Raw genomic sequence first — 72,089 nt, forward strand, 5'->3', positions numbered from 1 at the left:
TAAGAGGCGCAAACACATTGCACTAAGCCTAAACCTCTGTTCCTGAGAGTGAGAAGAGCACTCGTAAAAATTGCTCCATGTTCCTGTTCCTTCCAACAGAGGACTCTCCTTTAGTCCTTTCGGATAATGAGGAACAGGTACCCTCACTCTCAAGGAACCTACTCCACCCCATCTCCAAACTCTCTGTTCCTTTCACAAAACTCCTCCATTTCACCTTCTCCTTCTCTGTTCCTTCCAGTTTTGAGCAGTTGAAGGATGAAATAAAAGGCCAAATCCTTTTGCTTCCACCTCCACAACTCTTCCACCCACACCACCATTTCTTCCTCCATTTATCACCCTTCACCTTCTGTTTCCATTCCTGGAACAGATGACCTTCCACTCAACCCCTCCAGTTCCTTCACAAATCCCCATCTGCCTCAGTTCCAAGGGTAAGGAACAGGAAATCCGGATGACTAACTGGGTTAATGAAGTTGCCTTCCTGCCAACATATGATAAAATTTTACAATCATCTTCATTGGACTTTGGATGCCAAAACTGATATATGTAAGTCTTATGAAGAATTGAGTGATACGTGGTTGCGCAGCAAAAGAAGATGGACTCATAGGCTCGTCCTTGGAGGAGCTGAAGGAACAGGTTGACTAACTCATGGGGTGGTGATGAAAAATTGGAGGATGTGGTTGAAGAAGAAGTTGTAGAGGAACACCATTCCCCTTCCCTTTCTTAGTTTTTTTTTTTGTGTTGTTCTGTTTCTTTTTTCAAGGAACACAACTTTTGTTTTCCTTTTTCTTTTCTTTCTTTGTTTTGTTATGGAACAAGTGCTATATAATCAATGACTTTTGCTATATGTCTTGTTTCAAATGTTTGCATAATTTCTTCCTTGGAATGGCTAGTATTATGTGATTGATGTTTGAGCAAGTTTACTCTTTGATTTTCTAACTTAACCACTAATGGTGCTTGATATTGGTCTTAAGGTGTTAAATCAATTTCATAACATGCAGAGTCTATTCTTTTTGAGGATGACAAAGGGGGAAAAGGATTTAAGGAACAAACTGTACATAACTTAAAAAATGAAATGAAAAAAAATAAAATTGGATAAGGTAAATAAAAATCAAAAATAGGTTAAGGTCAATGAAAAATCACAATTCAGTTACTCACATAATTGTGTTTTATTTTTCATTTTCTTCTTTATGTTTTTATTTTATTCACTTATATTATTTGTTATTTTCCTTAGTTTGTACCTTTGTTGTCATCATCAAAAAGGGGAAATTGTTGAACCCTAGTTTTGTAATGACAAAGAAACAAAGGAACAAACTAAGTAGTGAACTAATGAATTATTTAAGTGTATGGTGTTTAAGGTATCAATGCAAGGAACTGGGAGAATACGAAGTCAATGAAGAAGTCAAGAGAGGATTTCAAAGGCTAAGTAAAGAAGTTTCTATGTTGATACTGGAGCAAGCATTGGATCAAGAAAATAGAAGCTAGGCGTTTTATTTTCTAGTTCCAATGTAAAGGAACAAAGAAGAATGGTAAGGAACAGTGGCAGTATTTGAGAATGAGGTTTGTTCCTTGTAAGGAACAAACTAAGTGGCACTTAAGAATATGTTAAAGGAACTGTAATAAAAGGAACTAGACTTAGGCGTGAAGTATAACGGTTAAAAGTAATGGAGTAAGTCATGCCTAATTATAGGAAATTAGTTTTTCTAATTTCAAATGATAAAATCAGTTTTAAAAAGAAAATCTTTTGGAAAAGATTTTTTTTTCGGAAAATAAAGAAATAAATATCCGGTTTTAGAAAGATTTTTAAAAGATATTATTTTCTTAAAGATTAAAATTCAGTTTAAAGATAAAAAGAGTTTTATAAAACTGATTTTCGGATAAGCTCAAGGAACTCCTATTATTTAGGAGTAATGGCTATTATATCCACGTTCATTTTAGTTCATGGGATCATGGGACATGATGTAAACGTGTTCCTTAGGGGAAGGAACATCATGGGTAATGGATTAAACATGTACTCAATTAATCCCACGTTCTTCATGTGTATTCACTATAAATATAGAAGTCTAGATAAGTTCCAAATTGTGTCTGACTAAGTAATTAAGTGAGTTTAACTTATTAAGTGTCAGTGCCTTCATTCTCTCATAATAGCCATTTGTTCTTTGCCTTCTTACTCTAATTCCACTAAGCTTATTTCGATCAATTGTATTTTGGTTTTTGGGGTAAGGGAACTTTGAGTGAAGTTCTGTAAGAGAAAGGCTTTGAGTGAAGCTTGTATGTGTGAGAAAACTTCGAGTGAAGTTGAGAGGAACTGCTGTTAAGGGAACAGTGGTTCAGGAACTTGAGTTTAGGAACTCAAGGTGTGGCTCGAGTTAGAATTAGGTTGTAACAAGTTGTTTGGCCTAATTAGTGAAAGTGTTGAGTTTAAAATCCCTAGTGGTCGAGGTTGTTTCTTCTTGTTGGGCCCAAGAAGTTTTTCCTCGTAAAAATCCCTTGTGTTCCTTTAGCTTGTTTATTCGTTTAAGTTTTAATTTCCGCAAAAAGTTACGTTTATTTCTACACCTACAATTCACCCCCCCTCTTGTAGTGTTCCTAGGGAAATAACATCCCAGTATGAGGCCCTCGCACTTCCTCCCAGTTGAAGCCCTGACCTCCTTGCACCTCCTGCTTTGTCGTATTCTTCCTTCTGTCTTCCTCTTCACACTTTTCTCCAAAAAATTTCACTATTCACATGGAACCAAACCATTTTCTTGATTCCACCATCGTGGAACCAACAACCTTTTTGGTTCCACTATGGTAGAATGAAGGAATGGTGTGTTTCCACCATAGTGAACTGTAATGGCTAAAATTTTAGGTTGATGCTGACGTAATGACGCAAAGACTTTGACGTAATGATACAAGATCAGTGATGTTATGCAAAAGGATGTTGACGCAAAGACTGGGTCAATGAAGTCCAAACTGCTTGTCCGAGAATGAAGGAATTTAGTTAACAACTATGCTTTTCCAACGGGAATAAAGGAAATCAGAAGTTGCACGAAGTAAGGAAGCTGTTACAGTTGAGCGAGCTTTGGGCGAAGGAGTTCCGAGATTCCAGCAGATGCCCGTTGAAGCAAATCTAGTTTGTAGCAGTAGTATTTAAGTAGAGAAAAAGCCAAAAGAAAGATCATCAGAACTCCAAGAGAAAAATACATAAGAAAAAGGCATATAATACTCTTGTTTCACACATTACTCGTACTTAAATCAAATAACTACGATTGTAACGATTGTGGTTCATCTTGAACGACAGTCATTGATAGTGGATTAGTGGACTCATCTCCACCCGCAGTTTTTACCCACCTTCATTGGGGTTTTCCGCGTTGCCATTTCTCTGTGTCATATCCCTGAAAAACCCCCTTTGCATTCATTCCTCATAACGATCATACAAGTATCTAGTTGTGGTCCCTAACTTTGTTTTTGTCGCTAAGGCAAAATCTAGCATAAACATGAACCATCTCTCTTTTCTGTAACACAAAAATCGGAGGTTCCATTTCTAACTTTAGATCTAAAATAAGTAAATAAATAAATATATAATACATATAAAAATATGGGCAATTTTAGTAAAATACAAATGGTAAATAATAACACTCTTACACGAAAGTGAGGGATAGCCTAATGGTTCGATTCTGACCCTTGACAAGTTAGGATGTCCTTCATTCCCCCCGACTTGTCAAAGTTTCTCCTTACCTTATTAAAAATAAATAAATACATAATTTAAAAAAATAATAACACCCCTACACAATTCATGCATCACATAGGCTCAATAACTAGTAAATCTAGTACAATAAAGCTCAAACAACCACAAGTGACTCATTTACAAAGTATACAGTGAACTTAACCATTTGCAATATAACATACACTCTATGTAATAAAAAGGTAATTATAAACCTCACATGTATTTCCCAGATATTGAAGATTACATTGTATGGTGGAGGGAAATTTGGCAATCCCATCCTATAAGGGGTAAGAATCGAACCCCTATAACAGGGATGGAAGAAGAGCCTCCAACCAACTGGATCAATCTTGATTTTTAACCAAATTTTGTCAGTTAGAAGTACTCTTTTTAAAAGGAATGCCTTCATTATACTGAACAAGTGAATCATCAGAGTAAGGGTGGCCAAAACTCTGCCTACTTGATCCATCATAAGTTTGTGAAGTTGTTGTAGATTCAGCATCTGGGTTCATACCTGCCAACTTCATAATGTTCTCGAGTTCTTTCACCACTTCACCTGTTGAAGGTCTATCAGCTCCGAATTCTTCAACACATTTCAATGTCAAATCCACAAACTTTTCGAAACCAACTAGCATTGTTGAAGATGAAAGAAGCATTGGGTCCATCATCTCACCAAGATTATATAGATCTTTTGTTGTGTCTACTGTTTCTTTTATCTGTTTAACAATGAATTTCCCTAGTTGTATTGGTTTTCTTGCAGTCAGGATTTCCAGCAAAACCACACCAAAACTAAATATGTCACTTTTCTCAGTCAGCTGATTTGTCATGAAATATTCAGGATCTAAGTAACCCTGCCACAAGAGAAGAAGCAATGTTAATGTTTCGTATGTTCAACTTCAAACATTAGTTTCATTTTATAATGCTATTGTGATCAATATTAATTACTTTCTTTTTGCCATAATTATATACTGGTCCATGGAGAAAAAGACACACACTTAACGGGTTGAAATTGTCTCTCATGGAGATTTTAAGGGTGTTTACCTTGTAATATTACACTTAAAATTCATTCATATTACCACCATTCATTAACAGCTACCAAACGGACCGCTAAAGAATGGAGAAAGTAATGATAATGTTAATCAACTTGCATGTATTTTTGCAAGGATAAACTACACCTATGTCCACAGTAATGCAACACTATTCAAGAGAACTATTTCCTTTGAGGGTATTCCCGACTCTTGAGCATGTTTAGAGATGATATTAAGTGGTACTTTACTCTCGCTATCTTAGAATACTTTTGACACTTATCATGGCACATTTTGATGATTGCTTAGTTTGAAGGACAAGTACCTTGCCGGACCAAATCCTTGCATAGGTAAAGTTGATCCAACTTAATACTATAGTCTATAGCTATCAAGTTATATATGCATCAATAACGCCAAAAAAAAAAAAAAGAGTACTAACCATAGTTCCTTTGACTTGAGTCGTAACATAACCCTTGTCAGTGTCACCAAAGAGCCTGGAAAGGCCAAAATCAGCAACTTTAGCATTAAGGCACTCATCAAGCAAAATGTTGTTTGACTTAATATCCCTGTGTATGATTGGTGGATCAGCAAGCTGATGCAAATATTGCAAACCACGAGCTGAGCCAAGGGCTACTTTCATTCGTCTTATCCAATCTAGTTGAATACCAGACTTTCCTGAATGTGTGAATAATTCATAAATACATCAGAGAACCAGAGATATAGAACACAATTTTTTATATTTGGCAAAGACTAATAGGACTAAGTTTGTAGGCATTAATAAACAGTGGTAATAAGAAATTTTCCAAGTAATTTTGTGAAGCGAGTTTCATGTTTTGTTCATTTTCAAATACCTCTTGTTCTACATAAATTTTCATTATCATTCATTACATTTTAGAGAGTATTGATCGGTATTATAAATTTATGATGAGCAACAAGTGTTTAGAGATGAAATCTTCGTGACTCTGGGCATTAGTATGAGATTTTCATTGCAAAATTACATATAAGTTCATCGCCATTACCATTATTTAATAAGGATACCAAACAGGTAGCCAAAAATTTACCTAAAAGACTATCCATTAGTGTACCATTTGGAATGAACTCATAGACCAACATTTGTTCTCCACGATCAAAGCAAAATCCTATGAGTTTCACAAGATTCTTATGATGGATCCTTGATAGAAGCTCAATCTCATTTTTGAATTCTCGACTACCCTGCATTGATCCTTGCTGCGATCGTTTTATAGCAACAATCATCCCATCACCTAGAACTCCTCTGTAAACCTGTAAAATATATCAAATAATCAAGCTAACATCAATGTTAAGAGTTAAGACAGATGGATGGGGAGGAACTAACATCAGAATGCAACTAATTTATGACATTTTCATCTAGACAATAACATAAAAGATGCAGCCAAGGAGAAACTAGTTAATATTGTTCGAGTCCTGAGATTGGTTTTATATTATATCAAATAAGAAAAAAAACCTTTCCATAACCACCAGAACCGACATGATTGGCTTCAGAAAAATTGTTGGTACATTTCTGCACTTCATTAAATGTGAAAAACCTGGCTCCTTTTAGCTGAGGAACATCACCACTAGTTCCTTGGGAATCCCATGACACTGCAAGGTGAAACATCAGTCAGAAAGATTCATAAGCTTAAAATTGTCAGTTAACTGAAATAAAGATACTACATACCAAATGGATTCGCCTGCTGCTTCGCCTTTACTACTCTCTTCTTTTGATGATATGCATAACCTCCAGCACATACTAACAGCAACACCAGAATGGAAATTCCTATGATGGCACCAATAATGGCACCTGTGTGAGATGTATTATGTTTTCCTGTCGACGAAATAGAAATTTGGTTAACAAGAGAGATAACATTGAATAACTAATTAATTAGAATGAAAATGCATATTAGAATCACCTTCAAAGTGAGTGTAACCTTCTGCTTCAAAAACGTACGGTTTAAACTCTGGAGGTGGCTGGTAAGTCTGATTGCTTAACACAAACCCAATCATTGAAATTGCAGTTCTGTTGAAATGATCTTGGTTAGCAGGAAAGAAAGCTAAATGCATCGAAAGGTAACCGAATGCGTTCATAGATACATTATTTACTGAGACGGCTTCCACAGGAAGTGATAAATTCACAAAAGTTCCAATAAGAGTTGTCTGAAGGGCTGTGTAGTATTTTTCGTTTCCCAAGGCTGAGATGGAAGGAGCTCTGACGATCATAATTCCGGTGTACGGATATGCACATTTGCAGGTCGAGCTGGACATTTGGCCAGAAGTACATTCGGGAACAACGCAGAAAACTGGTGTTTTGTACGAGGCATCAGAACCACTTTCTTGCCCATTATTGTTGCAGGAAGACAGTGCTACTAAACCGTTGTGACAGAATGGATTATCAGCAAGCCTACAAAAGTGGTCATTTTTAGCTTCAGTGCTAACTGGAAGAGAAAGTGTGATTATACACATCATCAAGATTGATGGATTCTAGATTATCAAATTGATTAGAATTTAGAAGGTATGTCTGATTTTCCTGAGAGTGGATCTACTGTAGGGATGCAAATTCTGCTACCTTTGGTTACAGCCACGCTCGTGCGGAAAGTAGAAAGCCTACCTCAGAGTGTAATTGTATCCAGACTCCACTTTGACGTTACTGATTGAATTGTTTTGTAGATCAATGAGCTGTAGATAGCGGCTATATCCACTGTCAATCTCTAAAGTCCCATTAAGCTGATTGTTTTTCAATATCCTGTATAAATCAATCAAACGTAACTTAGTCATCACTCTGATTAGAAGAAAACACATGTACGAGGGACATTCAATAATAGCTATTTATCTCGCAAGATTGACACTCACGCAGTCTGTAACTGAGGGAAGTCGAAAAATGTGACTGGAAGCTGTCCTACTAATCCTGTCCGTTCCATATTTCTGCAGATAAAAATGTAGCATAATTTGTTTTCAGTTTTCTCAAACCAAAACATGGAATGTATAAGGATGGTAATGACAAATAAATGTAATACTTCAGATGATAGGGCAGGGGTATGTAAATGTCTTTCTTTGAATGACGAAATAGGCCTAGGAGTATAAATTGACTATAAAATCTTTGCATCTTTTATATTGACAATAATTTTAGTAACGGAAGGCTGGAATTTCACTTGGAAAGGGGTGCACAAGAAGCATTTGCCTCGAGATCACAGAAATTAGTATGACTGTAAATCTAGGATCAAATTTTCAATACCCAAGTGTTTGCTGTGCATGTGCATTCCAAGGGCTTTAGTAGTACTTCTTCTGTATATTGCTTCCTTCGTGCTAGAGCTTTTCATTTTTTGCACATTAATTTGGAGTATATTGGATACTCAAATGAAGATTTAAAGAAGACAAGACTTGCATAAGCAATCGGATAAAACAATATTATAGTGTGGTAAACTAAAAATCCTTGGGGAAAGGACATACACTGTTTTCAAGGTCTGTATGGTCGAGAACCATAGTGGAACATCTGTAGCTTCAAAATTATTGTTGCTCAAGTCCCTGCATATGAAGAATATGGTCAGCATATGAAGGAGAAAGTGACCAAAATCGATTTCATGGAAGACAAGTTGCACAAGACATTGGCCTTTCTGATCTTTTTTGCCAGGTTTTAAGGTCTTCTAATCACTAGCTGAGTACTCAGATCCTAATGGGTGACATTATTATTTCTGGGAATCTGTTTTTCTGGCAACACTTAAGTCTCATCAAGCTTGGTTATATCTCATCTGTAGCTCAGAGTTGAGACATATGCAACATAAAGCATTTACCAGATATAATTATAACATCAAAAGTGCTTTAATTAGCAGGATACGTGTCTCTAAGTTCAGAAAAACAGGTATTTAGTTGGAATTGTTCTGAAAAAGGAAAATGATCATCAAAAGAAGTGCAAATTCTAAGTGCAAAGACAGAAAGCAAGGGAGAAAATGAGAAAACATTTTAAAGACCTCAAACGATGAGTATGAATATGTTGAGTTGTGTCTACTTGAGCCATATGCATGCCTGGCCAATGAAATGCATAAGTTTTTCCATACTTACACAGAGACAAGCATGTCCATGCCGGTAAGATCAGGCACAGGACCAGTTAGTCTATTGTTGGACAGTACCCTGAAAGAAACAAAGCAAATAAACCTTAGAAGTAATTGCATTAAATGGACAAGAAGAGCTCATAAATGGTTTTTGAAGATCTAGTGTTTGTTCATCCACATACAGCTCGGTAACTTTAGTAAGGTTGTTGAGATTGGATGGAAGAGCCCCACTTAAGAAATTCCTGTCAAAGCGACTGATACAGAAAATATATTAACAGATGATAGATAAGATATTTATAGAAACCTGCCTCAGCTGGTACTCACACTGCTGTCAATGTTTGTACAAGACCTAATGTTGAAGGAAGTCTTCCTGTGAGTTTATTGTTGTCAAAAAGCCTGACAATGTTAGATATCTAGCATTAGCACTTAGCAGACTATTAGTGAAGGAAAAATAAATAACAGTCTTTAAGTACGTTATGTGAATAAAAATGCAATTTCTGTTAAGAGCTCCAAAATGCACGTACACAGGGTCAAGAAAGCTATAAGAAGACAAGCAGGATGAATATATAGAAAAGAGCAGGTACAAAGTGAAACAAAATAAAAATAGGTAACCGGTTTATAAAATAGGGGTATAAAATTTTACTCAGATTATGATACAACTTCACTAAGGTTTTAAGGACTCTTGGAATACCCAAGGCCTCTAAATTAATACAATAAGTTACTAGTCGAAACTACATTGAGGTGTGATTTGACCTTAATCCCTTTTGAAATATTTAGTAATAGGATACACTAATCATGTTCGTGCAGGTTTGTCTTGGTAGAGCTCTTACGTCCCATTTGGTAGCTGGTAATAAGTTGTGGTAATATTTGGTGATAGATTTATATGAAGCTCATCCCAAATATGTAATTTCTTCACAAAAGTTCCATGACAACTTAATTCCACCTGTAAGATTCTAAGTTGGTAATGGATGGTAATGAGGTTTTGCAAGGAAAAAGAAGTATTTGTGGACACACAAGTATTATTGTGGGCATTGGGGTTGATACTTTTTCACATATTTACCTCTAATATTATTAATATTATCGCTACTTAAACAGTTATACCACCGACTAAACTTGGTCGTTAATTCACTCATAAGAAACAAATTTCAGAAGCTTATAACAGCACTTACACATGTATCAGTTTCATGCCAGAACTAAAAAGACTTGGCGGGATTTCTCCAGAGAGCTGATTCATTCCGAAGTGACTGAGGAGGTTTAACACTAATCAGAAATTAATCAAGCGGATACTCAAAGACAGTATATTAATAACCACTGCATCAAAATAGAGGAATAATACATACAAGTGCTTTGTGTTAACTAGTAGATCAAGTCCAGGTTTGCTTCCATCAGAAACAGGAATGCTTCCAGTGAGCTGATTATCAGACAGATCCAGCCAATACAAGTGTTTCAAGTTACCAATAGAAGCTGGCACTTGGCCGATGAAGCTATTTGAATTCAGTGATCTGCAAGATTCAAAGTTCAGCATAACAAAGATCCAAAGGCTAAACACATGCAATAAGAAAAAATTGAAAGGTAAAAGTACTGCTTGAGACACACTATAGTACACATTGGACAAGTACCCGTGTCTTATACGAATAGCCAAATCCAAAAATATAGGGGAAAGCATAACAATGAATAAAACTCTTACAGAGATATAAGCTTATTGAGCGATCCCACTGAATCAGGAATTCTCCCGGAAAAGCCACAACCAACAAGGATTCTTGCAGATAAAAGAAAAGAGATATCATGAGGTGCTTCTGTGGTTTGATGTAATCGGAGTGCATTAATTTTCCTCCTATATGCACCATTTACACCAGAACTCTACAGTAATTCAATATCTACACATTTCCTCAAGTTGCTGTTAATTTTCATGAACAAATCATTGTAAAATTCATGGTTGGATGATGCATAAATTACTACTTGTCAGCAAAGAACAGCAGTTCAATACTGCACTAAGTTTCTCAGAGAAATACAAAAGGTTCTTACAGGCTTGTTAGCTTCGACAGGTCTCCAATATTAGACGGAAGGGGACCTGTAAGGCCTTTATTGTAAGACAGATCGCTGCATTTATTAGACAGAAAAGATCAGAATCTCAACATAACAAGTAAAATAGCCTCAATCCTTTATTTCCAAATAGAAGATAATTATCTAGTTATTACATATTCAGACTCCAACGGATATAATGTGCATATATCAGAAGCATTATATTACACATCTTATGTTATTAAATGATCAAAAACCTACAGAGTTTGAAGTTCGGACAAAGATGTTAGGTCTTCAGTGAGCTGACCCGTCAAACCCATACTTGCTAACGTTCTGAGGCGCAAGTCACAACAATCATAAGGTTAGTTTCTTATACACTAGATAAAAAGTGGTATAATAACTGTGATTGAGAAATAGACAACACAATGTTACATGGTAATTATACGAGAATAATTATTGCACGTAATTCCTTCCCATCTGCTGCCACAAGGGTCTTCACCAGTCCAGCTCTTTGGTAAATTCTTCCAGCCTTCAATGAGGGCCTTTAAAGCAACACCTGCACCATATTTTGGTTTAGTTATTACACTATGACCCATCCATCTTAGAGATATAAATATAAGCATTGCCAACAGAACCATGTGATCTTAATTTGCATTCTTGATTCCTTAATGAATCCTGATATACCGACGTATCTATTATGTTTATGGGGATACCTACTCAATGCAGTTTTGGCTGCTCATTTGCTTAATGAGTTTGCAATATTAGTCCTACTCATTCTTGTTTGGATTAACTTCATTATTACAAGATGCAATAATCAATACTTTCTCTTCCTTTATATGACCTACATATCTATATCTCCTGAAAGTCTATGTCCAAAGGAGTGGGTAAACGGATAGAATGGAGGGAGTAAATTCAATTTTTTATGCTTTGAATTATATGGTTTTTTTAATAGAGATATAGGGTCCGTTTGGTTTGATGGAAAACTTTTTCCACCGAAAATGGTTTTTTCATGAAAAGTATTTACCGATGGAAAGTGAAAATGAATATTAGTTTTTTTTTTGTTTGGTTTGATCGAAAACTATTATGCGGAAATATGGAGATTTTGGAAACAAGAGAGTGGATGAAAATGGATTCCTTCAAAATTTGGAGGAAAATATTAAAGCAACGGAAAACACGTTTCCACCTTGGTTTTCCGATTTATTTCACTTGTCCAACCAAACAACGGAAAATGGAGAAAATCATTTTCCACAAAATAAACTGAGCCATACATAATGTCGATTCTTGTTCTTTTGTAAAGATGGAAACTGAACCACAGCTACAAGAACTGGATGTATAGCTAACTTATAATTGACCAGCATGACAAGAAGTTAGCAAGAACTCTACAAAAGTTGTTGATATAATATAACAGCACAATATAGGTTTTTTGAAAACAAAAGAACAGGACTACATACAATAATACTAAAATTGACATAATCATGCAAATTGCCGACTTACCATCTTCGTTAGTCTGTGCTGTTGTACCCCAAACATGGATGCAAATGAATACTAGAGATAGCGAAATTCTTAGGAGCATCATTCCACCACTAACAACTCTGTTCTAAGATTTTACAAGAACTAATTGAATTCAGCTCAAAAATAATGTAATCTGTTTAAATCAGCTGTCTTCACCAATAAAAGCTTTGTAATATTCATTTATCATAAATGAGCTACTCAACTTGCCAAGCTCAAGTTACTGTAAATAGTGTTTTCTGATATTGGAATGGAATATATGATTATCCAATGATAACAACAACAATAAAAGAGAAGGGAAGACAGTTGAAAAATCAATAATCTGGGGCCCAGGAGTTGCTCATTATCTATCTTGGACCTGATAAGAGATATTTGGTTGCATCTCATTTGACTCCTAGTCTTCCTAATGTAACCGAAGACTCGCTTCTTCCACTTGAGCTTATAATAATCTGTAGCAATACAGTAAATCCAGAGACAGCTTCTTGTCAGAAAATTTTACTTGCAAATTTTGGGCATGTTTATTATAACGTCTAACCATTAAGGGTTTGACACGTGACATTCTCCCTTGGTTGGAGGTGGGCTCACTTTGAGTGAGCAGTCTAGAGGAAATTCATCTTACCACGCGTTGCCAAAAAAATATATATGAAGCTATTATATAATTAAAAATTAAATAAAGAATAATATATGTGGAAAATTTTACGTGATCAATACCCTTAAGATATCGTTCATGCTATGATGTGTTAGGTGTGATCAATGAGAGAACCGGATAACCACTCCAAGGCACGGAAACTACGCTTTCCTATTAGTTTAATTTCGCCCCTCTAGGATCACCGGGTTAACACGAAATAACTAATGAGATACAATGGAGAGAAACAATCCACTTAGATGATCTTCTAAGTGAATCAAACAAGAACTTGTGTTTTGTGTTTGTGAAGAACACTCAAGAGAAGATTGCAAGTTTTCTCTTAAGCTAAGCAAGAAGTATTTGAGAGAGTATAGAATCGAAAATTCTGATTTTCTTCTTCTTCTTCTAACCCTTCACTCATAGGAATCCCAAGGTTTATATAGGAAGAAATAAACCTTTCATTGACTAGGGAGGTTAATCACATAACCCCCATTTTAATCACATTGACTAGAGAGGTTAATCACATAACCCCCATCTTAATCACTTATCAAAGGTCTTTAATCTACTGATTAAAGGACCTTAAAAGTCATTAAAATGATCAACAAAGCATCACAACGGATATAAAACCGTCGAGGCAACTTTTCGCATTCCAAGGCAGAAGACACGTCGCGACTCGCGAAGAAGCTCGCGAGCGCGAGGCGCTGGTCGCGACCCGCGACGCCTGTCGCGACCGCGACGGGCCACTGGTCGCGACTCGCGACTCCTGTCGCGACTCGCGGCCAGTCTTCTGTCTCCCTTGGTTTATCAATGCGTTTTGCCACTTGATGCACTCTAGCCTTTTGCATACTAGACCTCCTCCTCTTCTAGTACATACCCCTATGAGTTTCAAACCCATTACCCTATAAATGTTCCAACAATCCTCCTCCCATTTATAGGGTAATGTTGAAAAGTTTTTCAACTTGCTATAAATCGCAAACACACATGTTCATGCATCATGGAAATATCTAACGATTGAATTTCCATTTAGTAAAAGTAATCTTTACAATAATTTAGATCATAATGATAGACAAAGCTTTGAATCATATAACCATTACAAATTATTGAAGTTACTAATACACACAAACATAAACTAGGTTCTTAAAACCTCCGACACCTATGAAGCCTTGGTGTCCATATCCATTCATAAGCATTCCAAGTCAAGCCTAAGACTTGATGAAGCGGCCAAACTTCTAGCTTACATAGGTAAATCTTTCCGGACATGCTCCTACAATTGAGCACCTTATCAAAGATTTATTAAGAATAAAATTCAACCTCTTTATCATTGTAGCAACAAGCACTAACCTCGGGATGTATTAAACAAGTGCTCCCAACCTCTTAGAGAAGTACTATCCTCCTTGAATTTGAGATCTAACGTTGTATTAGACATCAAATAGAGTTTTCCTTCACCATAGGTTGATCAATAGGCTTAAGACCCATCCCTTTGTTCATTTTGTTCACTAGTTCCCTTGACAACGGTTTTGTAAACGTATCCGCCAAGTTCAAACTAGACCGAACAAAATTAATAGTTATACAACTATTCCTTATCATTTCCCGCACATAGCTATGTCTAACTCCAATGTGCCTTGACTTGCCATTGTAGACTTCACTATATGCTTTAGCTATGGTTGATGCACTATCACAATGGATAGCAAGAGGTGACATTGGTTTCACCCATAAGTCCACCTCACTCAACACATTCCTTAGCCATTCCGCTTCTTGGCAACAAGAAGCCAAAGCAATGAATTCCGATGCCATAGTGGAATCCGTTATACATGTTTGCTTCTTGGATGCCCATGAAATGGCACCTCCTCCAAGAAGAAACACCCAACCACTAGTGGATGAATAATCTTCCTTATTCGAAATCCAACTAGCATCCGAGTAACCTTCTAAGATAGAAGGTTCTCTTTGTATGTTATGACATAATCCAAGGTCTTATTCAAGTACCTTAACACTCTTCTCAATGCTTGCCAATGCAACATACTAGGATTACTAGTATACCTACTGAGCTTGCCAATAGCAAAGGCTATATCCGGCCGAGTGCTAGTCATAGCATACATCAAGCTTCCAATTAAGCTTGCATACTCCAATTGTGAAATTGGAGTACCACTACTCGGAACCAAGTGAATACTAGGATCCATAGGAGTAGCAAAATGAGTCGAATTTGACTCATTATACCTCTTGACCACTTTCTCAATATAATGAGATTGTGATAAAGAAAACGACCCTTTCCCTCTTATTATTCTAATACCTAGAATAACATCCGCTTCACCCAAATCTTTCATGGAGAAGCTAGAGGAAAGGAAGACTTTGGTCTTTTCCACTTGTTCCAAATCAGTCCCAAAAATAAGCATATCATCAACATATAAGCAAATTATAACTCCTTTACCGTTATTATCAAATTTGCTATATACACACTTATCGGACTGATTTATTTTGAACCCACTAGACAACACAACTTCATCAAATTTTTGATGCCATTGCTTAGGTGCTTGTTTAAGACCATACAAAGATCTAACTAATTTGCAAACTTTAGTTTCTTGACCTTTAACCACAAACCCTTCAGGTTGATTCATGTACACTTCCTCCTCCAATTCACCATTAAGAAAAGCAGTTTTTACATCCATTTGGTGAATTACTAGACCATGAATCGCAGCTAATGCTATCAATAGTCTAATAGTAGCTATTCTAGCTACTGGAGCATAAGTATCAAAGTAATCGATACCATATCTTTGCCTAAAACCTTGGACCACTAACCGGGCCTTATGTTTTAGTATGGTTCCATCGATTTTCTTTTTCCTTACAAAAATCCATTTACAACCTAGGGGTTTGCAACCGGGAGGTAAATTAGCTAAAATCCAAGTGTGATTACCCATTATAGAATCCATTTCATCATTCACTGCCTCTTTCCAGAAAGCAGAATCATGAGACTTCATAGCCTCATCAAAGGACCTAGGATCCTCCTCCATATTGTAACAATATGAAATTTGAGTCGAAATTGACTCCCTTGACCCTTCAACTAAATATAGTTGAAAATCCGGTCCAAAAGATTTCTCTTTTCTAATTCGTTTACTTTTCCTAATTTCCGGTGTTGTAGTATCATGATCATTTGAAATGTCATCTACAACATTGGAACTAGTACTAGGTATCATGTCCTTTGGTCTTGGAATCGATGAGAATCTAGTCTCATCAAATATTGCATCCCTTGACTCTATCACGGAGTGAATAGAGACAAAGTCATTGGGCTCAATGACATAAAACCTATAGGCTTTGCTATGTACCGCATAGCCTATAAAAATGCAATCAATTCCTTTTTCACCTAAAGTTTTCCTTTTAGGTTCCGTCAATTTGACAATTGCCCTACAACCCCATACCTTAAGGTAATTGAGATTAGGCTTTTTATTACACCAAAGTTCATAAGGGGTAGTCTTATTCCTTTTATTAGGAACTCGATTTAAAATGTAACATGCAGTTAAAATTGCATCACCCCAAAAACCGTCATTAAGACCCGAATTAGAAAGCATGGTATTAACCATTTCTTTTAGGACCCTATTTTTCCTTTCCGCTATACCATTACTTTGAGGTGAGTATGGGGCGGTTGTTTCATGAATTACACCAATGGAACTAAAATAACTTGGATTATAATATTCACCACCCCTATCCGTTCGAAGTCTTTTAATCTTTTGATTAAGTTGGAGTTCCACTTCGATTTTAAAGGTCTTAAACTTTTCTAGTGCTTCATCTTTAGTAAATAATAAATATATGTAACAAAACCTTGAAAAATCATCAATAAAAGTTACAATATATTTTTTATTTCCTAAAGAAGGTGAACTATGAAAGTCACACAAGTCACTATGCACCAATTCAAGCAATACCGTTTGTCTAGTCACACTAGGATAAGGATTTTTTGTAATTTTATTTAGCACACAAGTGTTACACTTCTCTAACTTTAAATCGAAAGGAGGTATCAACCCCATTTTAGACATGTCATATAATCTACGATAATTCACATGACATAAACGATTGTGCCATAGAGAAGAAACATCAAGCATGTAAATAGAACTAGTACCAATTTTATTATCAATACTAAATTTAAACATTCCATTACAAAAGAAACCTTGTCCAACAAAAATACCACCCTTGGAAAGTACAAATTTATCCGACTCAAAAACAACTTTAAAACCATACTTATTCAAGAGACCTCCCGACACAAGATTCTTCCTAACTTCCGGTACATACACAACATCCCGGAGAGTTAAAGTCTTTCCCGAGGTTAACAACAATTCTACTTGGCCTATGCCTCTAGCCTTTACCGTAGAATCATTCCCCATATACAAGATTGGACCATCATCCAAATCTTTCAAAGACTTGAAGAAATCCTTGTTATTGCACACATGTCTAGAGGCTCCCGAATCTATCCACCAAGAATCATCAACCTGCACACACATAATTTCAGAAATCATAGCAACAAAATGCATTTCTTCAATTACATTAACATGTGCATTGTTACCTTGGTTTTGAACAACACTAGGTTGTGTGTTCTTTGTCTTCTTCTTGTTGTTAGAAGGACAATCCCTCTTAAGATGAGGACCATTGCATATCCAACAAGAGAGTCTTCCTCTTCTTGTTTGCAACATTGGTTTTGTTATTGTTGTTGTTGTTGTTGGATTTCTTGGTCTTACTAGACCCACCAACCTCTACCAAATTAACGGTAGATTTAGGAATACTAGGAGTAGTATCCTTAACCCCATCTTGAGCCCGGATCCCCTCTTCAATACGAAGATGAGTTCCTAATTGCTCCATGGACATGTCTTCCTTTTTATGTTTTAAAAGATGTTTTGTATCTTTCCAAGAATTTGGTAATTTGTCAATGATTGAGGCAACCGCAATTGCCTCATCCATCACCATACCATGTGATCTTATTTGGTTCAAAATATGATGAACCTCATGGAATTGCTCCATAATAGGCCGATCATTAGTCATTTTAAAAGAATTAAAATTACTAACAAGGAATTTCTTACTTGAAGCATCTTCCGAAATGTACTTGGCCTCAAGAGCATCCCAAAGTTCCTTTGCACTCTCCACATTTTGGTAGAGATCAAACAACGGGTCGGTGAGAGAGTTGAGAATATGACCACGACAAATGTAGTCATCATTCTCCCACTTGATCCTCTTCCTAGTAGTCTCAAGAGGCTCTTCCTCTCCATCTTCCGGGAGTGGTGGCATAGGAGTTGATAACACATACACCACATTCAAGGCGGTCAACAAGAAGTGCATCTTCTTTTGCCACCTCCGATAGCCCACCCCCTCAAACTTATCCAACTTTTGGAAGTTCATAGTCATGTCCTTGAGTGATTGAGCCATATCCGAAAAGAAAGAAAATTAAACTAATAGATTGTTAGGTGTGATCAATGAGAGAACCGGATAACCACTCCAAGGCACGGAAACTACGCTTTCCTATTAGTTTAATTTCGCCCCTCTAGGATCACCGGGTTAACACGAAATAACTAATGAGATACAATGGAGAGAAACAATCCACTTAGATGATCTTCTAAGTGAATCAAACAAGAACTTGTGTTTTGTGTTTGTGAAGAACACTCAAGAGAAGATTGCAAGTTTTCTCTTAAGCTAAGCAAGAAGTATTTGAGAGAGTATAGAATGAAAATTCTGATTTTTCTTCTTCTAACCCTTCACTCATAGGAATCCCAAGGTTTATATAGGAAAATAAACCTTTCATTGACTAGGGAGGTTAATCACATAACCCCATTTTAATCACATTGACTAGAGAGGTTAATCACATAACCCCCATCTTAATCACTTATCAAAGGTCTTTAATCTACTGATTAAAGGACCTTAAAAGTCATTAAAATGATCAACAAAGCATCACAACGGATATAAAACCGTCGAGGCAACTTTTCGCATTCCAAGGCAGAAGACACGTCGCGACTCGCGAAGAAGCTCGCGAGCCGCGAGGCGCTGGTCGCGACCCGCGACGCCTGTCGCGACCCGCGACGGGCCACTGGTCGCGACTCGCGACTCCTGTCGCGACTCGCGGCCAGTCTTCTGTCTCCCTTGGTTTATCAATGCGTTTTGCCACTTGATGCCCTCTAGCCTTTTGCATACTAGACCTCCTCCCCTTCTAGTACATACCCCTATGAGTTTCAAACCCATTACCCTATAAATGTTCCAACATGATGCTTCCGTAAAGTAGACTTTTAGATATGATGTAAACTAAATCACAAAGGAAAATTAAATGCCTTGAAGATGAGGGCTTGAATATTTCAACAAAGGCTATTTCTCCAGAAGTGGAATAGACGTTATGGATTGTGCATCATACAGGCCAACAATCTTGTCCCATTCTGAAGTGTGGACAGGAGTTCTGAAATTTGGTTAACAAAGATTACTTTCATCTTTGAACAATAACTCATTCAATATTTCACTTAAATATCCACTTTGTCCAAAACCCAATAGCTCACAACCAATCAAGTTAACAAAAAATAAATATTATTTTATTACTGAAAAAATACAGAATACAAAATGTTATGAAAATGGGTAGTGAAGAAGTATCATATTTACAATGTATACACCTTTGTTTTTCATCCTTGGATACAGGAAATTTACCCCTTGTCAAAATCATTTCCAAATTTCTGTCACTCAGTCCTTGTAATCGAAATACTTCCACTATACTGGAAAAGTGAATCAATCATATTAAGGGTGTCCAAAGTTCCCTCCACTGGCACCTTCGTAACTTTGAGAAGTTGTCATATAATCAGCATTAGGATTCATACCTGGTAGCTTAGCAATTTGCTCTATATCTTTTACAACCTCACCCATAGTAGGCCTATTAGCTCCGTCTTCTTGCACACATTGCAATGCCAAATCCACGAACTTCTCTAGCCCAACTAGCATAGTTCTGTTTCTTAGAAGAATTGGGTCGATTACTCTATGAAGGCTATATAGATCTTTTGTCATGTCCATTGCTTCTTTGATCTCTTTAACAATGTATTTTCCGTCTTGTATTGGTTTTCTCGCTGTTACCATTTCTAACATAACCACTCCGAAGCTAAAAACATCACTTTTCTCTGTCAATTGGTTAGTCATGAAATATTCAGGATCTAAATATCCCTGCACCAGCAAAGAGAACAAATATCAATAATACAATTTTGCTTTTTAAATTAAATTACAAATCTGCGTAGTTTTTTACATTATCAAAATTGGTGTGTGAATGGTGATTTGAGAGGATTACATGATGCAACAACTACCGAGGATACTAGTACGAGCCACAAACGACACTCATTGCTCATCTATTGTAGAAACACTTTGAAAGACCCGCTGCTAATAACGTGATTATACAAAAGTATGTATGGCATCATATATGACTCGATTTGCTCAATTTAACCAGCACAAGCAACAAGGAAATGAGGTTCAAGGCAAAGCCATTTTAGAAAGACCAGCCAATCTAAGGTCTTTGCTACTTTAACTGCGTTAAATCCTTTACACTCTGTAATGCACATGACATGGTGTGTTTAATTGTGGACTAAGAACATTGAAGCATTTAATAGAAAAAGGCATGTTGGACACTTAGACACGAAAGTGAATTTGACTCGTTAGAGTAGCATCAGATTCAGGGACTCTAGCCCAATCTAGGTTGTAAGACCCACTAGATGACTAATGGTAGATGAGATCCTATTACTACAGAGAGCATTGGTTTGAACATGTCAAACACCAATGATACCTAGTTTTCGAAAGTGTTTAAGGAAATTTATAAGGAAAAATAAAAAAAGAGGGCTGAAGAGTCAGACTGACCATGGTTCCTTTGACTTGGGTAGTAACATAACCCTTTTGATCAGTGTCACCAAACAGCTTGGAGAGGCCAAAGTCAGCAACTTTTGCAATTAGACGTTCATCAAGGAGGATGTTAGTTGACTTGATATCCCTGTGTATGATCGGTGGATCAGCAAGCTCGTGCAGATATTGCAAACCCCGAGCCGAGCCAAGGGTTATCATCAGTCTTCTTACCCAGTCTAATTGAATCCCAGACATTCCTGCACATATCATTCAAAAAACATGAGAGACCACATAGAATGTAGTGGGCATCAAGTGATGAACCTGATCAGATTGAGCTAGGATTTTATCGAACAGTCATATGTGCAAGTACGAGAGCAAAGAATTGATGCACTGGATGATTAATAAGTAGCTACATTCTGATTTACTCGATAAAGAAACGGTTAGTCATCTAAGTTCACTTCTCATTAGCATCACCCCCTAGTGAAAAGGGAGAACTTAAAAATGTTAACCACTCGTCTCTTTGTCCTTGCTTTAAGAAAAAGTAATGATTATAAATGTAATTTTTCATCCAATAGTCTATATGAATGTCCACAGTAGTGCATCTTCACCATTTCATAAAATCATGGTTCTATTATTGCAGTGCCAACAGACCAACAGCATTAATGAACTTGAAGTGGCAGAAGCATGCATCCAAGTTCTAACAGAACTTAAGTCACACATTGCAGCCTTGTGGTGTTAATTTACAAGTGTTGATATAACGGCCTCCTCTCTCCATTAATAACGTATAGGTTCACATCAATTTACTATATAGTTTAAACTCTATTATTAGCATTAAATTATCTTGTTATAAAAGACGTGAGAGAGAAACAAATTATGAATGCAAAAACAATAAAATCAGACAACAGATTTACGTGGTTCACCAATTTGGCTACGTCCACGGCAGAGAGAGGGAGAATATTTTATTATGTGAGTAAAACATATTATAGAGAGAATAGAGTGTTTTCGTAGTCTAAAACCCTAGAATATAAATAACATATTTATATTCCCGTCAGAAAACGCGTTTCCGCGTTTACCGGGCAGCCGCCCAATCGGGTCGGGCGACATCCGCCCGATCGGGCGGTTTTTACTCCTTCCCAGTTTCGTTGCGCGCCCGATCGGGCGAAGCTCGCCCGGTCGTTGTTCGGTACTTCGCCCGATCGGGCGAACACGCCCAATGGCATCGGGTGCTTCTTCTTTTCACTTCCAACACTCAGCTCGTTACGGGCCCGATCGGGCGGCCTCGCCCGACCCGATCGGGCGGTACCCCAGATTTGCCTTTGACGCATTTTGACGCATTTCATCAAACACATTCAAGACATAAACTTCTACAAATCTCCACCTTGACTTGAATCCTCTCACAATAACCAGAAAACCAGATGCATTGATCACAACGCCCAGAATCTCCCAAACACCAGATTTGTCCCAAAAGACAACCAGAACGGATTAGTCCCTAAGGACCCCAGAATTGCCAAGAAGGGCAATTAACAATCACGAACATTGAGTAAGTCCAAACAATGTTGAAACTTACTCTGCGGAACCGGCTTGGTGAACATATCAGCAGCATTATCAGCAGTTCCTACCTTTTTCACCTTAATTCTAGTCTCACTCCTCAGGAAATGATATCTCACATCAATATGTTTAGTCCTCTCATGATGGACTTGATCCTTAGGTAAGCATATTGCACTAAGATCAGGGAAATCATTTGAATTTTGCTGAATCTTCAAAAAACAATGAGGAAAGTCCTACATTGTTGCTAGCGCATGAAGATGCTAGTAATCAGCAAGACGTGTGGTTTTTCGATTCTGGTGCGAGTAACCATATGTGTGGTAGAAGAGAATATTTTATTGACCTTGATGAGAATGCGCAAGGTATTGTAAGTTTGGGAGATTCATCCAAACTACAAGTTGAAGGTAAAGGGAAAATACGAATATTTCAAGCAAATGAAAATGAAGAATTCATTTCTAATGTTTACTACGTGCCTGATATGAAAAGCAACATCCTTAGTATTGGGCAACTTTTGGAAAAGGGATATATTGTTCATATGGAGGGTAATAATCTTCAACTTAAAGATAAAAGTGGAAGACTTATTGCTCAATCAAATATGGCGAAGAATCGCATGTTTCCGCTGCAACTTAACATCGAGGTACAAAAATGCTTCTATGGTGTTATTGAGAATGATTCATGGAAATGGCATAAGTGTTTTGGGCATTTGCATTTCAATGGCCTAAAACTTTTGCAATCGAAGAATATGGTGCATGGCTTGCCTACCATTGAAGATCCTAAACAAGTTACAAGGGATTATCATGGAGAGCAAAAGCACCATTGGAATTCGTACACACAGATATTTGTGGCCCATTGGAACCGGTATCTTTAGGAGGTAATCGCTATTTAATTACCTTCATCGATGATTATAGCAGGAAACTATGGGTGTATATGTTGAAGGAGAAATCAGCTGCATTCGGTACATTTATGCAATTTAAGTCTCGAGTAGAGTTAGAAAGTGGATAAAGTTGAAAACCCTGAGATCAGATCGAGGGGGTGAATATAAATCGAATGTATTCAAAAATTATTGCAAAGCTACTGGTATATGGCAACAATTCACAGCCTCTTATACACCACAACAAAATGGAATTGCCGAAAGAAAGAATCGAACAATTCTAGACATGACACGAAGCATCTTGAAAGAAAGAGGATTGCCGAAGCAATTGAAGTTGTTGCTTGGACAACTTATATTCTAAATCGATGTCCTACGAAAAGTGTGAAAAATATGACTCCACAAGAAGCATGGAGTGGTGAGAAACCAAATGTTAGAACATTTGAGAGTGTTTGGGTGTATTGCCTACGCTCAAATACCCAAGGCAAATAGAAAGAAGTTGGATGATCGTGGTGAAAAATGTATCTTCATTGGATATAGTTCACAATCAAAAGATTATAAATTATATAATCCAAGAACTGAAAAGTTGATTGAGAGTAGGGATGTGATATTCAACAAAGGAGAATCTTGGAAATGGGATGAACACGAAAAGGAAAAAGAAAAAGAGAAAATTGTATATGAAGAGTACAATGATGTTACGGAGAAGAATTTTGAACAAACTCCACCAAGGACTCCAATAAATAACAATGATTCATCGTCATCATCATCATCAAGAGAAGGATCAGGCTCATCATCTAAAACTCCTGTTAAGATGAGAAGCTTAAGAGACATTTATGAGAACACAACCGAAGTTCAAGAAGTTGATTTATTTTGTCTATATGGTGATCATGAACCCATCAATTTTGAAGAAGCTGTTGAAGAAAAAGAATGGATATCTGCTATGAAAGAAGAGATCCAATCAATAGAGAAGAATGATACGTTGGAGCTCACTACATTACCAAAAGGTCACAAGGCTATTGGTGTAAAATGAATTTATAAAATCAAAAGAGGTGCCGATGGAACCATTGACAGATACAAGGCAAGACTTGTAGCAAAAGGTTACAAGCAAAAATATGGAGTTGATTATGATGAAGTATTTACTCCCGTAGCTCGTTTAGACACCGTGAGATTGTTGATTTCACTTGCAGCACATCATAAATGGAAGATATACCAGCTTGATGTTAAATCTGCATTCCTAAATGGCATTCTCGAAGAAGAAGTCTACGTAGAACAACCAGAAGGTTTCATTATCAAGGGGCAAGAAAAATAAAGTGCTCCGCTTGAAAAAGGCACTTTATGGTTTAAAACAAGCTCCTCGTGCATGGAATGCACGCATTGATGGATATTTGATACACAACGGTTTTACCAAATGCCCGTACGAACATGCAGTTTACGTGAAGAAAAATGGTGATTATATCCTTATAGTAAGTTTATATGTTGATGATCTATTGTTCACTGGGAACAACGAAAGTATGTTCAAAGATTTCAAAGCGACAATGTTCAAAGAATTTGAAATGAGTGATTGTGGACTGATGCATTTTTTCCTTGGGATAGAAGTAAAACAAAGTGAAGATGGGATATTCATTTCACAAAAGAAATACGCAAAAGAGATTCTTGAAAAGTTTAAAATGGACTCATGTAAACCCATGAACACTCCTGTTGCAACAGGGACAAAGATTACAAAAGTTGGAGAAGGAAAACCAATCAATCCAACTTTATATAAAAGTCTTGTTGGAAGTCTAAGATATTTAACCAAAACTACGCCAGACATTGTATATGGAGTTGGGCTTGTCAGTAGATATATGGAAGCACCAAAAGACTCACATTGGTGTACTGCAAAAAGAATAGTAAGGTATATTAAAGGTACCTTAGATCATGGGATGTTTTACTCTTATGGAGATGAAGCAACACTATTCGGCTAGGCCGGAGATCAAGATGAAAGAAAAAGTACAATTGGGTATGCTTTCTATCTAGGTTCAACTGCTTTCACTTGGATTTCGAAAAAACAACCAGTTGTTGCATTGTCAAGTTGCAAAGCAGAATATATAGCATCTTCATCTCCCGTCTGTGAAGGGTTATGGTTGAGGAACTTACTGAAAGAAATTAGTCATGTTCAAGAAGGAGCAACTACAATCTATATAGATAACGTGTCAGCAATAAAACTTGCTAAAAATCCAGTACAACATGGGAGAAGTAAACATATTGATACCCGATTCCATTTCCTTCGAGATCAAGTTAAACAAGGGACAATCATGCTAAAGTATTGTAATACTACTGAGCAAGTTGTAGACATTTTTACAAAGCCCTGTCTCTCGACACATTCAAAAGGTTAAGAGAGTTACTTGGAATGACATTTAAAGTTTGATGGGATGTGTTGAAACACAAACTTTAAAATAGCATCATTATGGTTAGTTTTCTAATAATAAGTTTTGTTTAAATAAATAGTGGTTAGGAGATAAAATTGATATCACCCTTTGTTTGTTTAGAACTAAGTTGTTATAAATATAGGTTTTGGCATTTCATTGTAAGGTAAACAGAAGAAAGAAAAAAGAAAAGGAAGAATATTTGAGACATCTTAAGGAGATATAAGAGGAAATTTATATTTTAAAATTATATATATTCAGAATAAGTTTATATCATATTTTGGGTTGTAACCCATATTCATTTCTCTTTTATATAATCTTTAATATTATTAGAGTTAGCAATTTGTAAATTGTGTAACTCCAACAGTTACATATACACCACAAAAACATGATGCTTCCGAAAGGAAAAATAGGACTATAAGGGAAACGGCTAGATGTTTGCTCGAAGAGAAAAGACTTCCAAAGAACTTATGGGCAGAAGCGGTATACACCTCAGTTTATATTCAAAATGGAGGAATGATCAAGGTTATCAAAGGCATGACACCTTTAGAAGCTTGGTCTGGTGATAAGCCATCGACAAAACATTTTCGTGTATTTGGGAGCATATGTTATTTTCACGTTCAAGATCATAAACGAAGTAAGCTAGAAAGCAAAGAAAGAAATATTTATTGGCTATAGTTCTCAATCAAAAGGTTATAGAATTCTCAATCTAGAAAATGAGAAAGTTGTCATAAGTCGAGATGTTACTTTTGACGAAGATGCATTGTGGAATTGGGAAACAAAAAAAGAAGAATAGAGACGCATAAATATTCCAAAAATAGGAACACCTTATTTAGAAATGGAAATCGAAGTTGATTTACCTTCATACACCATTAAGGGTGCATTCTATTCAACTTATTGGACCTGAACTTATTGGAACTTATCTGAACTGAACTTATTGAACCTGAACTGAACTTATTGGAACTTATTAAACCTGATTGGACCTGATTCAACTTATTGGACCTGATTGAACCTGATTGGAACTTATTGGACCTGATTGAACCTGATTGACCTTATTGGACCTTATTGGAACTTATTGACCCTGATTGAAACTTATTAGACCTTATTGGACCTGATTGAAACTTATTAGACCTTATTGAACCTGATTGAAACTTATTTGACCTTATTAGACAAAAACATTGACCATGAATAACATAAATATTACCATTAACGTAAATACTACCCCTCAAAATTTTTTATGGAATAATAATTATTATAATTCGTCCTTTAAAAAACAATGATTATTAATTATCTCTTATGATAATTAATTTAACAAAAAAATTACTATATATATATATTTGCCTATACATAACTATAACTATAATTATTATTATTATTGTTAACCTTAATTATTTGACCATGATTATAATATTATTCAATAGCAATATGAATAATCAAATAATAGACAATAATACAAGTATAATAATATACATTGTGGTACTTTGATAAAAAATAATTTAATAAATAATCAGCTAATGTAATATGAATAATAAAAAATAGACATAATACAAATAAATAATAAAATAATAGGCACTAATACAAGTATAATACTATATAATCATTGTTACTTTAATTAAAATTCTAATAATAACATAATCCGCTAATAGTATATGAAATTATGAGTAACAAAATAGTGGACAATAATACAAATGTTTATTAAACATTGACTATTTGGACCTTATTGGACCTTATTAGACCTGATTGGAACTTATTGGACCTTATTAGACCTGATTGGAACTTATTGGACCTTATTAGACCTGATTGGAACTTATTGCACCTGATTGGAACTTATTGCACCTGATTGGAGCTTATTGGACCTTATTAGACCTTATTGGAACTTATTGCACTTATTAGACCTTATTGCAACTTATCTGAACTTATCTGAACTTATCTGAACTTATCTGAACTTATTGGACCTGAAACTTAATTTTTTAAGTTGAACAGAACGCACCCTAAGTTTACCTCGACCACCATCCTCTTCTGCCACGGGTCCTAGAGGAAAGAAGTCTATCACAGAGTTGTATGCAAGATTTCCGGAGCATAATGAGAGTAAAGATTCAGAATCTTGTCATGTAGTAATCATTGAGCCCACTCATTATAATAAAGCAGTTCAATTTTCAGAATGGAGGGCTGCCATGAAAGAAGAAACTCGAATGATCGACAAAAATAAAACTCGGAAATTAGTTGAAAAACCTCCTCATAAGAAAGCCATTGGAGTCAAGTGCATTTACAAGATAAAGTTTAATACAAATAGCACTATTTTGAAGTATAAAGCAAGACTTGTTATCAAGGGTTATTCTCAACAATTCGGCATTGATTACAATGAGACATTTGCGCCTGTATCAAGACATGACACTATTCGAGTTGTTTTAGCTTAGCTGCCTCAAAGGGATGGAAGGTACATAAGATGGATGTCAAGTCAACATTCCTTAATGGGTATCTAAGTGAAGAGATATATGTTCAGCAACTGCTCGGATTGGAAGTGAAAGGGCAAGTAAGCTTAAAAAGGCCTTATATGGTCTCAAGCAGGCTCCAAGAGCTTGGTACAACATAATTGATGATTATTTCACTCATGAAGGGTTCGAAAAAAGTCTAAGTGAGCATACTCTTAATGTCAAGAAACACAAGAATGGAGATATTCTAATTCTTTCCTTGTATGTGGATGATCTAATCATCACAGACATGGTGTCAAAACAAGGCCGCATCGTATCGTATCACCCGTGTCGTAAAGGTTTTCGAATATACCGAACCAATATTACCCGCATCGTAAAGGTGTAAAAAAACCGCATTTTAGGCGGGTTTTAGGAATATTTCATGGTTTAAGCCGATATTCTCGTTCCCGCATCACCGTGACCGTTACCACAACCGTCACCGAAACCGTATTTTCGAACTATGATCACATGCAATAATCAAGAATTGATTTTAAATTTTAAGAAAAAAATGATGCAAGAATTCGAGATGAATTCGAGATGAATGATATAGGACTTCTGAGTTATTTCCCTTGTATGGAAGTTAATCAAAGTCCCGAAGGAATCTTCCGTTGCTAGATGAAATATGCAGAAAGTTTACTAAGGAAATTTATCTTCGAGAATTGAAATCATGTGACAACTCCAAGTTAATGAGAAGTTATACAAGGATGATGGGCACAAGATGGCAGATGAGAGAATCTACAGAAGCATAATTGGAAGCTTACTCTATCTTACTGCAACTAGACCTGATATTATTTTCGCAACAAGTTTCCTCTCCAGATTCATGCGGAATCCAAGCCAACTTCATGTAGGAGCTGCCAAAAGGCTCTTAAGATATGTGAAGGGAACCACAGGCTATGGAATTCATTTTCAAACCTCTACCAGTCCGAGTATGGTTATACCGACAGTGATTGGGCAGGGTCTCAAGATGATATGAGAAGCACCTCAGGTTATACATTTACACTAGGAAATGGTGTGTTTTCATGGTCATCTAAAAAACAAGACACAATAGCCCAATCTACAGCTGAAGCAGAAGACATTGCAGCTTGTGCAGCTCTAAACAAGCAATATGACTAAGGAAGATTATGTCAAACCTCGGTGAAATTCAAGGAGGAGCTACTATCATTCATTGTGATAAAAATTCAACAATAACCATTACTGAAAATTCAGTTTTTTCATCGAAAAACAAATTATATAAAAGTGAAGTATCGCTCCATTAGTGAAGCAGAGAATGAAGGTGAAGTTAAACTTGTTCATTGCAAGGGAGATGATCAAGTTGCACGCAGACATTTTCACCAAACCCCTTCTTCCAAAGGGTAGATTCGAGATACTAAGAAACATGTTTGGGATGAGAGAGAAGAGTTCCAAAGAGGAGTGTTAAAATAACGGTCTCCTCTCTCCATTAATAAAGTATAGATTCACATTGATTTACTATATAGCTTAAGCTCTATTATTAGCATTAAATTATCTTTCATTGAAAAAAGGTGTAGAAGAGAAAATCCCTCCCCATGTTTGTTGTTTTAAGTAATTCATACAATATATATATATATTGTAACAATGTAGAAGATAAAACATAATTTTGATTCAATGATAATACTTCTCTCCAATTCTATCTCCATATTATATTTGCACAATATATGAATATAGCACAAAGCCTCTTATAAGGCTAATAACAACAAGTCATTGTAATAGAAGTATATAAAAGCTCCCTTCATCACAAATTTTTCAGGAGTAGTTTGAAATTTTAATGCTTAAGATTTGATCACTTATTCATTAATAAAAAAATTAGCTTACAACGGTAACTATTTAGAAAAAAAATACTTTCGGGAAGCTATTCTTATAGTTATTCAAGTAACTTTTTTTCCTTAATCCATTTCATATATATAGAAATATAAGATGAAGATCACTTTTTAACTTTTTAAGATGCTGCGAAATCAAATTATATAACCAGAAGTATTTTTTAGAAATGTAACTCAAATGAGATTTCCAATATTATATCTTATATATTGATTAAGATTGGAGGCTTAGAAAACCCTTTGAATATCTAAAATATGAACATAGTTTCTTGTATGTGATTTCTAATTTAACTAATATTAGTATGTGTGCATCAGCTTTGAGATTAAAATTTTCCATTATTTTTCTTAATCTTCATTGTTACAACTTATCACCATCTTGGTCATAGAGGTGCATTACCATGGAATATTCATACGGGATGCTCAATGTAAAACTGTACACGAATTAGTTACCACTTTCTTAGTATATTACTTCATATGAAACAAGCTGAAAAAGAAACTACAGTTGAAGTTCCAATATGCTGAGTTTTATTTCTTTTATAAAAGCATCTCTTTGATGACCAGCATACTTTAGTATATTACTTCATATGAAACAAGCTGAAAAAGAAACTACAGTTGAAGTTCCAATATGCTGAGTTTTATTTCTTTTATAAAAGCATCTCTTTGATGACCAGCATACTTTTGCAACTTGCAAACATAGAAGTGATGGACCAAAATAACTGTTTCTAACAGCTTTACCAGCAAAATATAGAGTCGAAAATCAAATCAAGATCACACGTACATCAAATATCACGAGATCAAACAGTAGCATTCTACCTTGCCTGAATGTAAAGCAGTAAGAAAGATACCTGAAAGACCGTCCATTAGAGTACCATTTGCAATGAACTCATAAACCAGAGTCTGTTCTCCTTTGTCAAAGCAGAATCCAACAAGTTTAACAAGATTCTTATGGTGAACCCTTGATAATAGCTCTACCTCATTTTTAAATTCTCGACTACCCTGCATAGATCCTCGCTGGGATCTTTTAATAGCAACAATCTGGCCATCAGAAAGAATTCCTTTGTAGACCTGCAAAAAATAATAATATTAAATTTTAATTAACCACAAGATGTCATTATATGTATAAAGAGATAAAGAAAAAATCTTCCTTACAAGTTCAATATAAAAGATTTCAAGTGTACTTTGTCACTAATTGTTTATTTCAACATTTGATACCAAATTTTTTATCGTTTAAAGAATCCAAATAATATAGCTGAAGCTAAACCCTTTTTTTTCTTTTTCTATATTAAGAAAAAAGTAGGACAGTAGAGTTGTCAGATGGCTATTGAACTTCAAAACTCCAAATTTTAGTATGATACGATTTGTAATGATAAAAAGAAATCAAAATAACCTGAACATGGATACAGTTTCCATGTTAACCTCCAACTAGCTCAAAAATAGAAGGCTGGGCGAAGATCAAGAAGTGACAAGGGTGACATATAAATCATCACGTTATCATCTAATTAATAACATAAGAAACGGGGGTAAACAGAACTAAATCATAATTCACTTTTCTTTAACCAATATCGAAGCCGACCTTCCCATAACCTCCAGAACCAACATTGTTGGTTTCAGAGAAATTGTTGGTACTTTTCTGCAGCTCTTCCAATGTGAAAAATCTGGCGCCTTTTAACCTAGGAACGTCACCCCCCGTTCCATGAGAGTCCCAAGACACTGCAATGTGGAAAGATTAATCAGCAAGCTGCCAAGCTTCATTGGTTTTTATTTAACTGTTAATTACCAAATGGATTGGCTTGCTGCTTTGCCTTCTTGGCTCTCTTCTTTTGATAATACGCATAGCCTCCCGCACATACCAATAGCAAAAATAGAATGGAACCTCCTACAATGGCTCCAACAATTATGTTTGTATGGGATGGATTCCTGCTTCTTATAAATCCTGTAGGTACAGGGAATCTCTGAGTGAGAGGCAGGTTAGGGGTGGGTAAAGAGGGGGACAACAATGTCAAACCAAGAAAGAATCAAAGATTTATTGAAGACTCTAACCATCATAGTATGGGTAGAAATTAGCGTCAAAAGTATAGGGACCATACACATCAGGTGGCTTGTAAGTCTGGTTGCTGAAGACAGAGGAAACCATGGAAGTTCCTGTTCTATTGAAATTAACTTCTCCGGCTGGAAAAATTGCCAGTTGCATTTGAAGGTTGCCAAATTCATTTACAGTTATATTACTTAGAGAGACAGAATCTACAGGCAGTGTTAAATTCCTTAATCTATCAAATATATGGTCCTGAAGAACTTTGAAGGAATCAGAGTTTCCTAGGGCTCCGGGAGCTCTGAAAATATAAGTTCCAGTAAACGGATATGAACAAATGCAGTTAGGGCTTAAAATTTGCTCAGAAGTACAACGGAGACGATCACAATTTACTGGAGTTGAAAACGAGGAACCAAGATTCTGCTGAATGTTGCAGTAAGGTGAACTCAGGTCAGGACTCTGACAAAATGGGTTATAAGCTAGCCTGCAAAAGGGTGTACATTTTGCTTAGTACATTAAGACTTAAGACCTAGATGTTGAGATTCACATAATTAGAATTATATGCTACTTGGACCTCTTCATTTTACCTCAAGTACCCGTGTCGATCCTTGACACTTGGTCATGGGTATGGACAACACGACAATCCATTCAAAAAATTATGGATAATTTGAATGAATAGCCAAGTCAGACACTTGGACACATAATCGTGTCCGATACAAGGAGTCCGAGTAACATAATCAGAATATAAATGAGAATCTGAAAGCTATTGATGTGCAGAAGGATGAGTGAATTACAAAGCTTACATCAATTGGAAAGTGTATTCAGGTGCCAATGTGGCTGCCACAATGGAATTGTTTTGCAAGTCGATGAGCTGCAATTGTCTGCTGTAGTTACTCGGAATTCTAATAGCGCCATTAAGTTGGTTGTCCCTCAAATTTCTGTGAACAATAATCGACTATCTCTGTCATTGTCAAACTACATAAACAGTTACATATATAACAATGTTGTCTTTAATAGCAGAAATTCTTTTCAAACTTGAAACATTAAGTTAGGCACTCACACAGTCTGTAACTGAGAGATGCTGAAGAATTCTTCTGGTATCTCTCCTTCAAGTCCTGTCTGTTCCATCATTCTGCCAACAAAAATTTAGCAAATTTTCTTCAGAAACAGTGTCATGCACCAGAAAATCACCAAACCTTATTGTCCTCATTCTTAACCATATGTTAATATTGTAAGCCTGACATGTCAAGATGAGTAGAATAGAGGGAGAAGATTGACATACATTGTGGTCAGGGACTGTAAGGTAGAAAGCCACTGTGGAAATTCTGTAGCTTCAAAATTGTTATAACTCAAGTCCCTGCAAATCGAAGCATGGTCAATAAAAAAGAAATTATAGATGTCTAGAAATATAACAGAGTTTAGGTGATAACTGATAATGACAGAAAAAATATATATACCTCTTCTGTTCTTTTTTAATTGCAACGTTTCTTTATTTATTAATATTTTCCCTCTATCTCTCATATCACACAGGTCCCACTTTTTATGTATCTCTATCTATCTCCTCTTTACATGGCTTTCTTAAATAATATGCCCAGGTGATGTTGCAATAATCTTGGAAAGGAGGAAGTATATACTGACTGATACAAATGACTAGATAAGTGATTCTGTCTGCACTTACAAAAAACTAAGGCTGTTCATGCCGGTCAGATCAGGCACAGGACCACTAAATTCATTGTTGGACAAGAACCTGAAATATCAATACCAAAGGCCTCTTAAAGAACATTATATAAGATGGTAAATGAAGTTGGTAAGCAAATCAGCAATTTCTCATTATCTGCTTACAGCTCATTAACAAGAGTTAGGTTGTTGATGTTGGATGGAATATCCCCGCTCAATGAATTTCTATCAAAACGACTGATACAGAAGAGGTATTAGCAATCCGAGATATCAGAATAAAGATAGAAATCTGCCTTATGTGATACTTACACTGCATCCAATGTCTGGACAAGACCTAATGTTGAAGGAATGGTCCCAGTGAGGCGATTGTTGTCAAAAAGCCTGTGAACTTTAGATATTTAGCCTTATCAATCAGATATAACTACCAAAAATAGTTGACTAGAAAACATTAGGACAAACACTGAAATGGACCAGGGATTAACCAACAGAAAACTCATAAAATATAAGCAATTCTGCAGCAATTTCATTTCAGAATTGCATATTCATGAAAACTACTAGAGTTATATGTATACCGTGTCCTTTAGGGCTGTATATTAGCATTAAGATATATCCAAAGTGATGTTATGATGGAAATCTATGAAGTAATTATGTGTCATTTGGTGTTACAGAATGTTTAGTACTTTCTACTATAGTTTAGCTTCATTTTCGTAGCCCTCAAGACTACTTTTAATAGTTGTCATGAATATTTGTTCGTCAAAAGAATTGCACACCATCACTAAGGTTTAACCTTTCCAGTTGATTTAGTACGGTTCTAACAGTGAAAATCCAACTCTTTCTTCTGCGGTAATTATTTCTTCATTGAACATATGGTAGAAGAAAGCAGTTTTAGCTACTGATAACAACTATATGCTGTTACTACTGCTCTGACAACACTTCTGAACCTGATTCAATTAGATAAATTATCCATGAACCGTTTGCTTTATATATGAGAAGGTCAATTGAACAATAGCATAATTCTTCTTGTTTACTAATCTTCTGAACCTTTTGTTATAAAAAGGAAAGCAGTAAATATGAAAGTCCAGCAGACACATGAATGCATTCACTCAAGCAAAACAAGCAGGCACTTGTAAGTTGTAACAGCACTTACACATGAACCAGAGTCATATTCGAGTTAAAAAGACGAGGCGGGATCGTTCCAGAGAGTTGGTTCTGTCCGAAGTGACTGAAAAGGTTAAAACAACTCAGATCAGAAATTGTAAGTTAGCATATGAAGCATATGAATACGGAAAGATGAGCAAAATAATAACTGCCTTCAGATAGAGGAACAATGCATACAAGTGCTTCGTATCAACTAGCAGATCAAGTCCAGGTGTGTCTCCAATGGAAACGGGAATGCTTCCACTGAGCTGATTATCAGCAAGATCTAGCCAATAAAGATTTAGCATGTTACCGATAGTTGCTGGCACTGGTCCAGTAAAATTGTTTCCATTCAGAGATCTGCAAGGCGTAAATATTCATCATTTAGGTATTAGCAAAACAAAATATAAAGATGTTTCATAACTAAACATTTAAAAAAGAACAGATATCAGTGAGACAACATGCATTATATTCAGAGAGACCGAAACAAAACTGAACAAGGATTAAAAGAAACGTTAAATTCTTACAATTTGTGAAGCTGTTTTAGTGATCCAATTGAATCTGGAATTCTTCCAGAAAAACCACAACCAATAAGGATTCTTGAACGTTGAAAAAGAAAGGGGAAAAATAGGTTAGTAGTTAAAAAAGAGCAATACATAAGTTGCAAATGTAATGATTTGTACAGAATAATCAAGTTTCCTCACAAGCTTATAAGCCTTGACAATCGCCCAACACTCTGTGGAAGAGGACCTGTAAGCCCTCTATTAAACGATAGATCTCTGCACAGACCGGATCAGGTGAGTAGCTATAACACCAGAACAAACAAGATTATTATTCTCATATTAATTCAAATTTATAATCATCAGAAAGACAGCTATATAGCTCAATATGCATATTGTAATGATCCCCACACTAATAGTAATAGGTATAGCTATAGTGGGATTTCTCTGCAACAAAAGCATATTTGAGGAGAGTTACATGTAATATAACATAAGTATAATACGGAAACCTACAGAATCTGGAGTTCCGATAAAGATGCAAGATCTCCAGTTAGCTGACCTGTCAAATCCATACTTAAAAGTTGTCTGAAACATAACAAGTGCCAGGTTATCAGTTATCCACACTTGAAAAGATGGTCTGGAAATAACACCATTAGAAAGGTACAGGGCAGAACTTACATCTCAGTAATACGAGAATCACTGCACGTAATTCCTACCCATCCATTAACACAAGGATCTTTACCAATCCAGTTCGGAGGTAAACTCCCCCACCCACTTGTGAGGGCCTGCAAAGCAGCAACTATACCAACATATGAAGCTTTTAGATATTGAAAAGCAAGATAATTGCAAAAAAATTACCAATCTATTCATGCATGCATACAAATGTTAGTGTAATAGAAAACAATTGATGACCGAAAAGAAAAACAATTATCACCTTCTGACTCATGATCCTAAATCTCAATATCTCATTCCTGTCTACTAAATAATATTAAAATAGAAACTTGAACTAGCTGCAAACAAGCAATAGTAGCTCCATGATTTTCAAAACCATTGAGATATAAGATTTATGTTTGCTTGTTTGGTGAAATGCAGGGCGTAGTTGTGGGTATGCAAAGAGCCCTTTACATAGGGCCCTAGTCTAACCTTTTTGGTTTTATTTAAAAGGGCTTAATTTGAAAAATATCATGTTTTGTATAAACGACAAATACTCCACGTCTTCATCTCCATACTTCATATGTTTTTGCTCAATCTCTTTCACCAAAAATTCAATCTGGGATGTCTTTAAATTTAGTATTGTCATCAATACTTTTTCATAATTATCAATAATAAATCAATCTATCAATTAATATTTTTACTCATGAAAAATTATAGTCCTTTTCTCTAATTAACGAAAAAAAAGGCTCAATTTTCATTATATAATAGGGCCCTAAATATCCAAAACGGCCGTGGTGAAATGCACAAATCCACCCCCCACCCCACCCCTGCAACCCCCACGAGCAAGCCACAAAAACCAAAAATAAAAATTTGGTAATCTCCACTACTGGAACGTCCTGGCCGGACATTTCCACCATGGCTGCAACGTCCTGGCCAGACGTTTCAGTGGTGGAGAATTACCAATTTCTTTTTTGGATTTCGTTGGTGGTTGTGCGTGCTTTCTGTGGTGGTTTGGATGGTTTCGATGGTGGTTGCTCGGTTGTGAGGAGGCTTTAGATGCAACCGTCCGGCCAGCTGCTCGTGAACAAGATGTTACGACGCACAAGTACACAACATGCAGGACTAAAGCTTAGTCTCGAGAACTAACACAAGTCTTCGCAAGACGTTTTTGTCACAATAAATAGTTAAATACATGACAATATCTCTATTATATAAGGGAAGGGGGAGCAACGATGTCCTCTTTTGAACTGACTATTCTGCCCCCCTTCTCTTTCTAAATTACAAAAGAAATCTCAATACCAAAATGGGTTCAAACAAAGCCACCGGAAATTAATTTTCAACAATCACTCATAAATCACTTATATGAGGAAACTTTACAAATCACTCATAGAATTGAGAAAATTACGTTGTAAAAATCACGCAAATCACTCAAATGATCAGGAAACTATACAAAAACTAAAAATTATCTTACAAACTAAAACTAATATACTAGGACGTCAATACATACAAAAACATTCACAAATTTCACTTAGAAATCATTGTTCTCAATAACCATTCACAATTACACACGCATAAAAATTACCTATAAACACAAATATGAGAAAAACATAAGATTTTGACAATGATATCACACATTCGTCCATCGGCGATTTGCGAACTTTCAAACATGTACATAATTTTTTTTAATCTTTAAAGTTATTTCACATTAGTCGACTGTTATGTAGTTGAAAAAATGGAGATAATAGCAATTAGTTGAATAGGGCTTTTATATAATTAGACTTAAATTTGATTCATTTTCATATAAAATCAGAAAACAAAATGTATATGAAATTTAATTCATTTATGACACTGATGAAAAATTTACAAATTTAGTTCTTTTTTTAAAAAATTCCAATATAAAATTTTTGCCCAAAACTTTTGCAAAATATCAATGTTTAGAAAAAAAATTTGAAAAACAAAAAAATATCAAACCTTTTTGCGAACAACTTTTGCAAAAATCCATTGTTAGAAAAAGAAAGTTACATTAATTTGCGAAAACCATTTCATGCAAAATCATATTGTGTATGAAAAATTTTAAATTTCATTTCAAATATAATTGAAACTCAAAGTGTTAAAATTTAGAAAAGGAGAAAAATTAAAAATGACCATTTCATGCGAAATCAGATTGTGTATGAAAAACTTAAAATTTCATTTCAAATATAATTGAAACTCAAAGTGTTAAAATTTAGAAAAGGAGTAAAATTAAAATGACTATTTCATGCAAAATCATATTGTGTATGAAAATTTAAAATTTCATTTGAAATATAATTGAAACTCAAAGTGTGAACATTTAGAAAAGAGAAAAATTAAAATGATGAAAATTTTTAAATATCAATTTCTAAAATCATAATTTAGAAGTTAGACAAGGAAAAAAAACTGAAATTGTATTATACTTTTGGGTTACAATTTTGGGATCATAGAGAAAAGAATGAAATCCATGATTTAAGAAATTACCTTTCTTTGTTACAAAATCGACCCAATTAGATCTACTGCTGCTTAAGACTTGAATTGAAATGCTTGATTTTTTTGATGTTGTTCTTTGACGTTGACTTGAAAATCTACTGTTGCATGTATTTCTTTGATGTTGTTCGCAAATTAGATTTACTGCTTAAGACTTGAAACGCTTGATTTTGTTATTGTATATTGCATATATACTTGGATGAATTGGGTTCCTTCAAATATGAACTAGGTTCCTTCAAAATATAGGTTGTAGATTTGTAGGGAGAGAGGAGAGAGAATGAATAGTTAGAAAAGTACTTAAATTATACACTGAGAGGAGAAAGAGAATGAATAGTTGGAGAAATATTTTTTTTGTTGGTCTGATGGGTCTTCACTCGATATCGATTTAAGTGGCAAATAAGTATATGGACCAACTATTCCCGGTTAACAAGCATGGTTTTTTTTTAAAAAAAAAATCCTCCTAAATTAAATCAGACAAACAGTGCACAAGTTTTATTGCTCAAAATAAAAATTACTCATACCAACCCATCATGATTCATTTGGATGGAATTTCAATCGATCACCTTAACTACTAACGCTCATGTGGATAAAAAAGAAACTACTCTTATCTAAATCAAAGAATTACTATCACAAATTTTCCACTAACAAACCACTTTTACCAATTATGTAAAAAAAAAGTATATTGCAAGTTAAATTATAATATGGTATTTATATGAAAGAACACTAGAACAAAATTTTTATGTACTATTTTTTAATGGGATCAATCTTTTATAATTTTTCTCACGACTTAAAACTTTACAACATTTTGTATTTTTCTGCGAGAAATCAAAAACTATTATAAATTACAAAAATGAATAAAACCAAAAAAAAAGAACATGACGATATTTAGTACAGAATATCAAGTGGTTATAAAAGAACATGCGCATATAAGACTTGAAAAACAAAAAACTATTCAAAATCACAAAAATGAATGACAACATACAAAGAACATGAAATAATCTTATTCACAAAATGGAGGTGAACTTAAATACTAACTTGCGTTTTCAATTTGTTTAATACTTAGTTATAATTAGGCCTAAAAATATTCTCGCACGCATCGCGTGCACAAAATGCTAGTGACATATAGAACCAACTTTGGTGGAAGAGGTTCTAGTGCTCAGCGCTCACATGAAGGTTGATAAAAAGTTTTAAGGAAAATTTGTCACAACAAATCTTTATATGTTATTTTTTCTACAGATAATCTGGTAATTTAATCCTTTAAAATGTAGCCTTCGTTTGTAAATATTATTATTGGTGTAGAATGATTTTCATTAAAAAAAAAAAGTTTCACAATGAAGAACATAATTCTAAAATTAATTTTTGTTGTTTGGTTTCAGGTAACAAAAATGATAAACGAAAAGAAAATGAAAGGAAAAGTGAGGAGGTAGTAAGAGACTAAGAGGGAGTGTACAAGACCGATAAGGAAATGGAAGGTAAATAGTTTTCCCTTCATTTAGAATGATTTTATTATTGGGAGAGCAATTATAGGGAAAATGAGATAATACAATATTTTACACTCCTTTGCACACCAAACAATGTAAAATTAAAAAAAGAGGAAAACAGTTTTTCATGAAAATATTTTATGCCCTATCAAACGGAGCCTAAAATTTTTTTCTGAAAAAACAACCTTACCCTATTTTTCGGTGTTCACACACTTCAATCCGCCATGTTCTCTACATGTGTGTCGGGGTTTTTACGATCTTTTGAGGAGAAAATTGAGAGAAAAGGATGGAAAAAATGCCCATGCGGCATCAATAAGAAAAGTGGTATATACAAACTCAAAAATGGGTGGATCAATGTCGGAAATTGATGGATCAACACCTGAAAATAGAATAAGGTTGTATCTTCCAAAAAAAATTATAAGATTTTAAGTTGCTAGAAAAATTATAAAAAATTATTTCCCTTATCTGTAAAGTTCTGTTTTGACAAGTTGTCGATCGTCAAACAAGTGGAATAAGAGATGAACTACAACATTATGAAAAATAGACATAACCAAAATACCAAATATTTACCATCTTGACGATTTGTTAGACTTTGTGCTGCTACGTCCCCAATTGTAATGCAAATGAATGTAACAAGTAACCCAATCCTTAGAATCATCATCCAACTACCAAAAACTCTCTATAATTTATTTTAAGTTTCTTGCAATACTTAACTTCGATGCTTTGGAATCATATAATTTGTTTTTAAGAACTAAGAACTAAGAACCCCTTCAGCAAAACAAGAAATCATCTCCCTAAAAAGCTATAATGGGGTTCCTGTTTCTGAAATGACTAATTCTAAGGTGACATCTTCTTCCTAACATACCCAAGTTGGAAATAAAGAAGTACATGAAATTGAATCAACTTGTTAAGGTCAAACATACATCCCTATTATAATTTCTAGATAAATTAATTGTCTGGACGATTAAATACTAAATGAAGCAAAAAATTTATGATACTCTAAATTTTTAAGCATATATTATTTTTAGTAGTAGAAAGCAATCCTTAACGTGGAAAAATGAGGTAGATATGTAAACAATAATTGTAAATAATTATTGAAGATTGGCTTATTCGCCACACATATTCAACTAATTTGTACGAATATATGCACTATTATATTTTTTTCGGTGCTGAAACGGTTGACGGTCTCAAGAGAAGTCCGCCAAAGATATGGGGAATACTGTCCTTTGGTGAATAGCTGCACAATAAGCAAACGTGAGTTACCCTCGTGGATGTGAGGAAACCCTCTCCGACGCTCAAGTCAATATTTGTCCAACTAGGATTTAGAGAGAGAACTTAAAGAGAGAGAGATAAGCTATTTTTAGTATGAGAGAGCATGTCCCTGCAGAATAGTACTAGTGGGGTATTTATAGAAGTATTATTCCTCTGATAGGGTGTGTAATCCTTTGACACGTGTATGGCTATGACGCACTTGACAGGTCAGAATATTCACATACCTTTGTCTTATTAGGCGACCGCCCACGTTGTCAGACCCCGCTGGTGAACTGACTCGTTAGAGCTGTGGACGATGTTCGCCGCGCTCGCGTCCTCATTAATGTTCGCGGACTCGCCATGTTGGTCCACTAACGTACTTGGGTTATACCCATACAACTAGCCCCCCAGCATCATTTGGGGTCTTGACCGCTAAGGATGTTGTTGGTGGACGCGAGCTACTTTTGCCGTGTTTGATTTTTTGATGAGATTAATTTGTTAGATGCCATGTGTCGCTGCAGGGAGTTGAAGCATTTTGAAAAGTTAATGATTACCTTTCCGAAAATCCCGGCCAATATTTTATTAGGTCTTCATTTCATCATGACACTTGGCAGGAATCTGGAGAGGAGTTGGAGAGTTCTTTTAACCTCAGTCGTTTCTCTGCGCATATAAACCAGAGCAGTTGCCTTTTTCTGAAATTTTCATCCTACGCTCAAAACTCTCTCTCTCCTTCTTCTGACAAACTCCTCCATAACCAAAAGTTGCATTGCTCGAGAAATCACCCTTCCTGTGCTCAACTCACTTCCAAAAAGTTTCTCAATCTTCGAGTTTTTACTTTCCGGTTCTGGTGCACTGAAAATTTTGTTATTTTCCGATGAACTTTTTATGGGTTTTTCTGCTCTTGGGGTTTCGTGTTTTCCCGACGCTCTTTTGGGATTTTCCGGTGGTTTTCTGGTTTCAAGCTGCAATTTATTGTTGAGATTCCACCGTTTGAGGACTTTGCTCACCTTTTTCGGCGATTTTCGTTCTTTACTTTCTCTTTTTTCCGGCGATCCTTTTTTTCCTTTCGCGTTTTCATCATGTCGGACCTATCTGATAGCCCGAATGCCCTTAGTGAGGTGTTTATGACCGAGAGTGATCCTTCTTCCCCTTTGGCTGATAACGATCGTGCTTCCCCTCTGGCCGATAGCGAACCTGCTTCCGGTTCAAGTCCTGTGGGGAGAGGACTAGGTTGTTAGCGGACATACCCCTTACGGCCGAGAGAGAAAAAGAATTGAGGTCAAAATTTCTTAATGACGCTTCCACCCCTGAGGAGCATAACTTGACTATGAGATATTTGTCCACTAGTCAAAGCGGTGACAAGCAAACGCTTAGGGAACTTAGGAACCAAATTCTTGCTAGACGCTCTCTTAGGCATCCACCGGCCGATGCCGTTTCCCGACCATAATGTAACCCCTCTTAGAGAGCAGGCCTGGTTGGATATCTTAGCGGATGTCAGGGTTAAGGTGTCGGCCGATTTTTACGTCCGCTTACAGGGGTTTGTGGCTCCTAACTCTCCTATTATTGATTTAGGTGACGACAGTGATTCGATTGCTACCGTCATGGATCGTGAAGAGGTTGTTTATCATCGTCGCACCGGTGCTCCTATGTAACACCCCGATAATTCTCTCTTTTCAGAAATACCTTTATAATATAAAACTTAGAGAATTACCAAAGCATTATCGCCCGTGTAATAACATATCGGCTTATTCAGAATTTTGCAGCGGAAAACAATTAACTAATCTTTAAACTTTATTGTAAATAAATAAATAAACAAATGAATAAGTACTTAGAACTCAAACAATCTAAATGAGTCTACTCAACAAACTTAATAAAATATGTTCTTATAACTGCAAAAACTAAAATATACTAGTTAGTACACATTCTCTCCACTCCAGATTCCCAATGATGCACATCTGGGAACCTGTAATGTCAATACTATACATAATTTGCTCACCAAAATGGATCATCTATCACAGGATCAATAAGGCAAAGCCATGATCACACACACAAACAAAGCACGTAATCGCAAAGTTGAGTACTAAATATTAGAACATAAGCATTCCTAACATGATACTAATAATGACATGCAGGGATAAATAATAATATAATCATATAACATTCTACAGACAATTTTTACTGAACTAAACTCTAAACATCTTTTTATTATTCAAATGGAATAGTTATTGGACCGAGCTGTCCTACCAACCATGTCTTCATTAAGAAGACGAAATACGGGTGCGACTCTGTATTCCAGAATGACCTGCGATATCGAGGAACCTTTGAAATAAAAGAGGGATGGTGATCAATCCATTCCTAGAAAAGCTATAGCACGCTCACCATAACTCCAACTCCCAATGTCCAAGTCTAGACGTGCACTAGTCTAAAGTCTAAAAATATTCTCGTCACACTTTACGTTAATTACCAATTGTTACTTGTTATGACACACACATACAAGCAACACATAAATAATAATCAAATAATCACAAATGAACTTCTTTTATCTTAGGATTTAATAAGTGATCACAACTTACAACCCAAGATTATTTGTCCTTTAATCCAATCCATCTTATTTGTTGAACCAAGCCAACAATCCGTCTTACATTTACATAGGCATAATTTTAACTTATCAAATAAGGCCCACAATCCTCATAAAGTAGGGAAAATAATATATAAGGAAGCATATGAATAACATAATTCAATCCTTATAACAACTATTAATTCCTCATGCGAATTAATAAATAAATTGCCTTGCACATGCTTGCATCAATTATTCCATACAAACATGAACATCTTTACTCATAATAAATCTCAAAATCACATGCTTGCACACAAGCATAAAACATGTAACATCTAATACCAGATATCATATATGAACATAACAAGTTCCTATACATGGTACTAAAATTCTTTCTGCTTAAATCATGATACTAATAGCATAGCACACAGGTATGTACATACCTTGTGTAAACTAGTCTGCAGGCTACTTTTAACTCCTTAAAAGTCTCATACGAAATTTTTTTTTTTTTTATAAAGGTAAGGTTAAAAAAAAAAGGTTAGGAGACCCTCCGCACGAGGGGAGCTCCAACCTGGTCATGTACAAGAATAGAATTGAGAGCGGAATGGGTGGAAACATCAAGAGTAAAATGTGAGTCTACTAAGTGGCCGACGTTTGCAATCCAATCTGCTGCTTTGTTTGCTTCGCGGTAGACATGGCGAATAGTGGTTGAGGAGAAGGACCCTAGCAGGGCTTGGATATCCCGGATAATATGAGCAATCAGCCAAGGGGGTGACCAGAGACCTTTGACCGAGTTGATAACCATAAGATTATCACCTTCAATGTGGAGATGAGAAATGTTATGTTGGAGAGCGATGCGGAGGCCTTGTTGAAGAGCAGAAGCCTCAGCAATAATGACAGAAGAATCTCCAAGGTTGAAAGTTGTTGCAGTAAGTAGGTGACCGTCAGCATCGCGGATGATGATGCCAGCTGCTGCAGAGGATCCGCGAACCGAACCATCGAAGTTGAGTTTGTAGCTGGAGGGGGGAGGTGGCTCCCAGGAGACGAGGATGGAGGAAGGATACACCGGGGAGTGGTGTGGATGGGTGGAATTGGAACAAGGTGAGCCAGCGGTATCGCAGAGATCAACCGCATTCCTGAGTGTCCATTCTGAAAATAGGAATTTTGCTTTATGCAAAATTCGGTGTATATTAAGCAAATCGCTATGAAAAATAGCCGCATTCCGCTCCTTCCAGATACTCCAAAGAAGGAAAACAAATTTGGTGATTGACGACCGGTCCGGACGAATGTTGGCCAAGGTAGAGTGAATAGGAGCCCCACTTAATGAGTGAGGAATCCATTCCCTTAAAGCTGAGAGTTGCCATAGTGGTTGAAGCGAAGGGCAGCCGCCAAATAGGTGATCTAACGTTTCTGCGTGAGCAGAGCAAAAAACACAATGATCAAATGGGATAATGTGGCGGTGCGCTAGGACTGCACGAACCCCCAGGCTGTTGTGACAAATTTGCCATAGAAAAATGAGTAGTTTGGGTGGAACATCAAGTTGCCATATCCAGCGATAAGGCCATTTAGCGAGTGATGAGGGGAGATTATGAGCTAACCAAGTAGCCGTCTTGACCGAGAATTGGCCGGATGAGCTAGGCCCCCAAATGGGTTCATCCGGGAGGGGGTTAATCGGTATGGGAATGCCTTTAATTGAAGCAACTATGGAAGCGGGCAGGAGGGTGTTTAGTTTATTGATGTCCCAGGTTCTGTTAGGAAGGATGAAGTCTTTGACCGTAAGATTTAAGTCAACTTGATTGTCGGAGAGATTTAGTTTAGTCAATAAATTTTCTTTCGCACACCAGTTATGGAGCCAGAAATAGATTTTAGAACCGTCGCCGACTTTCCAGCGTATACCTTGCTGAAGTAGTGGCCGTTGTAGTAAAATGTGTTTCCATATGGGGGAGTCGTTTGGTTTGGGTTTGCAATTAAAAAAGGATTGACCGCGGAGGTACTTTTGTGTTACTAGTTGGACCCAGAGATTTGTTGGTTCAGTAAGTATTTTCCACCCCAATTTTGCTATAAAAGCTTTGTTCATAGGTAAAGTTCGACGTAGGCCAAGACCCCCCTGGGATTTGGGGGTGCAAATTTTATCCCAAGCAATGAGAGGAGTAGCATTTTTATCCTTGTGCTGTCGCCAAAAATAGTTCCGATGAAGAGTGTCAATGGATTGTGCTATCTTTACCGGGAGCATAGTGGAAGCACAAGTATAAGAGGGGAGCGCCTCTAGATTGCTCTGGATGAGGGTAAGTCTCCCCGCTTTGGAGAGGAACCCGGATTCCCAGAGGTTGATTCGATTGTTCGTTTTCTGAACAATGTGTGCAAGGTAAGATTTAGAAGGGCGATGTGAGCTGAAAAAAATCCCCAAATACCTTCCAAGAGAAGAGCTAGGTAGCATATTAAATTGGCTGGCTAAGGTGAGCCTCCTTGAGGAAGGCACTTTTTTGGAGAAAATGATGGTAGATTTGTGAAAATTTACTAATTGACCGGAGAGGGTACAAAAATCGTCAAGAATAGTTTTAAGATTTCTACAGGCCGATGTAGTGGCTTTGCAAAATAAGAGGCTATCATCAGCAAAAAGTAAGCATGGGATGTTTGCCGTGCGGGGGTGAAGTTTGAAACCAAGACCCGATTGGCGAGATTGACTCTGTAGCGTGAGTTTCCGAATAAAAACTTCCATGCATAAAATAAAAAGATACGGAGATAAGGGGTCGCCTTGACGTAAACCTCTCGAGGGTCGGAACCAAGGAGAAGGTTGGCCATTGACTTTTAGGGAGTAGGAGACATTGGAGACGCATTCCTTAATCCATAAAAGCCAGGGGGGTGGGAAACCAAAGGCCTTTAGGGTTTGCCAAAGAAAATCCCATTCGATCCGATCATAGGCTTTTTCCATATCAAGTTTCAATGCACACCAACCTGTCTTGTTTTGAGACTTTTGGAAAGTATTAAGCGCCTCTTGCACAATTAAGAGATTGTCATGGATAGAGCGGTCTTGAGTAAAAGCATTTTGTAGAGGACTGATCTCCCTGTGAAGAATAGGTCGGAGTCGATTCACTAGAAGCTTGGAGATTGCTTTGTAAATGGTGTTAATGAGACTAATTGGTCGGAAGTGATCCGGCGATTCAGGGGCCTCTCTTTTGGGAATGAGTGTGATCAGAGTATGGTTTAGAGAGGGGGGTAATTTACCATGGAAAAAGAAACTTTGAACGGCCGTGACAAGGTCTACTTCAATAATGGGCCAGTAAGCTTGGAAGAATTTTCCCCCGAAGCCATCAGACCCTGGGGCTTTGAGTGGGTTAATATCAAAAAACACGGCCTTGATCTCCTCAGCGGTGACAGGAGCAAGTAGGGATTCTACGTCATCTGGAGAGATAAAAGGCTCGATGAACCCTAAGTCGAGATTCCTTTCCTCTGAGTGGGCTGACCGAAATCGGGCTACAAAAGAATTAGATAGTAGATGGGTAAGTTCATCATGGGAGTCAACCCATTGTCCCAGATCGTTTTTAAGCCTAAAAATAGTCATTTTAGTCATTTTGTGTTTCATGCGATTGTGGAAAAAACGAGAGTTGCGATCCCCTTGTGTTAACCAGGTTTTCCGGGCGGAGCAGCCCCAAGTTTTTTGATTAAACAGAAGTAGTTTCTCTCGTTGGAGAATCAGTCGATTAATATGTTTGACTAAAATGGTATTGAAAGGCTGGTGCCATAGTTTCGTTTGTAATTCCTGTAATTTGTCTTCATTTAGTGCTAGTTTATTTGTTGTATGGTGATAGTGTGTTTTGGCCCATATTTTTAGATCAGTTTTGATTCGGGTTAGCTTTTGCTGAATGCGAAAGAAACGAGAGCCGGTAATGGAGATATTCCAATTTTTTTTAACAATATAATGCGAGTGTTTATCAATAGCCCAGAAATTTTGGAACCGAAAAGGGGGTGGGCGATAGTAGGTGCCTTCATTAGAAGAAAAAATGATCGGAGCATGATCCGATACTGTAAAAGGTCCATAACAAATGTTGCTTTTGTTAAAGGTGTGGTAGAAAGTGTTATGGCTAATAGCCCTATCTAGTCGTTCGAAGATAGTAGTGTGATTATGGACACCACGCTAGGAGTATGCTTTTTGAAGGCATGGAATATCCATGGCGTCGGCATGTGTTAGGAGCTCGGGGAAACGGCGAATTTGGTTTGGTCGCAACGGGGCTCCCCCTAATTTGTCCTGAGGGGAGAGCATTTCATTGAAATCTCCCAGCAAAAGCCAAGGAAACTGTAAAGAAGTAACATAACTAGTTAAAAAGGACCAGAAAACATCTTTCTCGATAGGTTTGGCCGGACAATATGTGCCCAAAATTGAGTATACTGCATTGTGAGGTTTGTATAGTACGTCTAGATGAACCAAGCGATCATGAGTGTATTGATTTTGGATTGTAATATTGGAATTATTCCAGCACACCCATATTCCACCCACGTGATTTACTGGGTCGATGACTAAGTTATTGTGAAAGTGAAGTGCTTTTAGGATTCGGTGACTATTCGCATTATTAGTTAACGTTTCAATAATGAAAACTATATCGGGATGATATTTATTTTTTAGGTAAAGGAGCTCAGTTACAGCTTGGGGTTTTTTACCCCCTTGGATATTCCAGCATAATATTTTCATTTAACCCGAGAATTGTAGATATCACAAACACGATTAGCAGGGGGCTTTGGTGACGATGGATAAAGCACCCGAAAGCAATAGTGGATGAGAACCCATGCCAAGAGAGAGATAGCAAGGGTGTACACCAGGCACAACAAATATACAAAAATATGGGGCAATAAGGGAGGGGGCCAAAGTGGTTGAGCACCCGAAAGCAGTATAAGGAAAAAAGAGCAGAGGAAAGTAGCAGCCAGATTAAACAATACATATTGCAAATAAGGTAAGTTCCATAGCGAGTGATGGTGCACTCGAGTCGTTTGGGCGAAGAAAACCCATTCCAGTTGGACCAAGATAGGGAGAAGAGACAACCTTTGCACATCTAAATTTGTGACTGCCCTGTGGGTCGAAAGTGGGAAGGCGTGAGCAACTGACCGAGTATCGTAAGTAAAAGTAATCCTGCAAGAACATGTAAAAATAAGCCGAGAAGGCAAACAATTCAATGTACGGAGATGTAGAGGAATCAAGTAATCATTGGGCAACCTAAGTAAGATCTTTGTAACCAAGGCATAGAAAAAAATAAAAAAGGACCACAAATACCAAGTCAAGGAGTAACTGAAAAATCTGAAAGTACTGAAATTGATAATAACTAACATATACAAAACATCCCCAGAGTTTACAGGAAGCGCATTAAGTGCAGCTGGGGGCAAACCAAAAATAGTAGGGATTAAAGTAAGAGGAATGAACACCAACATAAGTACAAAAGTCTGAGCAAAACATATGCTCCAAAAAATGTTCCAAGTAGGCACAAGAAAATAAAAATAGAGAGCAATCATGGAGAAGATGCAGGAGAAGGACCATCCTCTCGCTTGCGGCGCTTCGTGTTGTCTCGAGGGGACTGTAGGCCAGCCGAAGAGGGGGAGCCAACAACCGGAGATAACTGGTCAGTCATGTCAGCATCAAAAGAAAGGTGTGGGTTATGGTGGATGACGCCAAGTGCCTGAAGGAAGGCTTCATCAATGTCATCATCCGGAATAGGGTCCGTAGCTTGCTCCAGGAGGCCAGGAGAAGGAAGGTCTGCGGCAGGGGGTTGTAAACAGAACCCTTCGTCACAAGAAATTTAGAATTCAGCTAAGGTGGCAAAAGCATTGGCAGTGGTGATTGTGGAGGGGAGGGGAAGGAGAGGAGGTGAATGAGGGGGTGGGGACTCAGGTGGTAAGGTTTCAGAACAGATGAGGGTGGGCACAGGTTGTAAAGGAGCAAGGTGTTTATAGGGGAGATTCCTAGGGGGACGGTGGGGAAAACGGGTCCTTTGGCGGCGTTGAGGGCGAACGGAAATCCAATAAGGGTCAGTAGGGGAGGCAATGTTGCTCGACTCTAACTTGGCCACCACTAAATCAAGACAAGGAGCCGGCTTCCGGGGACACAAATTGAGGAAATGGTCCTTAGCTCCACATAGAGGGCAGACCTCATGGACTCCTTCGTAGGTTAAGAAAAACTCCGAAGAGTCAAGGCCGGAGGTCATAGTGATAGAGCGAGGAACCGGCTTAGAGATATCAATATTGAGGCAAACACGGGCAAATTGAGCCTTGTCATCATTGAGTTGGGTGAATTTGTCAAGCTTAACAAGGCGGCCAACCTTTTAAGTTAGGGTGGTGAGATGGGAAGAAGACCAAAATTCATTAGGGAGGAAGGGTATTTTAACCCATTGGTCGACTCTAGTGATAGTATTGCAGAAAGGTTTGAAAAGAGGTTTCCAAGGGATAAGGACAAAGTTTAAACCCTGCACAAACCATGGGCGACGGTCCCAAACATCACCTTTATCAAGTGGATTGGAGAACCGAATTAAAAACCAGCCATTAGAGAGGTACCGAATAGAGACCTCGCCCTGAATAAAAGTCCACTCTCTACGGAGTCGACTAGTGACAGAAGCAGTAGGAATAGGATCCCCCCAGACTTTCCCAAAGAGGCAAGTCGCATGAAATTGGTTAAGCTCAGATTCATCTAGGGTTGGAGCTTGAACCTTTACACTTGGGGTAGGATTATTTGGAACGTCTGTGACAGGAGAACCTGGGTGCCGTGATTGAGTGGAAGGGGAAGGTGAACAATGACCGTCACTTCCCATTGATTGAACCACAGTGGGGTCGGGAGAAGGGGTCGGACTAAGAGGGTGATCCAGAGGGGTAGTTGCAGAGTGGGTGGCCCTGGTAAGGTTAGGGGAAAGGGGATGAAGATTGCTAGGGGATCGGACGACATCAGCAAAGGAGGGGGGAGGGATATCAGACATGGACAAGAAGAGGCAGTGGAGAGGAGAGTGAAAAGTGAGAGTGAACAATAAAAAACAAGCCATCATAGGAAGCCTTAAATAGAGGGTGGAAAAGATTGGAGGAGGGGAGAAGTGTAAAGACGAAGGTGGTGAGTGGAGTGAGATATCGGTGAATGGGGGGGGGAGACAAACAATAAATGACAAACAAATAAACCGCAGAGATCCAGAAATAAACATTAAAATAGGAACGAAAAAAAAGAAAAAAGGAGAGGAAGAGACACTTCCCTGGATGAGATTTTTGAGAAGATCTGAGGCAGGAGAGAGATAATGGCGAAGGCGTCCATCCATTGGGTCTTACCAGCACCGTGAAGAGGAAGGGATTAATTGAGTGATAAGTCTTCTGCTGAATCTCGAGGCGAATCCGTAGCAGGCCGAAATTAAACACCAAAAAACCATCATTAGGAGGGAGAACACAGTGAGGTGGCAAAATTAATTGCGTGTTAGGGTTAAAGAGCCGGCCAATCTGAGAGTGATTCTGGGGAATAGGCAAAGGCATGGCTAATTTAGGAGTTAATAGGGAGCAATTATGAGAAACAAGGTAGGGGGAATAGGATCAGTAGGGAAGAGAGGAGAGGATTGGCGGATAGAAAAGAGAGAGAGGACGAGAGACAGGCGTAAGGGAGAAGCAATTTGTGGTTGAAGGAGAGTTGAGTTCTTCAGAAGGCAATAGGGGCACCATTTTTTCTTTCTCTTTTTTTTCCTAGGGCCAAAAGCGCTTCTCTCACTAGAAATCCAAAGCATCTTATGGAGCACTTTCTCTCACTAGAGTACTCACAAAGAGATAATAAACATTTGCAATATAAATCTCATACGAAATATTCTCCGCCTAGAAATCAATATAAACTAAAACCAATACTTTTAAATAAAAATACAGCAACTCTAAAATATTTAAAATCCCCTTTAAATATATTCAAAAGCTGATTTTAATATCAAAACTTCAATTACTTTTAATTTCTAGCATGTACTACCATACTAGTAATGAAAATTCTTAAAACTCCATTAATAAAAATCTTTCTTAACTCGATGAACTGTTAGACTGCGGTGGCGAGCCGGTGATTAAGGGGAACGACTAGTGAGTGGTGACTATCCCCATATATCTCTTGGCTTTACTTGCTTATTTTGGTAAATTATAAGAGGATCTCTCATCATCATTTCTTAATTCTAATATGCTATTTGTCTGTGAAGAAATTCATTTTTGTCGAATGGAGGAATGAAGTATTATAAAGTTTTTGATTTTCAGTAGAAGTACAAGAAATTAGACATAGTAGATCTGAGGGGTGTAGCTTCCTTGATTAGTTCCTCCGCAAGCTTTTGATGGGTGTTGCTGTAGTTTTAGTTGTTTTCTCGGTCTTTTGTTCTAGTTCTTTTCCTATGATGAATTTTTAAAAAAAATGATAAGAAATGAGACATATGTCTCATCGGGAGAATGACTAAGCTAAGGTAGTAAATGTATTTGATTTTTTTTATTTTATTTTGCACAAATAAATAATTTGGCAATGAGATTATTTAATTACTTGAAATCAACTAATATGCTACTATTATAGTTTTCAAAATATTCATGTACCAAAATTACTACTAACAATATAATTAAGAGAGAAGATATAAGACAAAAAAATAGTAACAATTTATTGCTATAGAAATGCTTGAGTCATAGTTTGTTTTTTTTTTTTTTTCTGGTGTACAGGTGAGCGGAGATCACAATTTTCATACACGAGATACTAACTTTTCAATGATAGATAGTAGCAAGAAATTAAATGAAAAATATGTTATTCCAATTTTTTGAATTTTGTAATACCATTAATCAAGTAAAATGTATGACAATTAATACCAAATATTGTGAATATTCTACCATAATATATTATATAAAATTTCATAGCTCCAAAAAAATATATTAATAAAAATTTAAAATACCATATTTATATAAGGGCCCCAAATCTTATAATTTGCCATGGCCCTTAAAATGTCAGAAACGAGGCTGATCAAATCTAATTGGTCCTCCCAACTACCTTGAAAGTCAATCGCACATGCTCTCAACATGACCTCCATAGTTTGGTTAGTCCTCTTAGTCTGACCATCAGTCGCAGGGTGAAAGGCTGTACTCATTTTAAATGTTGTCCCAAGATTTAATTGGACCTTTTTCCAAAATTTTGAAAGAAACCTAGAGTCACGGTCGGAAATGATATCTTTTGGAACTCCATGTAGTCTCACCACATGCTTAATATAAGTCTTAGTGAGCTGCTTCTTTTTCCATGTCTTATTTAATAGGTATAAACACGACGTATTTGGTCAATCTATCCACAATAACCCAAATAGTGTCATTTCCACTTCTCGTCGTAGGTCGGGCAGTCGCAAAGTCCATAGAAATAGAATCCCATTTCCATCAAGAACCTCTAAAGATTGAACCTTCCCCATGGGTCTCTTATGATCTATCTTCACCTTCTGACAGGTTAGGCACTTAGGCACATACTCAGCTACTTCTCGCTTCATGTTAGGCCACCAATAGATAACCTTAAGGTCTTTATACAATTTATCACCTCCAGGGTGCACAGAATATGGAGTATTATACCCCTCATCCATAAGGCGTCTCTTAAGGTCATTATACTTCTGTGGTACACACCACCTCCCTTTAAACCTTAGACTCCCATCATCATGAATCTTAAAATCAGCTTCCTTACCTTGCTTCATTTTCTCCTGGATTTTATCTAGGTGCTCATCCCCAACTTGACCCTCTATGATCTCATCGAAGACTGACAAACCCAAAGAAAGAGTACTAAGTCTTGCCTCACTTTCCCTAGGATTTAAAACTTCTAAGCTCGGCCTTTGCATATCTCTAGGAACTATCAAGGCATTCAAACTATGACTCGATTTTCGACTCAAGGCATTAGCAACCATATTTGCTTTCCCTTCATGATAGTGGATATCTAGATCATAATCTTTAATCAACTCTAGCCATATTCTTTGCCTCATATTCAGGTCTTTTTGTGTGAAAATGTACTTCAAGCTCTTATGGTCTGTGAATATCTTACAAGTTGCTCCATAACGATAATGTCTCCAAATTTTCAATGCAAACACTATGACAACTAACTCTAGATCATGGGTAGGATAATTAGCCTCATAAGGTTTCAATTGCCGCGATGCATACGCTATTACCTTCCCATTCAGCTGTAACACACATCCTAGACCATTCTTCGAAGCATCACTATATACCTCAAATCCCTCATTCCCATCAGGCAGGGTTAAAGCAGGTGCAGAGGTTAAACGATCCTTCAAAATCTGAAAAGCTTCGTCACACTTTTCACTCCACTCAAATTTGGACTCCTTTTTCATCAAGTTGGTCATAAGCCTTGCTATCTTCGAGAAATCTCTCACAAATCTCCTATGATAGCCAGCTAGACCTAAGAAACTTCTAATATCTGATACGCTCTTTGGAGTTGGCCACTCACTCACAGCTTGAATCTTAGCAAGATCTACTGAGACTCCTTCCTTAGACACATAGTGACCCAAAAACGCTACTTTCTCCAAAGGAAACGCACACTTAGAGAACTTGGCATAGAATTGGTTTTTCCTCAATATCTCCAAAATAATCCTCAAGTGCTCATCATGCTCGGCTTCATTCCTCGAATATACCTATTCATTAAATCCATAAATATAGCAGGATCATTGGTTAACCCAAATGGCATTACAGTGAACTCATAGTGACCATAACGCGTTCTAAAGGCAGTCTTAGGTACATCCTTATCAGCTACCCTCAATTGATGATATCCAGAACGTAAGTCAATCTTTGAGAACATACTCGCTCCATTTAATTGGTCGAATAGGTCATCTATTCTAGGCAAAGGATATTTGTTTTTGATGGTTACATTATTCAACTCCGTATAATCAATACATAGCCTCATGCTCTCATCCTTTTTCTTAACAAATAACACAGGAGCTCCCTAAGGTGATGCACTAGGCCTAATATAACCTTTATCTAATAGCTCTTGCAATTGCATCTTCAACTCACTCATCTCAAGAGGTGCCATTCTATAGGGTGCCTTAGATATAGGTGCAGTTCCAGGAACTAAGTCTATGGTGAACTCAATAGCTCTAGCATGTGGCATACCTGAAATCTCACTTGGAAACACATCCATAAACTCGTTCACAATTGGGACATCCTTAAGCTTTAATTCAACTCCCTTACTCACATTCTGCACGCTACAGAAAAATAATTCACACCCTTTTCTCATCAATTTCCTCACTTGCATAGTAGAGATAACTCCAAACTTCTTTGGTTTCCCAAATCGTCTATAGGAGGTCAATTTTCCCAAAGGGTTTCTCAATACTACTTTCTGAATTTCACAGTCGATATTAGCCTTGTAAAGAATCAACCAGATCATTCCTAGAATCACATCTAGGTCTCCCAAATTGAATTCTATTAAGTCAGATGGAAAGACATAATCTCCTATCTTTAAAGGCAGATTTCTAAATAACTTGGTACACCTTATGCAGAGCATGGATGGTGGACTAGAGACCACCATGCTCTACGTGAACTTGTTCTGAAACGATTGCAGGTAACAAGTTAAACACACAGATGAAATCACCTTAAAACAAGGAAACAAACAAAAAGAACATGCACAAACAACTAAAGAGAATGAGTGTTTTAATATCAAAAAATCAAATAATGGAAAAAGGGGGAAAAAAAAAGAAGAGGAGAGAGAAAGAGAGTATGAAGAATACAATATGGATTTTGAGAGCTTGACATGGGTCGATGACTTGATGTTGGTCGTTTATTTGAGAATTACTACTATTCAAGAAATACAAATCTGATTTTCATTTTCACCTTTGAAAATTAGCAAGCTGAACGGATGTTTAGTCCAGCCTTTTTGTTTTATTAAAGGTTTTCTCGTGTTTTGATATGAAAAGTTTCAAAGTTTAGGATATAAAATCTCTATCATATAAGCCAAGGGATGAGGTGTGGTGTCCTTTTTTGAAGTGACTAAAATATCCTTAATGATCTAATTAATGGAATGAAATAATTACTAAAGCAGATCATTTAAAAATTCTCATTCCAACTTGCCATTTAAAACAAGTTTAAAATGGTATGTGCATCAAATGCTTCAATCAAAAATTAAATGGACAAAACATTTATACCTTATAAAAAAGATGGCATACATAACGTGCACATGAAAAGTCTGAACATTTACTACCTTTGATACTCTTTAATCCAGTTAAACCAACTCATTATTTTTGTTCTTTCTGTTCAATATTCATTTACAAAAGATTAATGTTAACAATCACTCACAACCTTTTGATTTTTTTACATTAGCGAATTAATATATCTAAATTCATCTAACTGTTGAATTTTTCATATTTAAGTTTAATCATAAATAAAGTACGAATGGAGTATCTAATAGAATAACAAATTTTCAAATTAACGCACGCATCGCGTGCATATGAAGGCTAGTAATATCATATGACATGGGCCATGACATGCATGATAATATAATTATAAGATATTAAAAATGACATAATGTAATCATATAGCAATGTTATTTGCCCAACAAAAACCATGTCTACAATATACAAAAACGATAATGTAACCATATGTCTATGTTCTTTTATAATCAGTATAGTATTTCGTATGTGATATGTTGATGTTCTTTTTATGTTTATTTTTATTTTTGTGATTCTTAATTGTTAACTTTTTTTATCAAGGCTTAATACTTTACATAATTTTATGCACATGTTCTTTTATAATTAGTATAGTGTTCTTTGTTCGAAACCTTCATGTTCTTTTCATGTTTATTTTTATTTTTGTGATTTTTAGTAATTATTTGTTTCTCAAGTCTTATATGTGCATGTTGTTTTAAAATTAGTATATTCCTCTTTGTTTTATATCTTTATGTTCTTATCATGTTTATTTTTTATTATTGTGATTTTTTTCAAGTTTTTTGTTTCTCAAGTCATATATGTACGTTCATTTATAAGCAGTATGGGGTTTTGTGTTTAATACATTGATGTTCTTTTTATTTTTGTTAATCATGTTTTTTATTTGAAAGCGTTTAATGCCCTACGTATACCTTCTCATTTATGATTATACAATATACTAGTTTTCCACCAGTGCAAAAATGCACGGGAAGTTTATTTTATTGATTTAATTTTTTATATCAAATAAGATTGTGTATATATTATGTTATACATGGTAAAACACTGCAAGTTTACATGTAGCATTTATTGAAGAGGAAACACGAAAAACCCTTTTATCTCAACGAAGTGAATGAACATCACAATGAATTATTAAATGACAATAATAATAAGAGTATTTTAAAAACATTTTGAACCACGTCTTTGTACTATACATTTGTGGTAACATTTGAGTTTTCACGTTCTTTATCAGCATTATATGTTTTTCAAACCCTTTTTCTAATAACTTTGATATGACAATATATATTTAAAATTATATAATACGTCCCTTGAAATCATGGTGTATCTATATTTATATAAATATGTAATGAATAGTATAAACATAAAAGTAGAGCAGGCAACCAGCAAGTTGGGTGCATGCAACAGTTCAAGTTTGGTTGGATTTGCTTTCGGTTTACTACACATTTAATAAACAGGTTGAAATACTCAACCCTGACCCAACCTATTTGATAAGCGAATTACCCGTTGAACCCATTTAATCATAATTAGTATTATACAAAAAATTAATTATTTTCTTAAAAGTATATATGAGAGAGTTCACTGTTGAAAGTATGCATGTTTAATATTTCTTATAATAATTGTGACCAATTTTAGCAATATTTACTTTTTTAACCAAATTTTAGATTTATCAATATATTTTGAGAATTTTCTACATATATGTAAGTTAATAAAGTCAAAGCATGTCAATTTCGAGTCGAAAATGTCAACCTCAACCTACCTGTTAATCAATGGGTTAGAAAATCGGTCAAAGTTCCAACCTAACCTGCTTATTTTGGGTTAGGTTCGGGTCGTATTTCGTATTGAGTTAGCTTTTGCAAACCCTACATAAAGTAGTGACATTATAATTTACACTGTATAGTAAATGTAAATTAACAAAAAAATTAAAGAGAAAATACATTTTTCAATTTAGTTTATTAAAAAAATAACATGTAACTCATCTTATCAAATAGACAATAAATTTCATGTATATTGTAATATATAAATTATATATATTGTAATGTATAAATTTTTCTTCTAATATATACCTAAGAAATGAATATAGAAATATCAGTTATTAATGTTCATCAAACCCTTTTTGCTAATAACTCTTGATATGACAATATATATTTAAAATTATATAATACGTCCCTTGAAATCATGGTATATATATTTATATAAATATGTAATGAAATAGTATAAACATAAAAGTAGAGTAGGCAACCAAGTTGGGCTGGCAATCAGTTCAGGTTTGGTTGGATTTGCGTTCGGTTTACTAAACATTTAATAAATAGGTTGAAATACTACTCAACCCTGACCCGACCTATTTGATAAACGAATTACCCGTTTAACCCATTTAATCATAATTATTATTATACAAAAAATTTCATGTATATTGTAATATATAAATGAAATATATATTGTAATGTATAAATTTTCTTCTAATATATACCTAAGAAATGAATATAGAAATATCCTACACGATATTATGATCTTGTAATGAGAATCGTATAAATTAAAATGGGTTTAACCTTAAACAAAATAACTAAATGGGCTTGTTATCTAAAATGATATAATATTGTATTAAGAATAGTCTAAAATTGGCTTACAACCCGTGCGATGCACTATACTGAAATATAAATTATCTATAATAATCAGTATTATTATTATTATCCATATAAATGATTAAATGGTACTAAGTTAATAGCACATACATTGCTTAGGTTAATTTAATTAACTTTGAGTAACATTTAGTGGTCAAACTTGTTCAAACTCGCTTTAAGCTCACATAAATTTTCTTACAATGAATCTAATTGTTTATATCAATATTGTTACATATTAAAAAAATATCTATTCCCCTAGATAGCATGGTTTTCATTTGCGGGTCAGCAAAATATGTGCTGATAATTAATATTAATAACATATATCTAAGAAAAAATATGAAAACCCAAATATTTCAATTTAGAAATTGAATATTTTGTGATATTTACATTAGAACATGAAGTGATCATACACAACTAAATATTGAAATAATTTAAGAAAGATATAAATGAGAAATAAAAGATTAGATGGCTTTTAAAATTTGTTACTATTGACTTGCGAAATAATTTACATCTTGACTATTTGAGAAATAATTTATATTAAGATTATCTGGACCCGTGCATAATGCACATGGATTTTTTTTAGTTCTCAAATAGTTTTTTTTAATTCCAAAATTATTGGAATGACTACATTTAAAATTGAAAGATTATAAATTGTAAATTTATATTTCATGATATAATCTTTTCATTAGGGCTGTCAAAATTAAAGCTGATCCAATATGATAACCCGTCTCGAATCTAACCTGAAAATTTCGGATTTGGGTTAAAATTTTCAACCTGAAAAAAAAGATGGGTCAGCCCAACCCGACCAGAAAAAATAATGGGTTAGGTTCAGGTTGAATTTTTGAACCTCAAAACAATCCGAATAATCTGACTTTGAAGTGGGGTCAAATTCAAGGCAGGCCAACCTATGTTTATCTAACTTGTATTAGACCAAACTCGTTTCTTGAATATTCTAAATTTGATTAAGTTGGCATTTGAATTCAACTCACTCAATATGTTGAATTATTGCAATGATTAAATTTAAAATCAGGTCATTTTGGGTTGGTTTCGGGTCAACCTGAAATCGAAAAGGTCGGGTTCAAATTCTAATTTTCGACCTGAAATCAGAATCAAGTCAAGTTTGGATTAGGGGTAAGTGACCCGAAATAGAAATCAGGTGAACTTGAAATTAATTCAACTCGAACTTATTGCTACCCCTACATTATTAATATAGACAAATGACACGTAAAGATAATTATTGTATACTACAATAATATCTAATAATAATGTACTCTACTGGAGTAATAATTAAGCAATATAAAAAGTTGTGAAAATTATCAATCCTGCAACTCCAAAATAAATTGTCTACATTATAACAAAATCTACGACTACGGGTAAGTTACATAAATGGTAATGTAAAATGGTAAGTTATATCAATATTAACATTGTTTATTATTAGTTAGCAACTGTGCCGGAATTATACACGAACTAATATGATTGTAAAGTACTTCCATTTGCTGAGTGAAACTTACCAAATTTATAAGATTGTAATTGATCCATTTTACACGTGGCACTAAAACAATGAGAATAAGTATAATGATGACATGTGGCGAAATGAGTAACAGCTTGACACATAGGCAAATTTTTCTAGCTTTATATATATATATATATATATATATATAGATACACAAGCTATTCTAGGGTAGCTGAAAGCTAAATAAGGAAAATATACAAGGATACTAAATATACAAAGATTACATATATTCTAACATTATTTTTAATAGCTTTTGTTATATATGTACATGTTCTTTATAATCAATGTGGTATTTCTGTGTTTGTTACCTTCATGTTCTTTTTATTTTGTTTTATCATTTTTTTTAAGGTTTTCATTCTCAAGTCTTATATGCACATATTATTTTATAATCAATATGGTGTTTTGTGTTTGTTACCTTCATGTTCTTTTTATTTCATTTTATCATTTCTATGATTTTAAGGTTTTCGTTCTTAAGTCTTATATGCAAATATTCTTTTGTAATCAATATGGTGTTCTGTGTTCGATACCTTCATGTTCTTTTTATGTCTTTAATCATTTTTCTGATTTTTAATAGTTTTTTTTTTGTTGCTCAATTCTTGTATGCACATACTCTTTACAATTATCAGTATGATATTCTTGAAAAGCACATATTACCTTCGTTCCTAAATAATAGTTATACTTTTACTTCTGACATTATTCACAAAATTTAATTTGACTATTATTTATGATTTATGGGTAAGAAAAATATATTTAAGTGGGATCTTGTTTGATCCATCTCGATATGAACTTCTAGAATATCAACGTTTTATAATTTTTAGAAATAAAAAATTAGATTTATTATTACTTAAAGTTTTGCATCAGCGTAAAAAGGGTAAGTGTAACTAATATTTAAGAACGGAGGTAGTATAATTTAACATTAATATACTTTCTAGGTGAAAAAAAACATATTCAAAATCAAATAACAGGTGTGATCTCTAAATGTAAAGAATATTGCTCATAAAAAAGAACACATAATTGAAATTGGATACATGTCTAATCTCTATATATTCATAAAAGAACATCGGTAATAATAAAAAAATTATTTCTTTCTAAAAAGAAAAGAACATGCTCTCTATGTAAAATCAAACAGGTATTTCAAAAACAAACGTAGTAGTGTGAAAATTTTCTCAAAAACAATAGATATTTTTATTCCCTTTCTTAAAAAAAAAAAAAGAAAAGATAATAACTAGTATCTTTTTTAACTGAATCCTCTTTTTTAAAGGTTGAATGCAATCCACGTAAGGTAAAGATGTTAAGAGATTGACTAGCAACGACTTAACTGCCGCAATTCGTGGGAAACTTATGGAAACATTTTTTTTTTTTTTTTTTTGAGGGGTGAACGCACGAAATTAATCAAACAACGTCGTGGTTGAACGGGTGCACAGAGAACTACATGCTCTCTAGTGCACCTACAAATTTGCGCACCTTATGACTTCTCCAGTAGGAATACTAATAGATAATTCAATTGCTTCATAATCTACTAACCCCAGAATTTTTAGGACGGATGATGATATAAAAGAATAAGTCGCCCCCGAATCAAATAACGTTTTAACAAGGACTGAGTTAATAGAAAAATTACCAGTAACTATGTCGGCAGATTTCTCAGCTTCCTTCCGACTCATCACGTACATCTTTCCCCCAGGCTTACTCTAGTTGGGGTTCTCACTTCCAGGTTTACTATAGTTTCCTTGATTATTCTACTGCCCTCTAGGCTTAGGACCTTGGTTTCCTGACTGGTTGGACCCTGACCTAACCTAACCTGGTTACCATTCCCTTGACTCTTCTGGTCTTTGTCATGCTTAGAATAGCACTCAAACTCCCTATGATCCTTCTTCTGGCAGTAGTGGCAAATCACTAGGTCTCCCTTATAGTCTCTCCAGGATGATTTTTGTTACACTTCCTACAATGGTAAGATCTTTCAGGTCTACCCTGATTACGGTTATCCTGGTGGTTTCTCCCTTGGAAATTTCCATTGTCGTTTCGATTTTTCTTGAAATTCCCTTGGTTTGCCCCATGATTGAAATCTTTCCTCTTTTCACCTACCACCCCATTTTTCTTATCTCTCCTTGACTGTTGACCATAGATATGAGATGATCTCCCATACACAACATCTAGGGATGTAAAGGTCTCACCTCCTAATCCCAATTGAATCTCATTAGTTAAACCTTGCCCAAACCTCTGGGCCTTAAGCTCCTCAGTGGCTACAACCTCAGGTGCAAATCTAGACATGGCTATGTATTTCCCGTAGTACTCAGAGATGGCCATACTACCCATCCTAAGGTTAATGAATTCTTGGGCTTTTTGTTTCCTCATAAAGGTAGGGTAAAACTTTCTTCTTAAGGCAACCACAAATGCTTCCCAATTGAACCCTACACCACCACTTAGCCTTGCCCCATTTTCCCTCCACCATAGATCAACCTCATCCTTCAGATATAGCACAGCTTGACCTACTCTCATATTACCAGGACAACTAACAACCTCAAACAGTTTCTCGAATTCCCTAAAAAGGTTGGGTCATATTGCCCATGATAGTAGAGTGGCTTAACTTTCGCTAGTCTTTCAAACATTTCCCCAGCAGTCTCGGGACGCTCAGCTCTCTCTTGAGTCAATTTCTCCGCCAAGAGGCGAATAACAGCAGCTAGGTCTATTGTTAGCCATTCTACTTCGGGACCTGAAAGTAATATAATTCTACTTTAGGTTCCAGCATAACTTATATGTTCATCTAATAAGGCAATATTTGATTTAATCGTTAAAGATCGCATCAACAAACAATTTCTCAACTAGTTTCAAATTCACATGAATTGTTCTCTAGTAAGCACATAACCATTCATGTAACATATATTCACAACAACATGGAAGGATGAATAAGCCAGCAAAAGTATGAACACATAATGAAAAAAATTAAATAATAAAATTGTTCCCATCACGTGCCCAGAATAAATTCTTACTCACTCATATAAATTAAATAATGGCTTTTATTCTTCCACAAAGGGTATTTAATAAAAAGGAAAGTTACTATAATTTTATATTTTCCTAAAACAATGATTCTATAAAGCTACTCTGTCACTGTTGGTCAATATCCAACATTATTATAATACTAATATGCTATATATTGTTAATCAGAGACATGAAATAACTCTAAGGTACTACATTGTTAGTTTTATCCTTAGCTTCCCGATACTGTTCAGGCGTGAATGTCTCATCATTAGTTTCTCCTTCCCCCTCTTCATCGTATACTTTCTCTGCCGCTTGGATTTTCGAATAGGTCGAGTATCTTCATCTTCCTCAGGTTCAGTGTCAGTTTCATACCCGAAACAAGCATGATAGATATCCTTTCTAGTGTTGCCCCAAGCATGATCTATAATGACTTCGTCATCACTAGGTATTCCTTTCCTCAGGATGTTACGCATGATCCATTCTAAATTAGTATATTCCCTATCATCGATGGGTGCAACGTCTTCATCAACTTCATCGTCACTCAGGACAATGGGGTTATAATAGCTTCCTAGTCTGGCAGACATGTTTAGGAAACTACAACACAAATAGACCATAATAAGGTTTTAGTACTCTCTCTAACGCGTTCCCAACAATAAATAATGAGTAAGTACCATATCATAAGCATGAAAACATAACACTTAGCAGGCAAGAAAATATAAACAGCTAGCATGGAAGAAAAATAATCATGCATCATTAGTAGCGAAGAAAAATATAACAATGCATCATTAGCAGGGAAGAAAATTAATAATGCATCATTAGCATGGAAGAAAAATATAACAATGCATCATTAGCAGGGAAGAAAAATATAATGATGTTGAACTAACTATTCAATGCGGGTATATAATTTTCTATCCTATATGCCCTTCCTATACTACCCATTGTCACAATGCAATAATATAAACTTTAAAGGCATGAGAATATAATGCAGACACTTTTATAAACTCATAATAATTAAGTGTCAAAAAAAAAAATTCCAACTTCAAAAGAAATTTCGGACTTAATAAGTCGAATAAATAAAAATCTCGATTTTTCTTTTAAAGTTTCGAAAATTCGAAATTTCCGAAAAAAATTCGAACCACAAATTTTTCGAAAAAGAAAAATATTCGGTTAATAAATGAAAATATTTCGGTCCTATATTTTTTTTTTCAAAATGAGCAATTCTAAAGTTTTCTTCAAATAATAGTAAGCTAGTTAGTTAAGTAGGCGCCTATAAGTTTTGAAAATAACCTAAATCTCCCATATACCACTTTGTAACACCCCGATAATTCTCTCTTTTCAGAAATACCTTTATAATATAAACTTTATTGTAAATAAATAAATAAACAAATGAATAAGTACTTAGAACTCAAACAATCTAAATGAGTCTACTCAACAAACTTAATAAAATATGTTCTTATAACTGTAGAAACTAAAATATACTAGTTACACATTCTCTCCACTCCAGATTCCCAATGATGCACATCTGGGAACCTGTAATGTCGATGCTATACAAAATTTGCTCACCAAAATGGATCATCACAGGATCAATAAGGCAAAGTCATGATCACACACACAAACAAAGCACGTAATCAACAAAGTTGAGTACTACATATTAGAACATAAGCATTCCTAACATAATACTAATAATGACATGCAGGGATAAATAATAATATAATCATATAACATTCTGCAGATCAGACAACTTTCACTGAACTAAACACTAATTTTTATTATTCAAATGGAATAGTTATTGGACCAAGCTGTCCTACCAACCATGTCTTCATTAAGAAGACGAAATACGGGTGCGACTCTGTATTCCAGAATGACCTGCGATATCAAGGAACCTTTGAAATAGAAGAGGGATGTTGGTCAATCCATTCCTAGAAAAGCTATGGCACGCTCACCATAACTCCAACTCCCAATGTCCAAGTCTAGACATGCACTAGTCTAAAGTATAAAAATATTCTCGTCACACTTTACGTTAATTACCAATTGTTACTTGTTATGACACACACATACAAGCAACACATAAATAATAATCAAATAATCACAAATGAACTTCTTTTATCTTAGGATTTAATAAGTGATCACAACTTACAACCCAAGATTTATTTTCCTTTAATCCAATCCATCTTATTTGTTGAACCAAGCCAACAATCCAACTTACATTTACATAGGCATAATTTCAACTTACCAAATAAGGCCCACAGTCCTCATAAAGTAGTGAAAATAATATCTAAGGGAACATATGAATAACATGATTCAATACTTATAACAAATATTAATTCCTCATGCGAATTAATAAATAAATTCCCTTCCACATGCTTCCATCAATTATTCCATACAAACATGAAAATCTTTACTCATAATAAATCTCAAAATCACATGCTTGCACACAGGCATAAAACATGTAACAATCAATAATACCATAAATCATATATGAACATAACAAGTTCCTATACATGGTACTAAAATTCTTTCTCCTTAAATCATGATACTAATCACATAGCACACAGGTATGTACGTACCTTGTGTAAACTAGTCTGCAGGTCACTTTTAACTCCTTAAAAGTCTCCTCCGAAATATTCTCCGCCTAGAAATCAATATATAAAAACTAAAATCAATACTTTTAAATAAAAATACAGCAACTCTAGAATATTTAAAATTCCCTTTAAATATATTTAAAAGCTGATTTTAATATCAAAACTTCGATTACTTTTAATTCCTAGCATAGTACTACCATACTAGTAATTAAAATTCTTAAAACTCCATTAATAAAAACCTTTCTGAAATTCCAGCAACTTTAAAAATCAATAAACCTTGTTTAAACATATATAAACATGTTTAAAATCATAATCTAAATCAATCTCATAGTATCTAATATGCTACTATGGTTTTCTAGTAATTAAAACCCTAAAAATCCATGCTTTAGTGATTAAAACTACAATCTAATCGTAATAAACAAATCTGAATTTTTATTCGTATAATATAAAATATATATGAATCAAGATATTACTTATTAAAACAGTAAATTAAAACCAATAATCATGATTAACATTAAAAGAAAGCATATAAACATAGTCTTGAATGGAATCTTGAGGAAGAAGAAAAGAAAACAACCAACAAGGAGGAGAACAAGGAAGGCGCCGAAAAGGAAAGGCCACAGCAGCAGCACCTGCGGTGGTTGCTTGGTGGTTTCAAACACTTTGTGATGTTTCTTGTTGAAGAAGAAACGTTACTTGAACAAGAAGAAAAGGTTTGAGAGAAGGAACGAAAAAGAAACATGGGAAGAGGAGAGAGAAAACCGAGAGAGAGGAATGGCGTGTGAAGGAGAGAGAAAAATAAATCTTGTGTGGAGTAAAATAATTAGGTATTAGGATATTTATAAAGGCTTTCTTTTTGGGCTTAGGAAAAAGATATAAGGTTTAATGAAAATTGATGATGAACAACAAGTTAAATAATTTGGAACTTTAATCATAAATTTGACTCTTTTTCCCTTATCCTTTTAGGATTTTAGGTTCCTCAAGTCCATTAGACTTCTTTTCTAATATAAATTAGTATTTAAAACTTTTATCAAAGCATGCTTAATTAAAATATTTTCACCTTTCTTAAATCCTTAAAATAAATTCATTTGACTTTTAAAATAGCCAACCTTTTTGAATAGTCAAATCATTTTAAAACTAGATTATGTTTAAATATAAATACCAAACTATATTTATAAAATCCTTTAAAATTATGGGGGATTAAATCTTACGCCTTTGGCGGCACCTATAACTAGGGGAAGCTCCCGTTCAAGCCAGGCAGAGGAGGTTGTTGTCGGCCCTGGGTCAGAGGCTCTATGGCTGCCTGAGGATGCCACTGCCGGTCCCTTCAACGTAGAGATAGATGGACTATGACGTACAAGACTCTCTTGATCTTGCCTACCTGAGAGTTGCTCGGGATTCATACCATATGCCCTCGGGATATCGGTTGATAGTGCCACCGGAGGGAGCTATTGTGACTGAATGTCCTCCTGGTCATGTGGCGGTATACACCCACCACTTCGAGTTTGGCCTTCGCCTTCCTCTAGATTCTTTCTTGGGGGACATTTTGAATGCGCAATGTATGCCTGGCGCAGCTGACACCCTTGGCGGTTGATAGGCTGTCGTACACCCGTCAAAAATAATTCCTGCAAAACCTTCTAACGATGTAGTAGGATAAGTAAGGTCGAATCCACAGAGAGATGGTCGTTTTAATCTAGCTTATAATATATGGAGAAACTAAACAAGATCAGAAATATGTGAATTAAGGTTCTAAACTAATCAAACTACGAAAATCAAAGTAAAAAGGATCACTAGTGGAAAAAACCTCAAATGCTCCGGTTTTTAAGGCCACAAATGCTCCGTATTTGACCCGTAGCAGACCCCACACGAGCATTGTAAGATTTTACAAATGCTTCGGTTGTGAACCGGAGCATTTTGTAATCAAATGCTCCGGTTGTAGCAGAAAACCGGAGCATTTGACTAACAAATGCTCCGGTTGTTAAGGGTAAACCGGAGCATTTGATAGTCAAATGCTCCGGTTTTCCCTTTACAACCGGAGCATTTGCTCTTTTTTTTTTTTATAAAAAAAAATCGCATAAAAAGCTAGGTAGCAGCCCAACACTACACACTCAGGTAGGCAATAGCATCCTATTAAACTGCCACCTAGCTCCCTCCACATTACACAATTAGCTTCGCAATAGGCAAAAAAACTAAATATATTGTGTACAATACAACTAAAATAAACAAAAGATTTATTATATATTATGTACGTACAAATAAAATAAACAAAAAATTTGTTAACCATGATTAAATAGATTCAAAGTACATGAAATATTAATACAAGTATACAACTATAATCACTTGTTCCATAACTACATATATACAAATATAGGAAACCGTCTTAGGAGCAAAATCTTCAAAACACCATTTCGTACTGAGTGGTTTAAAGCTTCTTTGAAACTAGGTTTTCGTTAAACCATCGAAAGACTTTACTAGCTAATTAAGTGACATACATACCACCAAATGGTCAAATTATCATCCACTACTATTTAGCACATAATACTGAAAGATATTCTAGCTCTTAAGCTATAGAAAGTGTGCTTAAAATAATTTGCACAAACCTAACCATACCATTTCCTGATGAAGCTGGTAATTGTTTCGTTGAATGGCAGAGTTTTTCTTTTCCATCAGCCTATAAATCATAGCGTTCACCTGATATATGAAATTGATCATGACAATGGCAATTTATAGAAATCATAGCAGAAAATATCACCATATAGATATATTAGCAGACTTGTGGAAAGTGAACCACATTATATTAGATACGTAGGGGTCAAATTGATGCATGAATGTGCAACACGTACACTATGCGTTCACAGAGTCCATGACAAACTCCAATATTAATGTTCCATTACACTTTCATCCTAAACGCTGTTTTCCCCTTCATTGTTAAATAACAAAGGAAGTAAAATTGTTCTGGAAAAATGACCAGTAATTTTGGGCTTCTCTTACTTCAGATGTTCTGACGCACTTTACCACCAGATTTATGCCCAAATTACAGTTAAACAATTAAGTAGAGTGCATCCAGTAAAATTACCAAGCTCATTACTTAACACATGATCCTTTTAAAATAACGGACAATTGTTCACAAATAAGAAAGGACGCCAAGTACAAATATCCTAGAACTACTAAACCACAATTTTCAAACACAAGTTGTAAAAGAAAACTTCCGTACTATCGTGTATTCCTCCGTTTCTTAAAAGTTAATATGTATTCCATTTGAGATGTTTTATCTTAGTTTAACCATTTTATTTGGCAAATTTCACTCAAATGACTCTTATACAAATAATGAATGCTTTATGCTCATGCTTTCAAATTTGCTTCTCCTCTCCTTGATTGGTGTCAAAAAGAATCGGGTCAACTAGAAAAGAAACAGAGGAAGTATTGCTATTTAAGTAAACTTCACGCATTCATAAGATCATCCAAGCACATTCCAAACCCCTCCTTCCAAACTCCAAAGTAAACCCCATCCTTACCCAGATTCAAGAAAGTTTAACATGTAGATACTCTATACGACAAAATATATTTCATATACATAATGTGATAATGAGGCAGGTGTTATAGTTGTAATTAGTAAGATAGGCATCTTGCTCACCCATCTTCAGACATGTAGCCAACCCAAAGCTCATATTTGTCCCAGGGCATGTTGGGATGGCCCCACTCAATCCAAGCCATCCGCTCCCCTTCAGAATCCATGCGTGGAAAAGCATAGAAATCATTCCCACATACTAAAATTTTAGGTTCTGAAAAAGATAACTCGATGAGAAAGGATGATAGTCAATATCCAACATTGTTCTTGTTTTCCTTTATACTAAGAACATCAGAAGTGCAGCAATAGTTCCAATAGAATTCAATAGCAAATTGATGTTTTTATAAGAATAATGAATTATGTACTAATGGTATCTAATGGATCACCAATTAAAAAAACAAGACTTGCAGAAAATTGGCGACACTTGTAGACGGTGTATGTGACCCTTGGATTTTTCTTAACACTACCTCCAGGCTTGAAAAACTGTAGATCTTTAAGTCAGCATGAACTACTTCCAGCACATTCAGCACTTTAACTAGTATAATATTGTGTATAGGCCTGTGTAGTTGTATGTCTTATCAGGAAACCCTTGTAATTAAGTAAAATTTCAAGATTACCATATGATACTTATAGAAATACATTCTCAACCAATTGAGGAAAGACTTTCCTATTAGACTTCAAAGTCCTGCTGCAAATGGAATTTGAAACATCACAAAAAGGCAAGGAGCTACAATTCATGAACGAAATCTGGCCAGAGTACATAAATTAAGGACATACTTCTCCAATATTAGTCTTTGTTTTTTAAGAGGAAGTAATTCCTTTTTAAGCAACCATAATAGAAGCAATCAGAGTAGGCATCAATATTTTTTATTGTTATTTAGCTTCCTAGTATTTTAATTTTCAAGAAGTAGCTACTTTGTCAAATTCCAAGCGACTGATTATAGTTTACAAGTGGGACCCTGTTATATTTTCCCACATTTGTTTTTAGTAGTTCGATTTTATGGACATTTTCTAATCTCTTATAACTTGGAGATACCCAAACGTCTGCCACTGTGAAATACCGCCATCATGCTGAATCCTAACAAGTTTTGTGATCTAAACTACTGATGCATCTCACATCCACACAACCAAACACTAGCAAAAAACAAGTTGACAGGTTTCAATACCCAAAACTGAAACTTGTAGATAGACACCCTAACCATCCTTTTGATTAAATTTACCTCCCCCATTCAACCTAAGTACAAATTAAAGGCCCTTTTACAATTGCAAGATGTTGCATCGACTCAAAGCCCAATCGAAACAGAAACCTTAACCTGAAATTTTCACATTTTTTAATACTCAAAGCACGCAATTGGCCCTCAGTAGTCAGTACTACCAGAATCACCGCATATGAATAGTTCATCAATTACTGATATGGGGATATAGCCTTGCTGGGTCATTTATCAAAATTTTATCAGTAGGATTTCAGAAATCCTTGCTATACCGACCCAGAACACAATACTTCTCGGCAACAGCACTTGGAAAATCGCAGAAAAGAAACACAATTTTAAGAAAGAGTCTTGCAGTTAGAGGTAGAGTTTATCTTGTCCTACTATAGTGCTCCAAGTCCAAAGTCTTTTGGTAAAGGATTGTGGTCTCCAGGGTATCGTTTGACACCTATACTTCCTTTAGTAGTTACAGTTGTCATTACGTTTCCTAATATTACCATACATTATGTTCTAGGAAGTTCCTCATTTTCCGAGCTAGTCTTGCAATGCAGGACCTTAATTTTATGTTTTCCACCAATGTGTTCTATGGATCTTAATATTCTCAATATCCATCATAACAGAAAGCTCCTAGTCATCAATGCATAACACACAATAGTTATTATTCACACGCACAGAATACTTTGACCGTAGCCAGAAAGATAATCAGGTACCTTGTCTCATAACTCTTCTCAGAATATATTTTGTCTGAGATATAAGTTGTCACGTAGATCACCCTGCAGAACAAGATAAATGCATTAAAACATGCTCAACAAGTCGCCTATTTACCAACAGATCAATTTAAGTATATATCTTTCAAGTAGATCAACTGACCAATGACATATCTCAGAAGCAAACAAGTAGTAGTAGCAAGGCATGAATATATTTTAATGGTTAACAACCTGTGGAGCACATCACCTTCTTCTACACAGACCTACCTAGAATAGCGCATCCCCAGGAAATGAAATAAAAACAGGCAAAATAACAACAATAGTAAGGTCGTAATCATTGCTCAACACAGGAGAGATCTCTGGGCCTGCTATAGAATGTCAACCCCAGTTAACCATTGTACTATTAGTAAACCATCAAGAAGAGACAATCATCTACTTATACAAGTAGCAAAAGATGTTTTTTCCACTAGTGACTCCACTTGCAAAATCACAGAACTACTCACTCAATATAACTCTTGAAAAACAACTCTTGAAAAAGTAATCAAAAGGAAATGTGGCAAACAATAAGGGATGAAGGGAGTGTCATTTTTGTTTCACAGCAAGCATGGCAAACTGATATTCGCTCAAAGTGATATCATCATTAGAATCAAAATTCAGTCAAAGTCCCACAAACTCCAGTAAACCATCAAAAAATCAACCTTTTCGAAATCAAACATCAAAATCCCTAATACTTCATAAATTAGATTGATAACTTCACGACCAAAAATCATACAAGTTTATAAAAATCAAGTCACAAAACCTAAAACAGACGCACTAGAAAGTCAAATATGTTGTGTTATTCGCGAATTAAACAAAATAAATGAAGAATCAATTCGCAAAACCTAAAATAATGCACTAACATAACGTCAATGTTACCTTCAGATCTGAGAACAAGGAGAGAGAAAGCAAGAATTAGGGTTACCTTCAGATCTAACGACATCAACGAACTGTTCGTGAGAGAAGGCTTGAAAATTTGGTTCTTCAGCAGCGGCGCCAGGATGTGGCATTTGAAGAAGCAGGTCGAGACTGAGTGAAGAGGGGAAGAGAGAGAAAGAGGAGCAGATCGAGAGTG

At 35.7% G+C, this 72,089-nt stretch overlaps 2 protein-coding genes across 4 annotated transcripts; both read right to left on the minus strand.

Annotated features, from left to right (window-relative positions):
- Positions 1-3,541: 3,541 nt before the first annotated feature.
- On the minus strand, positions 3,542-12,650 carry LOC104896982 (leucine-rich repeat receptor protein kinase HPCA1). 2 transcript variants are annotated; one of them, XM_010683775.4, is made up of 19 exons: positions 12,306-12,650; positions 11,244-11,367; positions 11,073-11,144; positions 10,815-10,889; positions 10,477-10,548; positions 10,130-10,291; positions 9,959-10,033; positions 9,114-9,185; positions 8,972-9,043; positions 8,800-8,868; positions 8,191-8,265; positions 7,594-7,665; positions 7,352-7,486; positions 6,657-7,144; positions 6,425-6,571; positions 6,212-6,348; positions 5,790-6,009; positions 5,168-5,403; positions 3,542-4,554 (listed from the first exon to the last, which is right to left on the minus strand). In XM_010683775.4, the coding sequence occupies exons 1-19, from the start codon at positions 12,385-12,387 to the stop codon at positions 4,075-4,077; spliced, it is 2,865 nt and encodes a 954-aa protein (XP_010682077.2). In that variant the 5' UTR covers positions 12,388-12,650; the 3' UTR covers positions 3,542-4,074. The 2 variants fall into 2 exon arrangements, with proteins under 2 accessions (XP_010682077.2, XP_010682078.2); XM_010683776.3 differs by lacking the exon at positions 12,306-12,650 and having other exon boundaries at positions 11,257-11,367.
- Positions 12,651-19,468: 6,818 nt separating this feature from the next.
- LOC104896981 (leucine-rich repeat receptor protein kinase HPCA1) lies at positions 19,469-36,312 on the minus strand. 2 transcript variants are annotated; one of them, XM_019250349.2, is made up of 18 exons: positions 35,909-36,312; positions 35,744-35,815; positions 35,435-35,509; positions 35,258-35,329; positions 34,929-35,090; positions 34,741-34,815; positions 33,903-33,974; positions 33,759-33,830; positions 33,595-33,663; positions 33,199-33,273; positions 32,977-33,048; positions 32,720-32,854; positions 31,928-32,400; positions 31,665-31,820; positions 31,461-31,597; positions 30,733-30,952; positions 20,788-21,026; positions 19,469-20,106 (listed from the first exon to the last, which is right to left on the minus strand). In XM_019250349.2, the coding sequence occupies exons 2-18, from the start codon at positions 35,800-35,802 to the stop codon at positions 19,690-19,692; spliced, it is 2,580 nt and encodes an 859-aa protein (XP_019105894.2). In that variant the 5' UTR covers positions 35,803-35,815; positions 35,909-36,312; the 3' UTR covers positions 19,469-19,689. The 2 variants fall into 2 exon arrangements, with proteins under 2 accessions (XP_019105894.2, XP_048502383.1); XM_048646426.2 differs by lacking the exons at positions 19,469-20,106; positions 20,788-21,026 and adding an exon at positions 27,606-27,753.
- Between the last annotated feature and the right edge of the window lie 35,777 nt (positions 36,313-72,089).

Source organism: Beta vulgaris, chromosome 6 (genome assembly GCF_026745355.1).
Source record: "Beta vulgaris subsp. vulgaris cultivar EL10 chromosome 6, EL10.2, whole genome shotgun sequence".
In the NCBI taxonomy this organism is placed as follows: Eukaryota; Viridiplantae; Streptophyta; class Magnoliopsida; order Caryophyllales; family Amaranthaceae; genus Beta; species Beta vulgaris.

Bases quoted from the DNA above. Each gene is read 5' to 3' on its own strand.
- LOC104896982 (XM_010683775.4), bottom strand. From the start codon at position 12,387: ATGATGCTCCTAAGAATTTCGCTATCTCTAGTATTCATTTGCATCCAT. The intron at 10,549-10,814 runs GTAAGAACCTTT...TTTATCTGCAAG, and splicing joins CTGTCGAAGCTAACAAGCCT to AATCCTTGTTGGTTGTGGCT. The intron at 7,145-7,351 runs GTAGGCTTTCTA...CCACTTTTGTAG, and splicing joins GGATACAATTACACTCTGAG to GCTTGCTGATAATCCATTCT.
- LOC104896981 (XM_019250349.2), bottom strand. From the start codon at position 35,802: ATGGATTTGACAGGTCAGCTAACTGGAGATCTTGCATCTTTATCGGAA. The intron at 35,510-35,743 runs GTAGGTTTCCGT...CGGTCTGTGCAG, and splicing joins TTATCGGAACTCCAGATTCT to AGATCTATCGTTTAATAGAG. The intron at 34,816-34,928 runs GTATGCATTGTT...TAACCTTTTCAG, and splicing joins CTAGTTGATACGAAGCACTT to TCACTTCGGACAGAACCAAC.